General features: G+C 38.3%; 1 protein-coding gene and 1 long non-coding RNA gene across 2 annotated transcripts; both read left to right on the top strand.

Annotated features, from left to right (window-relative positions):
• The first annotated feature begins 23,161 nt into the window (after positions 1-23,161).
• LOC145786314 (uncharacterized) lies at positions 23,162-45,467 on the top strand. Its single transcript, XM_082597957.1, is given in 4 exon segments — positions 23,162-25,281; positions 34,683-35,578; positions 35,661-35,900; positions 42,314-45,467. Coding segments are annotated over 4 exon segments (4,830 nt in total). The 3' UTR covers positions 43,888-45,467.
• On the top strand, positions 37,423-42,234 carry LOC145785729 (uncharacterized). Its single transcript, XR_014291208.1, has 2 exons — positions 37,423-37,718; positions 41,708-42,234. It is a non-coding gene; the product is annotated as an uncharacterized LOC145785729 (long non-coding RNA).
• Positions 45,468-72,089: the final 26,622 nt, after the last annotated feature.

Raw genomic sequence — 72,089 nt, 5'->3', positions numbered from 1 at the left:
ATGAAATTACGCACTGCATTTCACAACAGTAGGCTACTTTTTTTCAGCAATTTAAAAAAAAATTCTCCAAAGTTTTCTGGTTTAAACTTTTGGACATGCTTTCCAACACTTCCCTCTCAAGCCGAAATAATTTGTCCGTGTCCATTCCTTGGAAGGCCAGTCGCCGACGGATGACATCAAAAGCATTTAAACTTCTTTATTGGGAAGTGTGATTAACTGATTATTCCTTTTGTCTGCTCTTCTGTTTTAATGAAGCCCAGCTGTGCGAAAATTGGTTCTTTGTAGTGCGATGTCTAGCACATAAGATTATGGCTTGGGATTACAGACACTTGTCTTTGTTTTGATCGCATGCGTATGTCTCACCTCTGCTTCATTTCGCCTTTGAACATTGCAGACAATTATGTGAAGCAAAAAAGAGACATTCTCTTTTCGCTAACAGGCACAATTATACGATTAAATGAATGAAGTATGCAAACTAGAAGCAAATCCTGATGCTTTTATCCGACTTATTCTTTTAAGCGGTATTCGTTTAACCGATGTTTTTACTTAACATTAGATTGGATTTGGTTTGGGATTTCAGGTTTTGATTCAAATAAACGGTTGATACGTTTAAGCAGTATACTATTAACCGATTTCGTCTGTATTGAAAACTTACACACAGAAAAACCAGGGCATGTCTGTCATCATTAGGCCTATCTGACAGCTGATCAGTTTGTTTTGGTGCAGGTGCTACTACCAGTATCACATTCAATACCAGCATGACTAGATCATACCTAGCCTGCTAGTTACTTACTGAAGTCATTATACTTTGCTACTTCATGCTCATAATTAACTTAAATCTGATACTGAATAGGTGTAGGGTCATTTAAAAACACAACTGAACTAATTTAAAACCGACAGTTTGAAGAACTCCAAGTTTGCTTCAACAGAACAAAACTGCTATTTAGGTTGAAAAAAAGCATTCATATCTTCCTAGTGTCAGTTTAAACTGACGGAAGCAGATCGGATGTCAGGAGTCAGTCAAACAACCTTTTTCTGCAACTGCAACTTATTTTGACTGCTAAAGAACCAATTTACCGCGGAAACAATTTTGGAAATTTTTGATTGTCAAATGCGCCCACTAGTGGAAAATATATTTTTAAAAAAAGAAAAAAAGATTTTTTAGTTATTTTTATTAATAAAATTATATTATGCAATGTTAAAAACATTTCAAAGCGTTTTTTGTGAAGATAGTTCTCTCTTTGGCCGTGGGAAACGGTATTTTGACCTATGTGATGTTTTATGTATGAGTGACGTTATTTTTTCTAGCGTCAGTTTAAACTATCTTCCTAGCGTCAGTTTAAACTGATGCTAGGAAGATATGGGTTAAACTTCTTTATTGGGAACTGTGATTATTCCTTTTGTCTGCTCTTCTGTTTTAATGAAGCCCAGCTGTGCGACAATTGGTTCTTTGTAGTGCGATGTCTAGCACATAAGATTATGGCCTGGGATTACAGACACTTGTCTTTGTTTTGATCGCATGCGTCTGTCTCATCTAATCTTTGCTTCATTTCGCCTTTGGACATTGCAGACAATTATGCAAAGCAAAAAAGATACATTTTCTTTTCGCTAAAGGGTACAATTATACGATTAAAAGAATGAAGTATGCAAACTAGAAGCAAATCTTGATGCTTTTATCCGACTTATTCTTTTAAGCGGTATACGCTTAACCGATGTTTTTACTTAACATTAGATTGGATTTGGTTTGGGATTTCAGGTTTTGATTCAAATAAACGATTGATACGTTTAAGCATTATATTATTAACCGATTTCGTCTGTAATATGATATAAGATTTCTATGTAAAGTTGTAAACAGTTGCAAAAAATAAGGTTGAAAAAAATAAGGGGCCCATTGATTTTTCAAAATTTTTATAGAGGGCCACACTCGCCACAGTGTAAAATAGGGTGGGAACCCCTGCTGTAGGTCAAAAACTTCAATGCTACAAGTTCAGCACTAAAGCAAAATCAATATTTTGCATGGATCAAAATTGATATTTAATAATTGTGATTTACGTCCATAATCGTCCATTTACGTATCCAACATCCATAATCAGATTTTTCACGTACTTTGCACATAAATATTTAGAGTTTTCATGTCCACCTGTCCATACAGGGGTCAGATGCATCAATTTTGTACCCTGTAGTCTCCAGAACGCATTTTTGCAGTTTTGGTATTTTTTAAGGTTTCAGTCTACTTTTTTAGGCTTTAAGTTACAGTTTAGATATGTGCCCCCCCTATGTAATGCTAATTTTCAATGGAAATTGTTAACTTCTTAGCAAAAATTTTGGATTTATCACAAAATTGCCCACTTTTTTTGGATTTTTCACGTTTTTACTTCTGTAATTCCCTTGTGATTTTTCACAGTCAAATACTGCAGTGCTAAACTGACTTTTATTTAACACTATGCAGCTTTAGCTACATTTTAATGTTGAAATGACACTGGCTTTACAATTTTGGCCTTGTATTTTTCTCAATTTTACGAATCTGCAATTTTGGCTCCACTATGTTGTAGTCTCCAGAACGACCCATGGTACTACTCTACCAATGCCTACTCTGTGCTCCTGTTTGGGTGTAAAATGATGCAAATTTATATATAAACAAACCTACAAAACAAGAAAACAGATTTACTAAAAAGTGTGATAATAGTTCACTCTTCTATGGAAGCTATTTAGCCTGGCTCCAAAATTGTGTAGTCTCCAGAACAAACTTTAACAAAAAATGTATGCTTCCCTGTTTAAAATGGCAAACATTCTTCCAGTATGTGATGGACTAGTATGCTCACTTAGCAGGATTTCATAGAGAGGACTCGGAATAAATAAAAGATTAGGAATTTCTTTCTTATTGAATTTGTCTGTAGTCTCCAGAACACTGTAGTCTCCAGAACTTTTTTTTTTCTTTTTTTTTGTAAAACCAGTAAGCACTCCTTTGTACAGTTATTTTTACATGTAATGTTACTATAAAAGTTGCTCATAAGAAATGATACCTGTTGAAGCATTCTGTAACCTATTTTTGATCTTAGAGAACATAGATACAGTTAAAGTTGTTAAATTTTAATTTAGCTGTGATTGTGAGGTGCTTTTTACGCATATTTGATTGGCAATGGCTCCATATGAAAAAAGTATTGCTATTACTATTGCTAGCACATGATTTATTACTACCTTGAGGTCAAACAATACATGACTTTGGCTGAAGTATCAGAATATTTAGGTACATTATCGCACAACTGCAGTAAACCTGCTAGAAACTGATAAAATAGGTATACTCACACTGATATTTAATTTTCAGTATAAAAACATGATATTTTTTGGGGGCAGTCTTTTGATTTAGTTGGTAGAGAAGTATCTCAAGACTTTTAAATCAAAATTTTATGGCACCAAGCATTCTGAATTTTTTCTCCGTTCTGGAGACTACAGGTACAAAATTGATGCATCTGACCCACAGGTCATACATACAATCACTGTGAGCTGATAGTTCAAATTACGAAAATCTACAAACTACATCACAAGCCTTAAAGCAACCGGCGGCCATCGCGGCCATGGCCGCTAAGTAGTGCTTAAATGACCGCCGGTGCTACCTCCTCAGTCGGCCAAGTTTGGCCGCCGGTTTCTTCTAGCCAATTATTTAATTTCGCATTAGAATGATCGTGGATTAAATGTCGAAAATATGTAGTATCAAAGAGTGACGCAGAATTAGGTCAGCGCCTCATAATCACCATCATTGTATTGCGCGGGAACATTTGCTATTGTAGGCCTATATATTGTAAATGGAATACATCCAGCTGCGATCACCAGCGCTATAAGTCTTGTTTGCAATTCCCGACGTTTATTTTAACAAAGTGTTAATCCGAAGTGATAATTTACATCGGCTGGCAATGTTGTTGTTTTTATGTCGATTCAATGTTGTCGGACATTGAATCGTTGTTAAAAAGGAGAACTAGGTTAGTTGAAATCGGAGGGGAAAACACGTGTTTTCATAGTTGAGAAATGTTCCGGCTGTGGGTTAGTGACTTCACACCTTCAATGGTGACATCATAACTGTTTTTTTGTTTTTTTCGGTCATTTATCGGTCATTGACCGATTTTTTAGCAAAATGTCCGAAAAAATGCAGTCAATTCGGTCAAAATGTCCGAAAAAATATATAGTCAATTCGGTGCAATAAAAGATGGCTGCGGCCGGGTGTTGCAAGGTTGAGTTTCGCTGATGAACGTTGAAGAAACGTTTGTCTGTTCAAACTTTTCTCAGATAAAACACGACAACGTTTCTCAGCGAAACTTAATGTTGTAGCTAGTCAGGAAGTGCAAATTTTGGTTTGTATCAGCTATACTTTAAAGGACTATTTTCATCAGAAAAAATGACCGAAATAAATAAAAAATAACCGAAATTTTTCAAGTCATTTCGGACAAATGACCGAAAAGTCTCAGCAAAAATAAGCCAGCATCATAACGGAATAAATGGTCGGGTTTTATGAAAGGCGGTTTAATGCAGTTGAAACAATCTTCTGAGCTGCGAGTAGTTGCAACAATGTAGTGTCGTCAGATGGTCTTGCAATACCGGATTACAATCCCGATAAAGCAGTTATTGCGTGGTACAACGATTCTATAGCAGGATGTCGCCCAGACTTCAACAACGCTAAGTGATCATTGTAACACTGTTGCAAGTTTAATTCTATTTACTTGTCCTATCGTTTTATATTTTGGCCTCCAAGCGCGCAGATTTGTCCGCCGAGAAAGAGCTCTCGGTAGGCCACGATGGCTGCCGGAAAAAAACACGAGTTTTAAGGCCTGACATCAATATGATTTAATTCAGCTGTGTGAATTAGCCTATGGCAATTACAAATTACAATCTTGTGAAAACGTTTTTGATACATGTCACAAACCATAGGTTGTTTAATGTTTATTAATCATTCAATGGTACGGTAATTCAATTTTGCAAAAATGATTTTTTATGTGGCTTTTCACCAGTGGAAATTGCTTGTGGATAACTGGACATTCATATGATTGTTTTTGCATATGTCAGTCCTCAACAATTTTTCAAAAGCATAGGAATTAATACAGTGAGTACAAAACACAAATAAAGTAAGTTAACCACTGACTTGTCCATCGTAAACACGCTGACCCAATAGTCACAGAATTTCTTGCCATAATAAAGTGTGATTTAACTATAAGCGTATTAGAAAGGGATGCAGTGCAAAGCGTTGGTTGTGGTTGTGTCAAATGACTTGATACACAGCAAAGGTTCTGTCATTATATGCTATCTCTTATATACATTTTGATATCATTATATATATACATTTTTCATACATACTAGGGTGGCTCTTATTTGGCAAAAAATGAAAAAAATATGAATTTTGTGTGGGACACCCTTTTAAAAGGTGAGGTTGTCAGAAAAAATAACTCCTGCAAAAAATTTTTGAATTTGAAATTGATTTAGAGGTGGCCCTCCCCCCCTAAAGTTTTGCGCCCTCCTCCAAAATACCAAATCTGCATATCTCAAAAACTGCTTGAGCTAGAGATACGGTTTTTGTGTCAAAAGATGCAGAAATCATGATTTCCTATCTGCTTTCTGAACAGTGATTGCGTCTATCTTGAGTAGAAAAGCAGTTATTTAGAAAAAACCTGTTTTCGGTATTCTAGCACAAAACAGTGCTAAACAAGTATTGTGGCCCAAGCTATTCAATAAACAAAGTTCATAAACTAACCTGTAAAACTGGTAAAGCAATAAACGAAATAAGTATTCCTAAACTTTTATGCATTCATGCATAGCTAAAATGCCCGTTTTTTTATCATATTCCTTGGAGAAACTCCTGAGCGTGGAATCCGCTTTCAAGCTTCAGGTGCTATGCATCGCACTTGTTGGATGGCGAAGGCGATTTATGCAAAAAGCTTGGTCTGCATTTATGGTATCTGTCCGAAGAAATGGTTGGTCTAGCCTTGTTTGACTCTCGATTGTCTGTGGAAAGTAAAAAGCTAATGGTGGCAACCATGTTAGATGAAACAGGAGAACGTCCACCAAGGAGACCAAGCATCAAAGTAGATGCGTTTCTTAGCAATAAGGGTCTAGATCAGTATTGCACCTCTAATTCAAAACGGCTTCTTCAGCTGTTGGTGTTGGGTGAAAATGAAGCAATAATTATACTTTCAAAGGATCCTGCTCATTGGACTGAAGATGGTGCATTTATTCAAGCTTTACACATGGCGAAGGGACTTTCAGTAGTCAATGACAGAGCAGAGAGAGGAGTTGCTCTAAGTCTAATCCAGGATTTTAACAAAATCTTAACTGAAGATGAGTACCAACTTCAGTTTCTTTTGCAAGTTGTTACTGAACACAGGAAACTGTTTCCAAATTCCAACAAGAACAATATTGTCTATTCTTCTTCGTTTAAACTTTAAACCTTCTTTGTTACTCCAGGGGTCAAGGGCTCTGTCTTTTACCACTCTTGGGCAGTGGCGATGCGGTTTAGATGCTTGAGCAGGTGTTGAGCAGCAATCCTTTGATTCGTCCATTGATCCATTGATTCGTCATCCAGTTCAAGCAGACCACGCACACCATTTGGTGCAGTTACAGATGGTGTGGTTTGTTCCTCTTTGCCACACTCACAGATTGCGGATGGAGCCATCCCCCATTTGTGCATGTTGAAGCGGAATAGTCTGACTCCAGTAGGCTAGCCCAGTACGCAGGCGGTTGAGCCGCACCCAGGCCTTCCTTGGCAAATTATCCATTCCGGTTGGATGGGGGCTGGTGTCGGAGATACAACTTTAGAGTCTTGAGGAGTTCTTCTTTCACTCTGAGCTCCATTTGCTGTCCTCCCAGGTAGCCGCGCTGATGGATTGGTCTTCAGCGGTTTTCATCAGGAGTTGTGCGTCACATACAAATGGGTGTCTCGATTTCAGTTGCCGAGGATGCTCGATTGCTCGCTCACAGATTCGTAGAGATTTGAGTGGAGCAAGTGGTTGGGGTTCGTAGTGCGGCGAGAAAGAGACAGGATGGCTTCTTCGCGACGAAACTCAGCTGGTTGGTTGCCTGCAAGGACAGGGAAATTGTCCGATGGTGTAGGTCGCAGACATCCTGTCACGATACGCAAGGCAATATGTAAAATATTGTCAATAATATCGCTTCTTCCAGTATGGTACTGACCAGAATTACATTTTGAAATGAATATCGTTACCAGTGTTCCCTCTAAGGTGCAAAAATTAAGACAAAAAAAAAGAAATTTTGTAGACGGTTGCGTGGTCACAAAAAAGGTTGCAAAATCAAGATTTGGTCAAATGCGTTTTTTCTAAATAACTGCTTTTCTACTCAAGATAGATGCATTCAATGTTCAGAAAGCAGATAGAAAACCATGTTTTCTGCATCTTTTAACACAATAACTGTATCTCTAGCTCAAGTGGTTTTCGAGTTACGCAGATTTGGTATTTCGAGGGAGGGCACAGAACTTTAGGGGGGGAGGGCCACCTCTAAATCAACTTCAAATTAAAAAAAAATTTGCAAGAGTTATTTTTTCTGACAACCTCACCATTTGAAAGGATGTCCCAAGCAAAATTCAAAAACTCAATTTTAAGAGCCACTCTAATACATACATACTAGGGTGTACCATTTTGCAAAAAGTTCCTGCAATCCTCGATGCTGGCGCCCTATCAATTTAAACTGTGAACGAAAAATCCAGACTTTGAAAGTATAGATCACTTTTGCCATCCCTTGCTGCAAAGTGGATGCCTTGAGAAGGGACAGCTCAAAGAAACATAATTGCCAGCTCCAGTAGTTCTATGTAGTCATCTCTTGGCTGACTGGCTTTCATGGGGCCGTCTCCAAAACCTTCACCATCTCATTGTTGATGTCAACCACAGCATTGGCTGTATAATCATCAGTTGACAAGTCTTCAAATGTAGTCTGGTCAATAAACTGCCAACTTATTTTGAAGCTCTTGAACAAGAGAACATCAGGAGCTGATGAGGTCCCCATGACTTCAGAAAAGGCTCAAGCAGCAATCAGCTCCAGTATTAGAGCTGGTTGTGTCGAAGCACATCCCCTGGATCTTTTCCTCTAAACTCCAGTCCTTCAGAATAGAAAAGATGGCTTCAGCTTGTGCTTCTCCTGTCCCAGATGGTAACTTTGGGACTGCAAGTAGCTGTGATTGGCCATTACTTGTCACTAGCACAGGTAGTCTGTCCAGTGTCCACGGTTTCAGTTCCTGTGAGATCTGGATTAAGCTTGCCATCCCAATGCACAATGAGTAGGAACTGTGGGTCAAACTAATATTTAACTTTTTCTGAGATGGCTTTACGATGCTGCTGTCATTGCCGCCTGATGCTGGATCAGTTCAGGACTATTGGTTGGATTTCTTGTCCAAGACTTGGGACAGTTTCGCCAATTACCATTGCAGCTGCTCTGTCTGACACCTTATTTCGGCCCATAGTTGCCACAAGGTTTTGTGTAGCCACTTGTTTATACCCACGTTTCAGGGCGTTTGTGTCATGTGGGTCTGCTACTATTCGGTGAGTCCGATTCGGTGAGTCTGATTCGGTGAGTTCCTAACCTCTAACCCCTAACCCCAAACCCTTAACCTTAAAACGGCAATGATAATTAGGCTACGGTACCCGAAAACTTAAAAAAAATTGAAAAAATCCCCCGTTAAGGGATCGGACTCACCGAATCGGACTCACCGAATCAGACTCACCGAATCGGACTCACCGAAACGGGCCATTCCGGTGTCATGCAGCTGGTACCAGGGCCTGCAATAGGGTGGATCAAAAAAAACGAATTTTTAGGTTCAGCTTAGTGCATCTGCCAAAAGATGCAGTTTGGGCTATTTTTTACATTGGTACATGAAAAAACATTTTTTGACCCCTATCCAAGAGCTCTCTAGTGACCGCCGAGGCAAAATTCCTTAAATTGACTATAATTTTTTTTCTAGTGGGTGCAGGCTAGTGGTTTTGGTGTCTATCCCCACTAAATCAAGTCTTGGGAAGTCATTTCTGCAGTTTAAAATCATCTATGGGCTAGCAAAATGACATCAGAGCCTTTATTCAGCAAAAATGCTTGAAAAAGTTGGAAATTTATTGTTTTTTCAAAAAAAAGGGTATAGAAAAACAAATTCATAATGCTTCTAAAGGTACTGCTGTTAATACACTGAAGCAAACATATAAAAGCAAACAATTACGGTATGAAGTTAATTGCAAAAATGCTGCCTTTAATTTGTGCATCCAATTATCCATAGCATTACAGTAATGGACAAAATGCATGACAACGGGTTCAGGCGAAATCAGTATGTTAGTGTTTTGTTGAGGAGCTTATATCAAATCCTGCAGACATATCTTTCTTAAAAGGAATGATGACAGACAGGACAGCCACAATAGCCGGATTTGACTCTATTTTATTCACACGAGTCAGAAAGAAAGAAAGTAGGATTATTAGTGCAGAAAAACGACAAAAACACTCTAAAAAGGAAACGCAAAAACTGCTTCTACTGTAGCTCTTAAGATAAGGAACTTCTCTGGTCAGGTTGTTTACATCACATCGGTGAAATCGTTGTGTCATGTATTTTTGAAGATTTGAAGCTAGAGGCTTCAAAATAACCAGAAATGAGCATCTTCGTGAGACTCCACAATAACTGGGATTCTATTCCACAGTGGCCAACTGCTAAGTACACTGGATATCAACAGCTTTCCAGTAACAACACACGATCTCATTCAGAACCTCAAAGATGACGTTGTTCAACTTGCACAAAGCAAATACAAGTTCATTTGAGGCGACTATAAATAACTTATGAACTTGTGCATTGCGTATATCAGTCCTGGTCTACAAAATGTGAAATTCTACCGTTTTGGGGCCACACACAAGGCCAGATGGATGGCCAAATTGATTCATTCCTATTAATTGGTGCTACTGGAAAATCAAATAGCTAAGTTACCTAAGGGAACTATCACATCAGTTTCACAAGTGGCTAAATTGAAAGATCTCATGAATTTTATTTCCCTCGTCTACTGTATATATTGGTTTCGGTGTAGTGTTGCTGTAGATGCTCCTTGGAACTGTTTGACTATGTACAAGAACATTCTCAGATATGGAGCAGTGCATAAGTTGATATCAGATGCTGCTGAACGTAGCTTCCAACGTCAATTTTGGTATCTCTCTGCTGAGATATTACCACTGGACTGGCACTGTTCAGCTCTGAAGTTTAAGAAGAGGAAAACATCAGATGGCTGATGAACTTATACATGTAAAACCTACAGATCCTGTTTTTACACCAGCAGATCGGTTTGGCACTGCCTAGCTACGGACCACGTTTTCCATCAGAAATCAATTTGGAATCAAAACTGACAGATTTTATCACAAAGGACTCTCGGTTCTTTTTCTCTGTTTTAGAGATAAATGATGATTTTCTTCCTTTATCAGTATAAAAATGGTCTCAAAAAATGGAATCAGAGTCGTACCAGAAAACTGTTTACAATGTGGCTGAACATGGAGTTAAACTGAGCACCAATTACCTAATACCTACATTGTGCCAGAAACGAGGAACACTATCAAAACACTTTACAAATAGTGGAAGCTAACAGAAAAGACGCACCTAATTTAAGAAAGAGAAAAAACTAATATCCTCTTGCACAGATTAGACTAGTCGATTACATTGCCTTCTGTGACAAAATGTGTTAGTAAAAGTTTACAGTTACTGTATACATACAAATTCAATACCAGGCTTTCATGTAGCAAACTTATTAGCCTATTGGTAACTTTCTATGTGTATTTGATCTATTTCCAGTGCGAAATTAGAATCTTAGACCACTTCCGCTCACTGGAGTTGTATTTTTAGCTATTCCAACGCGTAAAGAATGTGAATTCACAGACAACTCGTATAGACAAACATATTCTTTTAATTCCCTGTACGATAGATAGTTGAACAGGCAAAAGTTTTATGCATATTATTTTGTTGAAACATACAAATTCTGTTGAGAAGCGTGAAAATACCGGTAATTCAAGCCTTAAAGCAGCCGGCGGCCATCGCGGACATGGCCGCTAAGTAGTGCTTGAATGACCGCCGGTGCTACCTCCTCAGTCGGCCAATTTGGCCGCCGATTTCTTCAGCTAATTATTTAATTTTGCAATAGAATGATCGTGGATTGTGCGGAAACATTTGCTATTGTATCAAAAATATCCAGCTGCGATCACCCGCTATAAGTCTTGTTTGTAATTCCCTGCTTTTATTTTAACAAAGTGTTAATCCGAAGTGCTAATTTACATTGGCTGGCAATATTGTCGTTTTTATGTTGATTCAATGTTGTCGGAAATCGTTGTTAAAAAGGAGAATTACCCAGACAACAAAATTCGTCATTTTTACCCTGATTTAACTACTGCAAACGTAGAATCAATGTAAAAATGACGGATTTTGTTGTCTGGGAAGGTTAGTTGACATCCGAGGGGAAAACACGTGTCTTCAGAGTTGAGAAATGTTTCGGCTGTGGGTTAGTGACTTCACAGTTCACACCCTAAATGGTGACATCATAACGGTATAAATGGTCAGGTTTTATGAAAGGCGGTATGCAGTTGAAACAATTTAGTGTCGTTAGATGGTCCCGCAATACCAGATTACAATCCCGATAAAGCAGTTATTGCGTGTTACAACGATTCTATAGCAGGACGCCTAGACTTCAATAACACTAAGATTAAGTGATCACTTTGGCATTGTTGCAAGTTTAATTCTATTTACTTGTGCTATCGCTATTTTGGCCTCCAAGCACGCAGATTTGGCCGCCGAGAAGGAGCTCTCGGTAGGCCACGATGGCTGCCGGACAAAAACACGAGTTTTAAGGCCTGTAATTCAATATTTACTTAATGGCAAACCTGAAAATTTGAATGGGATGGTGGCCCACATAAACGTGCCCCAATTCTACTGATTTTTGGACCAGCAAAGATTCTTGGCTAGTGGAACAATTTCACAAATCTACAAGTCAATAAGTGCAAAAAAAAGTAAAAAACAATCTTGGAGGTTGTGTGCACACTACCCAGGATGTGTTCAATGGGATGCTTATTCAGAAGCCAAATGCAAGTTTTGCCTCTATTAAACATCATACAAACTCAATTAAGTTAAGTGTGATCAGATATTTACAAACATTGAAATAAACAATATCTAAAGCTGTAATAAATGCAATAGTTAAGTTTACACTATCAAATAAATATATATGCGGCATGCAGCTGCACTATCGTATGCTTCTGTAGTCTATTGGACCTCATATCACCTCAACACCTCATTGGACTAGAGGCCAGTTTGCACACTAATGGTCACATCCTAGTGTGTTTCACCTAGGATACACTTTTGAAGATGATGTCACAATGCAAATTTACATCGTGAAACTCCCATCGCCTCTCTTCCACAAATTATCAAGTTTCAATGTCTACAGGAGCTGTTTGAACTGCATTTAGGAAGTTACTAGGGTTCAATCATTGCATTTTAAAGTAAAAATAAAAAGTCATATTTTATGATCTAAAACAGAAAATATGACTTTATTCTCTTAAGCTTCACGATAAACCGTGACGCCACAAAGTAACTACATAAATTATATATGTCACCACCGTTCCGACCGGCTAAACTTTCGCTGCCGTCGCCCACTTTGGCCGTCGTCCACTTGGCACGTCGCCCACTTTGGCCGTCGCCCACTTGGCTCGTCGCCCACCTTGGCCGTCGCCCACTTGACTCGTCGCCCACCTGGTCTCGCCCAAGGTGGCATCGCCCACTTTGTCTCGCCCAGTTGTCGTGTACCGCTTATGACATGGCCTACGAACACAAAAACAACTGAATAAAAAACTTAGAACTTGAACCTTGATAAAACTTAAAACAAAAAACATTTTAGGCAAATATAATACCCAAGTAACACATTTATCAGTGATCGACGTCAGTCTTCAAGTCTTTCACCAGAGTGAATAATGAAATGAGTTCTCAAATTACTCAACTGTGCAAATGATTTTCCTCATTCATCACATCTGTGCGTTTTTTACCAGAGTGAATTACGAGATGACTTTTCAAGTTCCAGGATAGTGCAAATGATTTTCCACATTCATCACATTTATACGGTCTTTCACCAGAGTGAATTACCATATGAGTTTTTAAAGAACTCAATTGTGCAAATGATTTTCCACATACATCACATTTATATGGTCTTTCGCAAGCCTTAAAGCAGCCAGCGGCCATGGCCGCTAAGTAGTGCTTGAATGACCGCCGGTGCTACCTCCTCAGGCCGCCGGTCTCTTCTAGCCAATTATTTAATTTCGCAATAGAATGAGCGTGGATTAACTGTCGAAAATATGTAGTATCAAAGAGTGACGCAGAATTAGGTCAGCGCATCATAATCACTACTGTTGTATTGTGCGAGAACATTTGCTATTGTATGGAATATATTCAGCTGCGATCACCAGCGCTGTAAGTCTTGTTTGTAATTCCCGATGTTTATTTTGACAAAGTGTTAATCCGAAGTGCTAATTTACATCAGCTGGCAATATTGTCGTTTTTATGTCGATTCAATGTTGTCGGACATTGAATCGTTGTTAAAAAGGAGAACTAGGTTAGTTGACATCCGAAGAGAAAATAAAACACGTGTTTTGAAAGTTGAGAAATGTTCCCGCTGTGGGTTAGTGACTACACACTAGGGTGGTCCTTATAATTTTTTTTTTCATTTTCACTAACTTGACCCTGCCAAAGTGTTCCTTTTGGTTAAAAAAAAACCATGTGTAAAATTTCATTGAAATTCATTAATGTTTAGAGGTGGCTCAATGGATCTGAAATTTCTCTCAAATAAGGAGTCTCAGGATACATGTAATGATTACATACCGCCTTTTTTTCCACATTTGTTATTGATGGCTTATGAAAAACGTAAACATGTGTATCTAATTGAGAATTATGAGGAAGATATTAATGGTTCCAAATTCCCCTCCAACATACAGGTTTTATGCTTCTTTCTGTATAACCATAACAAGCTGAATGAAACTGTCTATGCATCTGCTAGAAGGGTTTTGGAATCGGGCAAGGATTCCCATTCGCTACAAGCAGGATTGTATTAAAAAAGTAACTGGACTTTTTAAGAAGTGGAAAGCTATCAAGAAGAACACAGGAAGACTGACATCAACTCAACAAGATAAGGAAGCAGCTTTCAAAAGTACGTTTGGAGATTTATTTGATATTTCCCATGCCAATGTGCTGGAGATGATTTCAGTTGAGGAAGAATGAAAGTTTCTGATCGCCCAACGCGAACCTGGATGCCATGGAGTAATAACATCAATGGATGATACCTTGAGGAAGAAAGAATGCAGAAAAAGAAATAGAAAGCAGTGACTTGAAAACCAGAGGAAAAAAGCTGCAGTGGATATGCACTTTCAACATTCTCTGACGGGACTACAAAGCAGCACAAGTGGCAGTAGTACCGAAGAGGAAGAATATCCAGTTGCAGGCTAGGGTGGATCAAAAAAAATCGAATTTTTGAGTTCAGCTTAGTGCATTTGCCAAAAGATGCAGTTTGGGCTATCTTTTACATTGGTACTTGAAAAATAATTTTTGACCCCGTTTGACCCCTATCCAAGAGCGCTCTAGTGGCCGCTGAGCCAAAATTCCTTAAATTAGCCATAATACCTTTTCTAGTGGGTGTAGGCTAATGATTTTGGTGTCTAACCCCACTAAATCAAGTCTTAGGAAGTCACTTCTGCAGCCTAAAATGATGCACGGGCAGCCAAAATTGCATAATGACATTTTTGCTCTAAAAAGGCATTTTATGGGAAAGAAATGGCATTTTTAGATATTTTGAGCAGTTTTATGGATGAAATACTAAAAAAAATGTAAAGTCATATTTTATGATCTAAAACAGAAAATATGACTTTATTTTCTTAAGCTTCACGATAAACCGTGACGCCGCAAAGCAACTAAATAAATTATAAAAGACTTTCAATTACATCTGTCCAGCTACTTAGTAGTTAAGATCTCAGCACTGGCTGACCAAGTGACCTAACGCAAGCGTTTAAAATATTCAGAAACTGGTTTGTGTGTTGCAAAATAATGTGTCAAGATGATGTCACAATGCAAATTAACATCAAACAGCAAGCGCTATTACAGCATGCTTCGTGAAACTCCCATCCCTTCTCTTCCACAAATTATCAAATTTCAATGTCTACAGGAGCTGTTTGAACTGCATTTAGGAAGTTACTAGGGTTCAATCATTGCATTTTAAAGTAAAAATAAAAAGTCATATTTTATGATCTAAAACAGAAAATATGACTTTATTCTCTTAAGCTTCACGATAAACCGTGACGCCACAAAGCAACTACATAAATTATATATGTCACCACCGTTCCGACTGGCTAAACTTTCGCTGCCGTCGCCCACTTTGGCCGTCGTCCACTTGGCACGTCGCCCAGTTTGGCCGTCGCCCACTTGTCTCGTCGCCCACCTTGGCCGTCGCTCACTTGACTCGTCGCCCACCTGGTCTCGCCCAAGGTGGCATCACCCACTTTGTCTCGCCCAGTTGTCGTGTACCGGTCATAAGGCAGTGCTTCTCAGCCCCTGGGTGGCGACCCAAAACTGGGTTGCCGTTTCATTTGGCTGGGTTGCTTTAAGATGTGATGATAAGAGATAAATGTCTCTTGAGCAAAGATAAAACTGCCTACCACTAATTTAGTTTTCGTAATTTCCGCTATTCACACTACGCCGCAGGTTTTACTGGATGATTTTGCCACACGCATTTTGCGGTGAAGTGTAGGGGAGATGTGAGACCTATCGGACAAAATTGACCTAATTCTTTTTATTTCTAATTTTCAAAGTGGTTTAAGTTATTTGGCAGCCGATTGTAGCATCGAATAGACAGCGATAGACACGTGTTTCGCCCATGAGGCTGGGCTCATCAGTATCGCACCGTATTCTTGCCACTTGAGTAATCGACCGCCGCTTTACCAGTCAGTTTAACTCTTATCTTTGTGGAAAGAAAGAGCCAACAAAACCAGCAGGTGCCAGGGGTAGGTCAATGTGAAGAAAGGCGTTCTTCCCGGCTATCAGCACAAGGCTGATTACTCACTAGCACAGCGAGCTGCAGTGACGCTTCGCTAACGTGTCTATCGCTGTCTATTCGATGCTACAATCGGCTGCCAAATAACTTAAACGTTTAATTGGAGGTCTCAATGGCTGGCGTGGAAGCTACACCGTTCTGGTTAGCGAAGCGTCACTGCAGCTCGCTGTGCTAGTGAGTAATCAGCCTTGTGCTGATAGCCGGGAAGAACGCCTTTCTTCACACTTTCAAAGTGGTGTTGAATGTTCTTATATGTTTTTGTGTACTCACATTTATAACGAACTCATGCTGACCCCGGTGCACGACAACTGGGTGAGACAAAGTAGGCGATGCCACCTTGGGTTAGATCAAGTGGGCGACGGCCACAATGGGCAACGTCCAAAGTGGGCGACGTGCCAAGTGGGCGACGGTAGCGACAGTTTAGCCGTACAGAACGGTGGTGACATATATAATTTATGTGGTTGCTTTGCGGCATCACAGTTTATCGTGAAGCTTAAGAGAATAAAGTTATATTTTCTGTTTTTGATGTTGTAATAATATGTTGTAATAGCGCTTGCTTTTGATGTTAATTTGGAAGAGAGGCAAAGGGAGTTTCACGAAGCATGCTGTAATAGCGCTTGTATTTGTAAGTGTTAGAGTAAGGCTGTAAGTAAGTAAGACATTTTTATTTCACTCAAGGTGGCGACGGTTTTTTAGAGCCACAGTCTTGGGGGCCATGACTCAAAAAAGAATTGAGAACCACTGGGCTAGGTAATTTGATGACAAAAATAACTAATTATATATTCTAATTCAAAGAAAATGAAGGGGTGTACCAGCAAACATCTATAGGATTGGCCCATGATACAAGAGAAGGATCCCCAGAGGATACACACTGATATGAATGAATCAACAAGTGAACAAAAAAATAACAGTTAACCTCTCAAGTACATGTAGCTTCACACAGAGTGAAATTTACATGCTTATTTACATTACACGCATGTAAATTTCACTCTGTGTTGAGCTACGATGTACTTGAGAGGTTAACTGTTATTTTTTTATTCACTTATATATTCTAAGTTTGCATTTAGACGGTGATGAAGAGTTCAAAGAACCCAATTAGCGTAACAGTTTGTATTTACATTGATTCAATGTATGAATTAGCTGTCGTTGGATTAGCAGAAGGCATCGTTAGATTTTCAAAAAATTGCCGTATAGGGAACTCGCCGAAAAAAGCTCTCACCGAATTGGGAACTTGCTGAATAGTAGCAGACCTACTAAGCTACAAAATGCTAGAAGATTGCATGATGAAGCCTACACAATGTTGGTGTTGGTTTGATAGGTTGTTTATTTCCATCGACAGCATTTGTAAAACTACGTTAAAACAAAATTTTGACCTAATCTTGAAATTTGACTTTTTTACTTAATAACTTTAAAACCTCTCTTCGTGTCAGCCTGAAATTTAGTTTATGGACGTTTTATAAACTTTAAACAAGGCACAAAAATTTTGACTTTATTGACTTTTGGTTGCTCTACTTATGCAGGCCTTAAAACTCGTATTTTTTTCCGGCAGCCATCGTGGCCTACCAAGAGCTCCTTCTCGGCGGCCAAATCTGCTTGCTTGGAGGCCAAAATACAAATAACGATAGCACAAGTAAATAGAATTAAACTTGCAACAGCATAGGCGCCGACTTTTGAAAAAACCTTGGGGGGCGAAAAAGGTGATGACGTCATAACCATAACGCTATTTTTCTTAATTAAAATAGTCTTTTGATTAAGCTTACTGTCTTGTTTATACTAACACCTAGGTCGGAAGCGAATTTATTAGAACCACTGCTTGAAACGATTAGTTTTACGCATGCAGTAGCCTGCGCCTAGTAAAAAATTTTGATACTGTTAGCTCATAATTGAAACAGTTAGAAAACAAGCCGATTCATTTCCTTTTCGTGCGAGTGAATAACAACGATCAAGACAGTGAAGTTATCGAAATAAAACGCAAAAAATCATGATCTCAAGCGGAGTGGGAACCCGCTATCGGTTTTATTGACCTCGTTTTGCTAATTACTTACCTTCAAAGCGTTAACAACGACGAAGTGTTTTCTTGCCGACGTAGATTACAGAGTTTAAAATGGCGTCGGCGAAGTAAAAGTTTTGAATACGTTTATTTGCAGTGATTCAAACTTAATTTTCAAATTTAATGATTTTTGTCAATTCTGAACTTTATGCACTTGTTGAGCAATGTGCAAAGCTCACGAGACAAAACAGTGGAAGGAGCTCTTTTAAGAGATCGATTTTTTTATTTTTGCGTGTAGGATATAATCGTTCTTATTACGCAACATTCCATGATCGTTGAAGTCGATGTCAAAGCTTAGCGGCCGCATAAAACAGTGATTTCAGGTTAGCTAGGTCATAATAGCGGCAAGAGACGTCGTTAATGCAAGCAATATCTGCGACCAAGACCATTAAACACCTTTTCTTTTATCTGTTTTCAATTTAATTCTCACACATTGCGAAGAAAACAATGCGTTCTGTTCATAGCATCTTTTCACAAATTGGGACTAGGTGGGCAAATTTTCAAAAAAGGGCACTTTTAGCTCGAGAGTTATGTTAAAAAGGGCACTTTTCGCGCGTAAATGATGGGAAAAGGGCATTTTTTTCCCGAGCGTAAAACATGTAAGCTTAAAAATGTAGATTTCAAATTGTGGGTAAAAAGGCATATTATACCTATAGACTAAACTTTTGAGACCCATAATTGATTTCTATATTCATGCCCGCCCACAATATTTTATAAATAATAATGTAATAAAATTTAATCTAGCAACATTTAGTTGCAGAGGTCTCTTGTACTAAAGTAAAAAGAAACAACTTGGCTACGCCACTGCGATAATCTATGAAATACAACTGATAAGATATTATAATGAGTTGAATCTTTGCAAATTGGATCATTCTAAAGAGCTGGTATTTTATTTTGATGAAAATTTGGAAACAAACTTCGGTAATTCAGACATTTAGAATCTCACACAAAATTTGAGGTAGGCTTACCAGGGGCTCCGAGAGGGGAGGAAGTCGGGGAACTTTCCCCCTAGGATAACATTGTCAAGGAAAAACGAGTAGTTTTTATTTTTTTCACTTTTGAGGGGGGCCCATTTTTGCTCTTAAAATAAAAATGTATGAACTTAAAAATGAATAATTTTTGAGTGAAATGTTTCAAGTATTTTTCAATCATTGTAAATGCTACAATCAAGAACAAATCGTTTTCGTATTGAGGTAGGCTATGTTAAATTGCTTTAAGGCCTAAAATATGCTGCTTGAAACCTATTGACTTTTGTATCACTGAACAGTTTCTGTTGTTTTAACTTAGAAACTAATTTTGTTAAGCGTGTAGCTTATTTTTGCTTGAGCAACTGAATCTTGACTCCAAAAGCTACGTTGGCTAGGCATATTGATCTAACATGTCTGGAAAGGTGAACGATGTTCAAGCAAGATCAAAGGAAGTAAACCTTTCTGCCTATTTTCTGATGGATGGCATTGCTTAAATCTAGCTGGAGTTCATAGTGTAGCCTACAGTGTTGTCCAGATGTCATATCAATTTAGGAGTAATTGATCGACTGTAAGTTTATGTCTTTTTCGATAGTAACTCGGCCAGATACGAAATTCTAAAGAAAGCTGTCCCATAGTCCAAGTTGACTGCTTGAGCTTTTTAAAATCTATGCTTCTTTACACGATGTGGATTACAGTCCCAAACGAGATTCACTCGACTAATCAATTCATATAGCGATAAAGAACTGGCAGAACTGTTCAATGGACAATCAGAAGAATTGAATGAAATTATAGGAAAATGGAATCAAAGTTAGGGAAAGCTGGAAAGAGTAGGCTGGACTTGGCTACTCGCAAGCTTAAGTTGTTGTAGGAACTATGAAATGAAAAGAATTTTTTTTTATTGGGGACAGAACTATCCAACAACTCCACTTCACCAGCTCAATCATACAAATGATATTTATTCTACCGTGTGCTATATTGCATTGTTGCAAAGGATTCGCTAGCTGTTGGTAGTTTATTAACAAATGTATCAACAAACTCAAACACATTGCCGATAAGGTTGAAGTTTTATGGAAATATCATTGTATGTCTGATGTGTAGTTGCGGGCATGTGGAACAAATTTTAAAAGGTTATCCCCTACAATAATCAAATTTTGGATAAGTTGGTACTTTTGAAAGAAAGTTACACAGTAAACTTAACTGAGCTGTAAACCGGAACGCACCACCTCATCATCTCTACTCAAAGATGCTGTGATCTGTAACGTTGAATTGCAAAAGGTCCGAAACGGATTGAATAATTTGTTGAGCTATTTTCAATGCCTGTATTGTGTGTTTACAATTTTTTATACAATTTCTATACTAAAATTACCAGTTAGAACAAATTCGATTAGCATCACGATCGAAACCAATAGCCTAGGCTACTGGCCTGTCACGTAGATTTATCAAGGGGAGGAAGCCGTTATCACCGACTCAACAACGGCTCTGTTCCACGCAACAAACAAACAAGAATGTGTCACAGCTAACAAGATCATCAGCAAACAAGCTCGCACTGCCCAAACATTAGATACTGTTAGGTGGGGTAGGCTACTCTCAGCAACCCTGGATGTTCACACTGCGAATCCAACATTCTGGACATCGATCACTTGGTCAAGAAAGGAGTACTCAACCACCAAATCAGTGGCACATCCGATATTTTTAAACACTGGTTGCAACGCACATGAGATGTGCACACCATACGATCTTAGGCCTACCAGGCTACAAGTTTTTCTAGACAAAATAGTGAGCAACAATAGCAATTTTGCTGCAAGTGTAGTTGAGTGAATTTTGTTGATTTTCACATTGAAAGTTGTTTTTCTTGACGATACGTAGCCTAGTTAAATTTGAATTTCAGAGGAATTCAATTGTACGCTGAGGAAAGCCAAGTTCAGCTTAAATCACATTGAAACTTTTTTTTCTTGACGATACGTAGCCTAATTAAATTTGAATTTCAGAGGAATTCAATTGTACGCTGAGGAAAGCCAAGTTCAGCTTAAAGCATATGACGCAACGCATGATACAAAGTGGTTGCTTTTATTTTTGCTGAAAATTATTTTTCCGAGGCCCATTTTTCGTATTGTTTCCTGACCAGTCCTGATTTCTCTCGGAGGCCCTGAGGCCTACTCACAACACAAATTGCTAATTAATCTGCTTGAATGGAAAATTAAGGATATTATAAGTATAAGGTCAAAGGTAGGCTCATAAGTTCTAAATGTATGCTGAAGCTTTCCATTTATCTGTTCATTCTTTAACTTGAATAAAATTTGAATCTAACTTAAACAAAAATTAAGTCTTAAAAATTGCCCACCTAGTTTTAAACTAGGTGGGCAATGAAAGGGCTAGGGGGGCAAGCAAAGGGACTAGGTGGGCAATTGCCCACCTAGTTTATATGTGAAAAGATGCTATGGTTCTGTTCTGTTGAATCATGATTGATCTCACAGCGGGAAGACCTTATTGAAAATAGCGCGTCTAATTTAGCTGGTTTACTTAATATCGCAATGAATAGTTACGTGACTATTCCAGCAGCGTAAGTTACTCTACCATCTACTTTGAAATTTCCTTACCTTATTATGAGAAAGTCATGCGATCAGCTGCTGTTTTGCGGGCAAGAGCAACGTAGGCTATTTTTCTCTTTCGGCATTCTTTAAGTCCGTTTAAATGATCTAACTCTCTTTCGCGAAGTGGTTTATCTTTGAAACACCACTTGTAATAACCATTTTTGTTGCCCCTTAACCATAAGTTTACGGGGGGCGCCACCCCCCGGCCCCCCCGGAAGTCGGTGCGTATGTGCAACAGTGTTGAAATGACCACTTAGCGTTGTTGAAGTCTGGGAGGCGTCTTGCAATAGAATCGTTGTACCACGCAATAACTGCTTTATCGGGATTGTCACTGTCACATGCTATTGCGGGACCATCTAACGACACTAAATTGTTGCAACTTCTCGCAGCTCAGTAGATTGTTTCAACTGCATACCGCCTTTCATAAACCATGACCATTTATTCCGTTATGATGCTGGGTTTTGTTTTTCGCTGAGACTTTTCGGTCATTTGTCCGAAATGACTTGAAAAAATTCGGTTATTTTTGATTTATTTCGGTCATTTTTTCTGATGAAAATATTTCCTTTCAAGTAGCTGATACAATTTGCACTTCCTGACTAGCTACAACATTAAGTTTCGCTGAGAAACGTTGTCGTGTTTTATCAGAGAAAAGTTAGAACAGACAAACGTTTCTTCAACGTTCATCAGCGAAACTCAACCTTGCAACACCCGACCGCAGACATCTTTTATTGCACCGAATTGGCTATATATTTTTTTTCCGACAATTTGCTAAAAAATCGGTCAACGACCGATAAATGACCGAAAAAAATACCCAATTATTATGTCACCATTGGAGGTGTGAAGTCACTAACCCACAGCTGGAACATTTCTCAACTATGAAGACACGTGTTTTCCCCTCCGATTTCAACTAACCTAGTTCTCCTTTTTAACAACGATTCAATGTCCGACAACATTGAATCGATATAAAAACGACAATATTGCCAGCCGATGTAAATTAGCACTTCGGATTAACACTTTGTTAAAATAAACGTCGGGAATTGCAAACAAGACTTACAGCGCTGGTGATCGCAGCTGGATATATTCCATTTATATATATACAATAACAAATGTTCCCGCGCAATACAACAGTGGTGATTATGACGCGCTGACCTAATTCTGCGTCACTCTTTGATACTACATATTTTCGACATTTAATCCACGATCATTCTATTGCTAAATTAAATAATTGACTAGAAGAAACCGGCGGCCAAACTTGGCCGACTGAGAAGGTAGCACCGGCGGTCATTCAAGCACTACTTAGCGGCCATGGCCGCCGGCTGCTTTAAGGCTTGTTATGATAAAACTCTTCATGCTTTGTTTCTTTTGTTTTTAACAGAAGTTATTCAAAGTTTGTGACATTTTCTAAACTTTATCTGAACCAGTTTCACCTTGACAATATAAAGTAAGTTTTGATTAATACTCGACACCAAACCGTTGAAAATGGATCAAAATGAAATGATTCCAGTGAAGCTTGAAGTTCCTGAAGTGAGGGAAGCCTATGAAATTAACAAGCAAGACCATTTGATGTCTTATTTCCATTGCGCTTCTGATTCCAAAAAATCTGATACAACTTTGCATCATAAAGACGAACCTGGTGCTAGTATTAGTTTGTGTTCCAAGGATGTTGAACCAAATTGTTTGCAAAGAATAAGTAATGAACACTTGCTAGATATTCCAGAAGATTTTATTGGAGAATCTTGCGATAAAAAGCCGTATAAATGTGATGTATGTGGAAAAGCGTTCACACGATCAAGATCTTTGAAAATTCATTTGCTAATTCACTCTGGTGAAAGACCACATAAATGTGATCAATGTGGAAAATCATTTACGCAATTGGGCAATTTCAAACTTCATCTGACAATTCACTCTGGTGAAAGACCACATAAATGTGATCAATGTGAAAAATCATTTGCACAATTGTATAAGTTGAAACGTCATCTCGTAATTCACTCTGGTGAAAGATCACATAAATGTGAGGAATGTGGAAAATCATTTGCACAATCGAGTCATTTAAAAACTCACCTGATCACTCACTCTGGTGAAAAACCATATAAATGTGATGAATGTGGAAAATCATTTGCACTATTGGGCAATTTCAAAGTTCATCTGCTAACTCACTCTGGTGAAAGACCACATAAATGTGATGAATGTGGAAAATCATTTGCACAATTGCGTCATTTGAAACTTCATCTGGTAATTCATTCTGATGAAAGACCATATAAATGTGATAAATGTGGAAAATCATTTGCAAAATTGCGTAATTTGAAAAGTCATCTCGTAATTCATTCTGGTGAAGGACTATATAAATGTGATGAATGTGGAAAGTCGTTTGTAACATCGAGTACTTTAAAAACTCATAAGCTAATTCACTCTGGTGAAAAACCGTATAAATGTGATGAATGTGGAAAATCATTTACACGACTCAGTCAGTTGAAATCTCATCAGTTGATTCACTCCGGCGAAAGACCATATAAATGTGATGAATGTGGGCAATCATTTTCATATTCGAGTAATTTGAAAAATCATTTGGTAATTCATTCTGGTGAAAGACCACATAAATGTGATAAATGTGGAAAATCATTTGCACAATCGAGTTCTTTGAAAACTCATATGTTAATTCACTCTGGTGAAAGACCGTATAAATGTGATGAATGTGGAAAATCATTTACAAAATCGAGTTCTTTGAAAACTCATATGTTAATTCACTCTGGTGAAAGACCACATAAATGTGATGAATGTGGAAAATCATTTACAAAATCGAGTTCTTTGAAAACTCATATGTTAATTCACTCTGGTGAAAGACCACATAAATGTAAGGAATGTGGAAAATCATTCGCACAATTGAGTAATTTAAAAACTCATATGGTAATTCACTCTGGTGAAAGACCACATAAATGTGATGAATGTGGAAAATCATTTGCACAATTGTATAAGTTGAAACGTCATCTCGTGATTCACTCTGGTGTAAAGCCATATAAATGTGATCAATGTGGAAAATCATTTGCGCGATTGAGCAATTTCAAACTTCATCTGCTAACTCACTCTGGTGAAAGACCACATAAATGTGATGAATGTGGAAAATCATTTGCACACTTGAGTAATTTGAAAACTCATATGTTAATTCACTCTGGTGAAAAACCATATAAATGTGAGGAATGTGGAAAATCATTTTTACGACCGAGTACTTTGAATTGTCATCGCGTAATTCATTATGGTGAAAAACCGTATAAATGTGATGAATGTGGAAAATCATTTGTACGACCGAGTGCTTTAAAAAGTCATTTGTTAATTCACTCTGGTGAAAGACCGTATAAATGTGATCAATGTGGAAAATCATTTGCTCGATTGGGCAATTTCAAACTTCATCTGCTAACTCACTCTGGTGAAAGACAACATAATTGTGATGAATGTGGAAAATCATTTGCACAATCGAGTACTTTAAAAAGTCATTTGTTAATTCACTCTGGTGAAACACCGTATAAATGTGATGAATGTGGAAAATCATTTGCACAATCGAGTACTTTAAAAAATCATTTGTTAATTCACTCTGGTGAAAGACGGTATAAATGTGATGAATGTGGAAAATCATTTGCACAATCGAGTACTTTAAAAAGTCATTTATTAATTCACTCTGGTGAAAGACTGTATAAATGTGATGAATGAGGAAAATCATTTGCACAATTGAGTAATTTGAGAACTCATTTCATTATTCACTCTGGTGAAAGACCTGAAGACTGAAGTCGATCACTGATCAACGTGTTACTGGGGTCCTACATTTGCCTAAAATGTTTTTTTTTTAATTTTTTCAAGTTTCAAGTTCTAAGTTTTTTATTTAGTTGTTTTTGTACGCCATGTCATAAGGCAGTGCTTCTCAACAGCTGGGTTGCGACCCAAAACTGTGTCGCCGTTTCATTTGGCTGTGTTGCTGTAAGATGTGATGATCAAAGTTGTAACTGCCTACCACTAATTTAGTTTTTGTAATTTCCGCTATTCACATTACTCTGCAGGTTTCACTGGATGATTTTGCCACATGCATTTTGCTGTGAAGTGTAGGGGAGATGTGGGACCTATCGGACAAAATTGACCTAACTCTTTTTATTTCTAATTTTAAAAGTGGTGTTGAATGTTCTTATGTGTTTTTGTTCACTCACATTTATAACGAACTCATACTGACCCATAGACAACGGTTCCCAATAATAACAATAATTTTATTTACATATGAAAAAGAAGACTCAAATGTCCAAAGGGACACAGGGTGGGGACCTTCCGCACATAAAAAAACTGAAGTAAATAATCATGAAATAATATTTTTACAGCGTTAGAAATTGCCGATGTTACAAAACTGCGACGATTGGCTATATAAAAGTCGTCTTCAGAACATGATTTTATTAACAACCCATGCAAAGCCAGATCAGGCCCAAACCTAAAAACTTCACGTAGGTAGTTAGGCTTAAAAATAAACTACCTACGTGAAGTTTTTAGTTAGGCGCCGGTCAAATAGACGCCACAGTGTGCGCGCCTATTTGACCGGCGCCTAACTGTCTGCGCCTAAAAGACTTGCTCCCTTAATTCACTCTGGTGAAAGACCACATAGATGTGAGGAATGTTGAAAATCATTTGCACAATTGAGTAATTTAAAAACTCATTTGTTAATTCACTCTGGTGAAAAACCATATACATGTGAGGAATGTGGAAAATCATTTGCACAGTTGAGTAATTTGAGAACTCATTTCATTATTCACTCTGGTGAACGGAATGGCCCGTTTCGGCTAGTCCGATTCGGCTATTACCCTATTCGGCTACAGCCCAATTCGGCTAGTCCGATTGGGCTAGTTCCCTATTTGGCTACAGTCTTTATCGGTTAGTTCCCTATTCGGCAATTTTTTGAAAATCCAATGATAATCCTTCTGTAACCCTTTGCATTCTGACAAAGAAAAATAAATTGAAATGAAATTTAGCGAAAACGTTTGAACTATTAAATTGAACTGTTTGCTCACATACAAGAATGTTGTAATATCGTTTCTTTTATGGTTGAAATCAATCATTTTATTTTTCGTCATTAACGCGTCCGGGACGAAAAAGATACTAACTACAAAAATCGATATACAGCAGTGACGATCGGTGAGGGAAAGCAAGGAAAGCAGTGCTTACCTTAGCGAAAACTATGCAAAATATAATGACTGAATTTTAGGTTTAACTTCTCATTATTTTTATCACGTCTATTGGATAATATATAGGATAATATAACATCAGAATGCCAAGTTAATGCAAGCCGAAATTTTGTTCACAAATTCACTAAGACGTGACAAGTCTACCATGCAAAATTGATCCATGGTTTTCAGTGTTTTCTTACAGAAAGTATGCGTCAAAGTTTGGAGAAAAACGTTAAAAATTACAAACGAAAAATTCAAAAAAAAATACAACAATATTGAACTATATATATATACTAGAAAACATTTGAAGTGTATTTTTGATTGTGATTCTAGCAATTGTTATATATTTGACAACTGTAATGTAGAGCCTATATATATATACCATGTAGACGTGGTCCTCATTATCAGTGAACAAAATGGCAAATTTTGTCATAATCTTCATTGCTCAGTTTGTATTGTTGTCCAGAAGAACCATGGATACTCGGCACAGCAATTGAACAAATAATGTCATGAAATGGAATCCAGCATGTTTGTTGATGTCTGATAGTCTGGGCCAGTTTAAACATTTGTTGCTTTTGTTTAGTATCATAAACTGAACATTGAAGTCTTGCGTTTCATAGCTTTTTTCACAAATAATGCCAATGTACCAATCAGAATCATATCTGCAAGCCACATATTGGCCTACATTTGCATCATTTTCTGGGGGTTGTGATTGACCTCGTACCACATCCACAAGGGTATGTGAAATATCATTTGACAGTCGACGCATTTTCTAAGACTCACATGATTGTGGAATAAAAGTATGATGTGATCTCGTGCCTGTTATTGTTTTACACAATGCATATCGCTTTTCCAATTCAAATTTTGTGTTGAGGTCTTGAATTTCAGTTGAAGAAACCCAAATATGTTTAAACCCAGAAATGTGATCTTGCTCCCATTGAAAAAGATCTTGTGGTGTGAGAATTTGGTTGGTGGTTGCTGCGTGAAGACTTGCACGACTGCACTGCACATGCAGCTAATTTTTTGGTGGTTTTACCAACTCCATCACATAGACTTTTGCCATGAGATGTAGCAAATAAATGCCACTCAGCTTCAATTCCAAAATCTGTTGAATGATGGCAAAGATTGATAAAAATTTTACGGTTTTTGTATTGTGAAGCAGCACCATCGCTGAAATAGATCATTTTTTCACATTACCAAGTGATTTGATAATTGGAATTATTTGGTTAATGAATGTATGCATTGTGCTTGTTGAATGTTCCAAGTGATCTGATATTGCAACCAAATTTTTTAATGTTAAAGCTCCATCTTTTTTGTAGTCTATTACAAAAGGGTGAAGGGTTGCCAGGAGTGTTGTCCCAATGGAACCCTTGCACGGCATCTTGGACAATAAATGAGTAGAGTAGTTCTCAGCAAAATCAAGTAGTACTACGACTTCATCATCAGCTAAATTTTGTTTCAAGTAACTTGATTGTGATTTGCTAATGAAGTGATGGGTCTTCTAAGCTGTATTTGGTACATTACGACTCAGCTCTTCGGAGCTGAGTATCTGCTTTGTTTCTACTTTTTATGTTTGATTGTAATATTGACCATCTTGAGTTGAGCCTGATGCAAATAAATAAGTAAATAAAAGCAAGAAAGGTGTCACACAATGATTCAATAAAGTCATCCAGGCTTTTTAGCTGCTCAGTTAATTGTCGTTCTATCAGTATGAGCCCATTGCTTGTCCCTTATAGTATCATCAAGATCATACTGGTTGCTGAATGTATCAATTAAGTAGCTCTTCAAACATTCTCTGCCAGAGCAATCATTGCACAAACTCATCATGCATTCTTTGTTAGAATTATGGAACACACCAATTTTCCAAATAGTCTGTGTATGTCAGCTTATCAGGTTCTTTGGCTTGCATTAACATGGCATTCTGATGTTATATACTTCTTCTTCTTCATGCAATTAAAGAAAATTTAATACCAAAAGATTGAACAAAACGATATCGGACAGTGTAACCAAAACACATAAAGATAATAATGTCTTAAACTTTATGCATAAAACGTCTTGCAAAACTTATTTATAGGTCTATATTGTCGTTTGTCAAGCACATAATATTGCTACTGCCATCAAGAACATTTTATATAGCCAATAGCAAGATAAAATAATGATCACCCCTACTCCCCTTAAAGTTTTTATTTCTAATTTTTAGCGTTTTTGTCCAAACTTTGACGAATATTTTCTATAAGAAAACATTGAGAACCATGGATCAATTTTGCATGGTAGACTTGTCATATCTTAGTGAATATGTAAAAAAAAATTCAGTGCAAATTTTCACTGGGGTCATGGGTAACCGGGGTATTAAAAGGACCCCACTTTTTGCTTTTTTTCATTTCGACCCATGTTTCACATTAAATACCTCAAAACCCCTTTAATATTTTGTACTGAAATTTTCTCAGTTCATAGAGAATCCTGTAAACAACATTTCTACTCAATTTCAGCCAAAACCAACCAAAAATAGGGTCTTGGCAAGGTTTTCAAATTTTGGAAAATTTTAGCCGAGAGCTGGAAACGGCCAACTTTGGATGTCTATAACTTTTGACCTTTTAGAGTGACAATGTGAACAATGTTGTTTTTTCAATATTTGGCAGAAGTACTATCACGTGTAAAAAATTTGGGTTCTTACCTAATTTAATTTAGCAGTAATAAGGCCTCAAACATGGCCAAAAATAAAAAAAAAATGTGCCCCCTCGGCAGACCCCCCAAACTAAATGCTTCATAACTCTCGTGTTTCTCAATAAATTTCACTCAAATTTTGCAGTTGTTCATCATATAGGATAGCGAAAAGGTATGTAAAATTTAAGAAAAATCAAAGAGGTTGATTTTCTTGGCTGTGTGAATTGACACGGAATGGCTCAAATGTGTCATATATGAGAAATCTTTTTCACAGGTTCAGCACCTAAAAGATTAAATGGCCTTTGAAACTACTGCGCTGATAGGTCATGTTTGGTCGCCGGCTTCCACAACCCAACATTTCTACACTTTGTTGGTATTTGAAACTTCTTAATCTTCACTCGTTTTTGCTCGTGAAACCTTTTTCTTTTCACTCTCAACCTTTTCATAAACAAGGCAAAGCCTTTCACACGCCAATGAGAAGTATTGCTGATCTAAGTTTCACAAAAAGGCTAAGCAACGACTACCTATTTAAAACTCAAATCTAGTTCTACACTTACATACATCTGCAAACATGCTTTAGGGCCTTGTTTGCGTTGCTCTTACCTGAATGAATGAATGAATACATTAATGGATTTTTTACAGATTTTTCATTTTGGCTGTCAAGTGCAAAAATTTTGCTGCCGGAAAGAGCTGTGGTAGGCCATGCTTGGTCGCCAGAAGAATTAAGGAGTTTAGGATTCTGATTATGCATCAATTGTTTATTTTGTGTGGAATTATTATATGTTCTCAGTTTTGTTTTGTACATTTTTCGTTGGTGGTGTTGGTTTTCTTGTTTAACCACTAGGGTGATTCAAACGCCCCTTGAAATTTCAAAAACTGCCTGGGACTGCCACAAATTTTTTTATGGTGGAGGCTTGACCTGAAATGTATTTTGCCATCAAAATTTTCAAGATTAATTAACTTTTCACACTTGCCCTTTTCGTTTTATCGTTTTCCAAAAATTGTGAAAAACAGTGAAAATACTGTCAATGTTTAAAGTAAATATAAAATATTTAAAGCAATATAAAATGAATTTTATTTCAACCAAAGACTTGTTTTGCACTTTTATTTCTCAGGAAAAATTTGCTTTACTAGAAACAATTATGTCCATGTATATGCGTGCTCTAAATTTTTCAAAAAATTTGAATAAAAACCATAAATTTTTCATTTTTTTGTGATTTAAAAAAATAAAATTGAACAATAAATATTATGTTTAATGGAACATAATATTTTCAACTTACAACACTATGCCATTTTGAACATGAGGTGAGGGAGGATTAGGTACCTAGTACCTACAGTCCTACACACAGTATATACAGACATAGTTCAGCCAAATCATACAGTGGTTTTAAATGCACAGTGCACGACACAATAAATGGTGGTTTATGAAGTTTCCATTCTATTCATGCATTTAATGTCCATGTTCTTCCTGATATTTGTTACCAATTGTCGATTTGCTTCAACTTTTTGAAGAGTATTTTGGAAATTTTCTTCTTCCCAACAGGATGAAATAAAATCTGTTGCCAACTTCACCCCTCGTTCAGCGGCGTCATTAACAACCATGATATTGTTAGCTCGTTTCTGACAATCTTGGAATGATCTATGTTCCGGCCATTTGTCAGGATCCTCGGATAGAAAGGAAGTGTCTTGTACACCCAGAGCTTGGAAGAAAATCCATGAACCTTCACCAATAAGACAGGATACATCCGATACTGAGCTTGTGAGGGTATCTATCGAGGGGAACAGGGGCTTCCCATATCCCAGACCATGAGGTCTTACATTTTGTTGGTCATTCTTGACCAGAGACAACTTCTTGGCTACAGTGACCTTTTCTTCCACTGTTATTTCTTGACTAAATAGAATGATTGGTGCAAATTCTGTTGTTAAGCTCCATAAGTGGAGTTTCAATGCATTTATCGCGAGCGTTGCTGCCTTCGAATCAACTGAATCGTACATCTGAATGTCTTTGAATAATTTCAAGTCGTTTATTGGAGCATCGATGGCACTTGGACACTTAAACCAATACTTTGCATAGACAAGCACTCCAAAATTTACAAATCGTTGTAACTTGATCATTCTTTTACTGGTAATTATTTTTTTTGTTCAATTTGAGCACCTGGTCTTTTAATAGAAACATCTTAAATACATATCAGTTTTGCCATCCACCTAGCCTTGTGAATGGCACCTGGTCGTCGAAAGGTAAAGTTAACACTGTTTTCTCTTTCACTCAGATACAATTTGGTCAGTTGGATTAATTCATTGTAATCGTCACGAAGTAAATATTATACTTCTTATCCAATGTTTCAAGATCTATGACTGTTGTTTCTTTTAATGTGTTAGCTGCTTCATGAATGCAGATATAGTCATCATTATTCATGGTGAATATTGGCACGGATTTGGATTCAATGAAATGCCAGGAATCTCGAAATTTCGTAAATAGGTTAACTTCTGGAGAGCTTGAAACTTCAATTTTCATTGCGTGAAAAACCGATGACAGAATCACCTCAAATACGTGGTGGTGACATGCTGACCACAATTACACTTTTCCCAATCGCTCTTGTAGTTGAATACATGCCCCCGATAGGTGACCAGTATTTATAGAGGTGGTATCAAAACACATTATAGATGCATTATCAGTACTTTGCCATGTTTCCAACAAGTCATAAGTGGCATTTCCAATTGTAACTCCACTAGCTTTCAGTTTTGGAGCACCCAGTAGTTTGACTCCGTCACTTCCCAAAAACAATACCGGAAGCCGCTCCACAGAAACATGCTTGTTTTTAAGATCTTCCATCATCTTACCATCCCAATGCACAGTTCCTACAATGGAAGGCACCCAATTTTGCATAATGCGGTCTGATATAGCAGACTTATTGGATGTGTTTGCTCTGTAATTGGATGAATTTGATAAAGTGACTTTATCAGGGTCACCACCACATGCTTGGATGAACGTTGAGGTGATGTATGTTGTAGCAGAATTTGTGACTCCTCGAAGTCTCTCTGTTGTTGAAGTAATTCTGTGATCTTTCATGATGTTATGTGGTAGCATTATTTCTTGATTGACCTTTTTGCACCTTTTATGTGATCGCGATGATAAATCTCCCTGGTCATAATCTGTCGGTGACTCAGTGGAATCTGTCATAGACTGAGTGTCATCATTATCTCCATTATCAATGTCATTCTGATGTGATTCTAAAATATGAAAATCTTCTGCAACTGGACAATGTCGCTTTCTTTTCTGATCATTTCGCTTTTCTTCTTCCTCCTTCTGCTGACACCTCTTCTCTATCACTTTCTTCAGCTTTACATCTCTTACTCCGAAAGTTGCTGACCTGTTGTTCATCATGCTCTCCAAAAATTTTCTGTCTTTGTCGATTTTTATTAAGGTAAACACATTACGTGGCCAAAAAGGCATACCGGTAGTTGTTTTTAAATTTTCTTTGAAGGAATTGAAGATGTCAGTCTTTTTTCCTTTTGCATTATATAGTTCTGAGTAAAATACAATTTTGGTAAAGAGGTCACTTTCTTCAACCACAGACATATACAACCAAACAACCACACGGCATTTAACATAATCGATTAAAATTGAACATAAACTTTGTAGCTTATAGTTTATGTTCAATTTTAATCGATTATGTTAAATGCCGTGTGGTTGCTTGGTTGTATATGTCTGAGTAAAATGATATTAAAACCTGTTTATCACATAATAGAATTTAAGCAAAAGTGAGCATGAGGTCATTTTCAAATGTTTTTACCAAAAATTTACACAGGCTAAACATTTTCAATTGAGTGTTTGTATTTGATAACATTTTTCTGGATAACATAAAGCAAAATCCAGGTTTTTATCTTCACCAAGATTTTATTTCTGAGGCTAGAAACAAGGGGCGTTGAACGTTTTTTGCTTAAAAATATGAAAAAAGTGAAAATAAGGGCAATTTCAAATGCATTTTACAAAAATATGAATAAGTCAAATATGTGCAATTTATTGTTTATATTTAAAATAACTTTTCTAGACAACATAAAGCCAAATCCAGACTTTTGTCTTCAACAAAATTGTATTTATGAACTCGTAAACTAGGCGAGATAATTGTTTTTTTGCATTATGGAGCTCTTACTTCAATCGAAAAGAGCAAATGTGAAAATTTAATATTACTCAATAATTTTGATACCAATATTCATTTTAGAGTTAACCTCCATTGCAAAAAAATTTGTGGCTTTATTTAAAAGGGTCGGGGCGTTTGAATCACCCTATTAACCACCCTTACTGTATGTTGAAATATTCAGGTTGCAATATTCCTGATCAACGTTTGTCATGCGATATTTCGTTTTTGGACTAACTTAGTTGTCTAAGTGTTTTTGAGTTCGTTTGTCAGTAGAAAGAGGTAGTTTGTATTAATCAGGATTACACTTTCATAAAAATTTTATGTGCTTTCACGAATATAGAATGTAACTTGTGATGTTTTTTATTTGAGAACGAGCTTCTGCTATGGTATATCAAATTCTTTGTTTGTTTTTATTACTTATGATAAAACTTCTCATGATTTGTTTCTTTTGATTTTGTACAGAAGTTGTTCAAAGTTTGTAACATTTTCTAAACTTTATCTGAACAAGTTTCACCTTGACAATATAAATTAGTTTTGATTAATACTCGACACCAAACCGTTGAAAATGGATCAAAATGAAATGATTCCTGTGAAGCGTGAAGTTCCTGAAGTGAGTGAAGCCTATGAAATTAACAACCAAGACCATTTGATGTCTTATTTCAATTGCGCTTCGGATTCCAAAAAATCTGATACAACTTTGCATCATAAAGAAGAACCTGGTGCTAATATTAGTTTGTGTTTCAAGGATATTGAACCGACTTGTTTGCAAGGAACAAGTAATGAACACTTGCTTGATATTCCAGAAGATTTTATTGGAGAATCTTGCCACAAAAAGCCGTATAAATGTGATGAATGTGGGAAATCATTTACATATTCGAGAACTTTAAAAAGTCATTTGTTAATTCACTCTGGTGAAAGACCACATAAATGTGATCAATGTGGAAAATCATTTGCACAATTAAGTCATTTGAAACTTCATCTCGTAATTCATTCTGGTGAAAGACCATATAAATGTGGTGAATGTGGAAAATCATTTGCACGATTGAGTAATTTAAAAACTCATATGGTAATTCACTCTGGTGAAAGACCATATAAATGTGATTTATGTGGAAAATCATTTGCACAATCCAGGAATTTGAAAAGTCATCTCGTAATTCACTCTGGTGAAAAACCATATAAATGTGGTGAATGTGGAAAATCATTTGCACATTCAAGTAGTTTAAGAAATCATATGGTAATTCACTCTGGTGAAAGACCATATAAATGTGATGAATGTGGAAAATCATTTGCACATTCAAGTAGTTTAAAAACTCATATGTTAATTCACTCTGGTGAAAGACCGTATAAATGTGATGAATGTGGAAAATCATTTGCACAATCCAGAAACTTGAAAAGTCATCTCGTAATTCACTCTGGTAAAAAACCATATAAATGTGATGAATGTGGAAAATCATTTGCACATTCAAGTAGTTTAAGAAATCATATGGTAATTCACTCTGGTGAAAGACCGCATGAATGTGAGGAATGTGGAAAATCATTTGCACAATTACGTCATTTGAAACTTCATCTCGTAATTCATTCTGGTGAAAAAAAGTTTAAATGTGAGGAATGTGGAAAATCATTTGTACGACCGAGTACTTTGAAACGTCATCTCGTAATTCATTCTGGTGAAAAACCATATAAATGTGGTGAATGTGGAAAATCATTTGCCCATTCAAGTAGTTTAAAAACTCATATGTTAATTCACTCTGGTGAAAGACCGTATAAATGTGATTGATGTGGAAAATCATTTGCACAATCCAGGAACTTGAAAAATCATCTCGTAATTCACTCTGGTGAAAAACCATATAAATGTGATGAATGTGGAAAATCATTTGCACATTCAAGTAGTTTAAGAAATCATGGTAATTCAGTCTGATGAAAGACCGCATGAATGTGAGGAATGTGGAAAATCATTTGCACAATTACGTCATTTGAAACTTCATCTCGTAATTCATTCTGGTGAAAAAAAGTTTAAATGTGATGAATGTGGAAAATCATTTGCACAATCAGGTAATTTAAAAACTCACCTGATAATTCACTCTGGTGAAAGACCGTATAAATGTTATGAATGTGGAAAATCATTTACACAATCAGGTAATTTAAAAATTCACCTGATAATTCACTCTGGTGAAAGACCGTATAAATGTGATGAATGTGGGAAATCATTTGCACAGTTGAGTGATTTGGGAACTCATTTCATTATTCATTCTGGTGAAAGACCTGAAGACTGAAGTCGATCACTGATAAACGTGTTACTGGGGTCCTGTATTTGCCTAGAATGTTTTTGTTTTAAATTTTATCAGGGTTCAAGTTCTAAGTTGTTTATTCAGTTGTTTTTGTGTTAGTAGGCCTAGATCATCTTTAGTTAAGCTTAACTGAAGATGATCTAGAACAGTTTCAGTAAACAAGGAAATGTTCGACACATCGCAATGCCGGTACTGTACAGGCAACAATAGTGACCTGCAAACATATCAGTGAAAAATACGCTCCAATAACAGGGAGAAAAGAAACCAGGCACCTTGAAACAAGCGCTTGTGGAAATCACCGAAAAAACGTTTCTATCATAACTCATGAACAGTGTTCCCTCTAAAAAAGCAATGAATTGGTTTTTCATCTTTTTTGTGAGAGTCTCTAATACCGTCTTTGACTAATTATTATACAACTGTCACTTGCGGTGCTTATCAGCATGGCGAGAATTGTTGATTAACAACATTTTGCAGTAGCCTACTAAGCTAAATATATTCATATTACAACCAGAAAAAGTCTACAAATTTATAACTTAGCCTATATAATATTTTGTCAATTCATTATATTGAGTTGGCACACCGACCTATTTTGCCAACAATGATGCTTGATACCAGAGTTCCTGTGCATAGGCCTAATGTTAAGATTGGAAATGTTAAAGCAACCTTTAACCGCATTACTGCTGCTCGTGTTTTAAATCCAATGACGGGTAAACCAAGTTATTCTATTGTTAGCATGATCCGGATTCGCAGTTGACGTTTGTTTCGAGTGATTTGGAGCGCGAATTTGGCCTTAAACCGTATGATAAAGCGTCGTTTAAAATGGATACCCTGGCTGGTCAGATAGCTATAAGTTACTTGTGCTTGCCTTGTAAAAGTCAACATCAAGTCGTTAGAGACGGATGAACTGTTTTGTGATATATCCAGGGGCGTTAACAGGGGGTCTAGGTGGTAGGGGAGAGTGGGGTTGGTTGAATCATTTTTAGGTTTTATTCCGCTTGTGGGCGCCACAGACTACGGATCATAGTGAAAATTGGTATGCTGATTCTTGGACATATACTCTACTAGATGAAAATAGTTTCATATAGATACTACAAAGCAGTTAAAATTGGTGCAAATTTCAAAAAAAGTACTATTTTTTGAGGCAACGGGGTTGGTTGAATCGCATGGTGGGGTTAGTTGAATCATTCATAAAATCATATCAAAGAATTCCTTGTTGTTTTGTATAACATAACACATTATTTCGAATAACTACAAACTAACTTAATGGCAAAATATTTACAGCATTCCACAAAAAAACAAGAAAAACAGTTTAACACATTTTATGCAAATAAACAGCCCATCTGTACAGACCTCATGAGCCTATATTTTACAGCAATTTTTGAATCTGTTGGGGCTGCATAGAAAACAGCCCCACCCAACCAAATAACTTTACAGACGTTTTAAAGTTAGTTTTTATTTCGCAGAGTAGCGATGAGTCATGAATGTAGAAGTGTTAGCTGTAGAGTTAGGGTATTCAACAGGTTATAGGAAGTACTAGGGCAGGGGTGGCATTGGGCAACCTTTTTAACAAGAGGGGCAGTTAGGAAAATGTAATGCTTGCTGAAGGGCCGCACATCAAATAAACACTAATTCATATTTTCAGCAATGCAGTTTATCTTATTGAAATTTTGTACAAGAATGTCATCCTCCTGCAGTGAATTCAATTCAAGCTGGATTTCTACACTCTACAGGCTCAAAATTTATTTTACAGGTAGGCTACAGGGGAGTGAAAAGACGGTCGTAGGCCTATCACTTCTTAAGCTTCGAAATTGTGTAAATCGAGAGAAAAATAGTCTTAATTTAAGTAGCCTTATTTGGGAAATATAGCTGGAAGAAGATGAAGGGCTGCACAAAAAATGGAAAAGAGCCGCATGCGGCCAGCACGTTGTTCACCCCTGTGCTAGGGCATCTCAAAATCACTTGAATCTTGTATGCAACGGCTAGTCAAGGCTAAGCTCAATACTAGTAAAGTGTGTCTCCAAAGCCATAGGCTACTGGTAGGCTACTGTTGGTTTTTTTAAATACAGCTTAGGAATACATCAACTCTTCAACAAAGTTTGAATGCATGAAAATCGAAATTGAACACCCCTACCCCCTTTTTCGCTCTGGCGTGAGCACTGAACTATAGGCCTACTGTATTGTTCTTGCATCTTTTCTCGACGGTCATACATAGCCTATCCACTTCATACTTACTGTATGGCTAATTTTCTTTAACTTTAAATAGGAACAACTTGTAACTTGCTACGCCACTAATCTAAGCCTAGACTATGCAATAAAATCCCACTCTCCAGAGTCTTGATCTTGAAAAGTGCGGTAAAATGCACAATGCTGCAATCAGAGTTCTCTTTCTGCTGCAATGCTTACTTGAAAGCGGCCTCGTATTCATAGGCGTAGCCAGGGGAGGGCGAAAGGGGCCCATGCCCTCCCCCCAAGTTTTGAGCCCTTTGTTGAAAATGTAATAAAATTTGTAGAAATTTATTACGTTTTCCAAGACATCTGGCTATTAACACCTCCAAGGACTTGTTTTAGACACACAGAAAGACACCAATAAATTTTGCAAATCGTATACCGCGCAAAATTTACGCGATTTACATTTCTTTGAACTAATTTGTGGAAGCAATTTCAGAATGGCTTACTCTGTTATGTTTTTGTGTAGTTATTGAGTTTTTGGTGTTCTCTAATTTTAGCCGCAGTTTTGCCCGTTTGTGTGTAAGAGCTACCTTTAATAAGTTAATAGTTGTTTATCTGCTAATAAATTTCATACAAATGTTACCCTAAAAGTGTTTCCAGAAAGCGCTATAATTTATTATTTGAGTGTAATTTTTCAAAAATTTTCCGGGGAGCATGCCCTCGGACCCCCCTAGAATACGCGTGCCTTAGGCACGCTTTAACCCCCTACCAGTTTTATTGCTTGCCTTGCTCAACCCACCAGGATACGCCACTGCACATCAGTGGCGATGGCTTAAATCAAACACTTTGTTGTTCTCTTCAATTCATCAAATGTTTGGCCTCCCCAAAAAATTTTTTTCTGGCTTTGCCACTCGTATTGTGACACTTTCCCAAATCACTCGCTAATTTCGCTTTGCTTCAAAGGAAGCTGTCCCGCCTGTGCGCTTACATTTTAATTTATTTTAATTGTAAAATTCACTCGCGATTGCCGATTACAGCAAAACAACAAGAGAATTGTTGCATGCATTTCACTGCATTGCAACTCTAAAAATTATTGTGTTGTCAGGGCCGTCGCTGCAAGGGGGCATGCCTCCTCCCCTGACAACGACCTGCACACACACACTTCAGGCACTGAAGAAGAACTGGTTTCAATTTTAGTTTCATTAACTAGGTGGCTAGTAAAAATATTACTTTTCATGGTCCTTCCACTTGTGTGTTGATCCGAAATAAAATTTATCGGCGATAATCAAATATTGCTTTTGGCGATAACAATAAACAATACCTGAAAAAATAATTGAGCGATAAAAATTTATCGCTGGTAAATTATCGCCGATAATGCCCATCACTGCCTAACACTTAGTCAAGTGCCCACTGAGATCGTCACATGAGGGAATGAGATAGAAAGTTTCTCATGCTGATTGTATTGTGGTTAATTGTGGTTGGCAATTTGTAGTTGCCCATGTTTGCAATTTTGGTGCCTCATCTACCAAACAAATGCAGCATCACTTCTGCTATCGCTACCAAAAAAGTAGTGGCATGCTATTGCTCACTTCTGCATATAGGAAATGATATAATTGTAACCTAAATGAATAGTATACAGCTGAATGTGAGTTTTCTGATCGTCAGCTTTTAGCTTTATTTGTATTATAAGAAGTATGTCATCGAAGTTGGATTGTTTTTGTTGGAAACATGCACTGCACTTCAAAAGACTGCACTCATATTTGACTTTGTATTTGTGGATGATTTTTTTTTTTGATTCTTTATTTTTACACCATTGAAACATAGCATTTTCATCATGAAATTTGATTTTACGAATCGATGTAACTTTTTTGACAAGACTTTCAAATGGATATACAAATTGAAAAATCATGAGAAGTCACACTGGTGAAAAGCCATACAAATGTGATTTATGTTAATTTTAAGTCATTTGCAAAACTTTGTAAAAATAAATTCACAAACAAATCCATGCTGTTAAGAAGCCATATAAGTGTAATGTGAGGTCCATGTCTTTTAGGTGCAGACAATTAGGTGCTGGTCACATAGGTGCGCAGTTGCGTACACTGGCGTGAGATATTTAGGTGCATTGCACTGTGGCGCCCGGCCATTTAGGTGCTATTCCCAGTAAAGTCTATTTCATTAGGTGCCTGATGGTAATACTGCAAATTATATCAACTTGGCAGATAGGGCAATTGTTTTCACATAAATGTTATATTGAGTAGAAAAATATATTGTTTTGGTAATGCGCATGTCGGGCGTTTATTTGTTGTTAGACCAAGTTGCGTCAGCGCTTGCTCAATGAATTATTGAAGTTCAGTGCATGACTGAGTTCAATGTTAGTTAAGTCAAATAATAAGTGGTAGTATAAGAAGTACGATAATCCCAAATAGAAGTACGTAATTATTAAAGATAAGAGATTGCACAAAGCTGCACTTTTAAACCGGCAACTTCTACTCCAGCAGTACATGTCCTGTAGAGATCAGGTAGCCTACTGCTCTAATTCGGAATTGTCCGTTTCGGTGAGTCCGATTCGGTGAGTCCGATCGCTTAACGGGGGATTTTTTCTTCTTTTTTTAAAATTATTGGGTACCATAGCCTAATTATCATTGCCGTTTTAGGGTTAGGGGTTAGGATAAGGGGTTTGAGGTTAGTAACTCACCGAACCAGACTCACCGAATCGGACTCACCGAATAGTAGCAGACCCGCTCTAATTGCCCTACAATACATATAAGCCGACATTGTTGCATTACCAAAACAATATATTTTTCTGTACAATGTTGTGTGAAAAGCATTGCTCTACCTGCCAAGCTGATATAATCTGCAGACTTTACTAGGAATAGCACCTAAATGACCGGGTGCCACAGTGCTCTGCACCTAAATATCCTGACGCCACAGTGTGTGCACTCGTATTTGACCGCCACCTAAATGTCTGCACCTAAAAGACGTGCTCCCTGTAATGTGTGTGAGAAATTGTGTTCACAGATCAGGAACTTGAAAGAGCATGTGTAAATTCATTCTGGTGATGAGCAATGTAAATGTAATTTATGCAAAAAAAATGTTTTCCCGTGTTGTGTTAGAAGTTTGAAATGCCATGAGATAATTTACTCTGGTGAAAAACTGTATAAATGTGTCGTATATGAGAAATCTTTTTCACAGGTCCGGGACCTAAAAGATTAAATGGCCTTTGAAACTACTGCGCCGATAGGTCATGTTTGGTCGCTGGCTTCCACACCCCAACATTTCTACACTTCGTTGGTATTTGAAACTTCTTAATCTTCACTCGTCTTTGCTTGTAAAACCTTTTTCTTTTCCCTCTCAACCTTCTCATAAACAAGGCAAAGCCTTTCACATGCCGATGAGAAGTATTGCTGATCTAAGTTTCACAAAAAGGCTAAGCGTCGACGACCTATTAAAACTCAAATCTAGTTCTACATTTACATACATCTGCAAACATGCTTTGGGGCCTTGTTTGCGTTGCTCTTACCTGAATGAATGAATGCAAAACCACAATATTAATTAATGGATTTTTAACAGATTTTTCATTTTGGCTGTCGAGTGCAAAAATTTTGCTGCCGGAAAGAGCTGTGGTAGGCCCTGCTTGGTCGCGGGAAGAATAAAGGAGCTTAGAGTCCTGATTATGCATCAATTGTTTATTTTGTGTGGAATTAATATATGTTCTCAGTTTTGTTTTGTACGTTTTTCGTTTGTGGTGTTGGTTTTCTTGTCTAACCACCCTTAATAATAAAATTTTCCTTGTCAATTGCATTTCTGGTATTACGAGAATGAGCAGTTTTGGCTTTTTTAATATAATTAGAAAAAGTGCATGGTAGTAAATTGTTTTCATATTTATGCATTAATTTTGAGTCACGTGATCTGATTGTTTGTATCAATCAGAATTACACTTTCATGAAAATTTTATGTGCTTTCACAATTATAGAATGTAACTTGTGATGTTTTTTATTTGAGAACGACCTTCTGCTATGCTATGTCAAATTCTTTGTTTCTTTTCATTACTTATGATAAAACTTTTCATGATTTGTTTCTTTTGTTTTTGTACAGAAGTTGTTCAAAGTTTGTGACATTTTCTAAACTTTATCTGAGCAAGTTTCACCTTGACAATATAAATTAAGTTTTGATTAGTACTGGGCAAACCATTGAAAATGGATCAAAATGAAATGATTCCTGTGAAGCTTGAAGTTCCTGAATTGAGTGAAGCCTATGAAATTAACAACCAAGACCATTTGGTGGATTATTTCAATTGCGCTTCGGATTCCAAAAAATCTGATACAACTTTGCATCATAAAGAAGAAACTGGTGCTAATATTAGTTTGTGTTCCAAGGATATTGTACCGAATTCTATGCAAAGAACAAGTAATGAACACTTGCTAGATATTCCAGAAGATTTTATTGGAGAATCTTGCGATAAAAAGCCGTACTATAAATGTGATGTATGTAGAAAAGCATTTCCACAATCAGGTTCTTTGAAAATTCATTTGCTAATTCACTCTGGCGAAAGACCACATAAATGTGATGAATGTGGAAAAGCATTTGCACAATTGTATAAGTTGAAAAATCATCTCGTAGTTCACTCTGGTGTAAAGCCATATAAATGTGATGAATGTGGAAAATCATTTACACATTCAAGTACTTTAAAAAAACATTTGTTTATTCATTCTGGTGAAAGACCATATAAATGTGAGGAATGTGGGAAATCATTTACACATTCAGGTAGTTTAAAAACTCATTTGTTGATTCATTCTGGTGAAAGACCATATAAATGTGAGGAATGTGGAAAATCATTTGCGCGATTAGGCAGTTTCAAAGATCATCTGATAACTCACTCTGGTGAAAGACCACATAAATGTGATGAATGTGGAAAATCATTTGCACAATTGTATAAGTTGAAACGTCATCTCGTAATTCACTCTGGTGTAAAGCCATGTAAGTGTGATGAATGTGGAAAATCGTTTGCAACATCGGGTCAATTGAAAAGTCATAAGCTAATTCACTCTGGTGAAAAACCGTATAAATGTGGTGAATGTGGAAAATCATTTGCACTATTGGGCAATTTCAATGTTCATATGGTAACTCACTCTGGTGAAAGACCATATAAATGTGAGGAATGTGGAAAATCATTTGCACAATTACGTCATTTGACACTTCATCTCGTAATTCATTCTGCTGAAAGACCACATAAATGTGATGAATGTGGAAAATCATTTGCAAAGTTGCGTAATTTGAAACTTCATCTCGTAATTCATTCTGGTGAAAGACCATATAAATGTGATGAATGTGGAAAATCATTTTCACAATGGAGTGCCTTAAAAAGTCATAAGCTAATTCACTCCGGCGAAAGACCATATAAATGTGATGAATGTGGAAAATCATTTGTACAATCGAGTTCTTTAAAAAGTCATATGTTAATTCATTCTGGTGAAAAACAGTATAAATGTGATAAATGTGGAAAATTATTTGCACATTCAAGTAGTTTAAAATATCATATGGTAATTCACTCTGGTGAAAGACCGTATGAATGTGATGAATGTGGAAAATCATTTGCGTATTCACGTAGTTTAAAACGTCATATGGTAATTCACTCTGGTGAAAGACCATATAAATGTGATGAATGTGGGAAATCATTTGCACGTTCAAGTAGTTTAAAAAATCATATGTTAATTCACTCTGGTGAAAGACCACATAAATGTGATGAATAAGGAAGGTCATTTGTACAATTGAGTAATTTGAGAACTCATTTCATTATTCACTCTGGTGAAAGACCTGAAGACTGAAGTCGATCACAGATAAACGTGTTACTGGGGTCCTATATTTGCCTAAAATGTTTTTTGTTTCAAGTTTTTTCAAGTTCTGTTCTAAGTTTTTTATTCAGTTGTTTTTGTGTTCGTAGGCCATGGCATAAGGCAGTGCTTCTCAACCCCTGGGTCGCGACCCAAAACTGGGTCGCCGCTTCATTTGGCTTGGTTGCTGTAAGATGTGATGATAAAAGATAATGTCTCTTGAGCAAAATTAAAACTGTCTACCACTAATTTAGTTTTCGTAATTTCTGCTATTTACACTACGCTGCAGGTTTCACTCGATGATTTTGCCACACGCATTTTGTGGTGAAGTGTACACAACAGTACACACTAGACTAGGGAATTGTAACAATTAGTTGTTTCAAAAACCACACCAAACAGATACAATTAATTGCTGAAATTGGACAATTAATTGTTTTAAACTTTATCAAATAAAAAATTAATACATTTCCCACATCCTCTTCAAAGAAGGAAAAATGTGCGCAAGGAGGTGAAGGAATTTTGATAAACAAGAAACATAGCTTGGCAGAGCAGTTTGCTGATCAAAAGTGGCTTTTTTGTGGCGTATCTTTCTGATATAGTTTCGCAGCTGAACATCTTGAATAAATCTTTGCAAGGACCAAACATAATGTTGGTCGATGTATCTGAAAAACTGATTGCTTTTACAGAAAAGCTGAATTTGTGGAAGAAGATCGTGTCCCAGAAAACAGCATCATTTACTGTTTTGAATCAGTTACTGGAAGATACGGAGTTTGGCTTTGACGATGTTCAGCTTGTCATAGAAAGGCATTTGGGTTCATTGATACGATAATTTGATTTGATTATCCCTAAAAATGCAAAGGATTTGTAATGGGTGCGCAATCCATTTGCTGTTGATGTACAGTAGATACCCTACAGGAAAACTACCTATGCATTTTTGAGTTTCAAGAGGAATTTTTTGACATTCAGTGCGACAGTGTATTGATGAACTGTTTTAAGAAAGAAACCATTGGTCAATTTTGGACAAAAGTCACGAATGAAAAAACTGTTGTTGGCACGCATGCAGTAAAAGCTCTCCAGCCATTTGTTACTACCTGCGCCTGTGTGAGAGCGGGTGTTCTGAGCTTACCCACATCAAAAACAAAGGAGAGAAATTGTCTTCAGCCTGAAGATGAAATGACATTGACACTGAGCAAGTTAGCTCCAAATTTTGACAAGTTGTTGAAACAATGCAAAGTCAAAGCTCACATTCATTAAATTCGACATTTCGTTATTATGTTTGATCGTGTTATATATGAGTGTGGCTCATTTTTTCATGCTTACAAAACGTTGTGCGAAACGTAGTTTTGGAATGAGGGTCGCCAAATTTTCTCTATTAATTTAACCTTAATATTTGGGTCGCCACAAATTAAGGTTGAGAAGCATTGTCATAAGGTAGTTTACTGTGGTGATAAATGCTGTGTTTATGATGAATATAAAATCATTTTTACCACTTAGTTCCTTTAATCACCATCAGTTAGTTCACATTCCATTCCAACACGCGCACATGCTCATTGTCCTGTAAATGCGGTGCGGAGAAACAAACTGCTGACCATGTCGTTCTTGAATGTCTCATTTTCAAGACACCCAATGGAATGCATGGTGTAGCACTGTAGCAACACTGGACGTATACTCACATGGCTTTTCATCACCTAGCCTGCAACTTGAACAATCCTGTCTCATACGAAAGAAGCTAATTCATACTCGTATTAAATGATGATGTACCGTAAGATGGTGTGGATAGGAACAATTTGGAGGTATTTTGTAATGCTGTTTTGAAACTACCGACTTAACCAATACCACAATAGTTTCAAAATGTGTACATCAACACTAGGTATACGTGTAACAACCAGATTAGTTGGAAAGTAACTACGTTTAGAAAGCAGAGACAAATAAGTGATGTTCCTATTCACCCCACAGTTCGGGGTGAAAAGGAACGCTTTTGCTTTTTAAGTATTTGTTCCTATAAAACCCAACTGATGTTGCTAAAAGAAACATGTTTCGACTTGTGGCTTATAATCTACAATATGACAACCGCATGTGGGAGTTGTGGAGCAACTAATGCACACATAATTGCATTTAAACGAAGTTTTATTGTTACTCAAGAAATAAGTCCATGCAGTCAATCAATATCAGAGTTCAAAATCCCCAAACGGAATCGAGTTCTGGTACAGCGAATATGCCCCTTTTCCTGACCAGTGGAGGTGCAATTTTCCTTTTGACATCTGAAAAAGGATAAACGAGGATGTCTTCGTCTTTCGGCCACTTCCAATGGAAGCCGCTTTTTACCATAGATTTAATTAAGCAACCTTCGCTTTCCACAGCTATGATCTGGCCAGGAAAAACCTCCCCTTCATAATTAAAAATTACATAATCTCCTGCCGCATTTATCTCAGCAATATCATCCTCCTCAAAATCGTCCACTTCTGTTGATTTGGTGTTACTGGTAATACAAGTTTGTGCCGGTGACACACCTTGATCAGAACATGAAGGAACATCGGCCGTTCCTACACTTCTTCCGGGTTCCACAGTTAGCCGTTTCCGTTTTTGAGCTTTGTGTTGCGCATTAGCTTTGTAACGCATTCCTTCCAATACTGAAATTAAGGTATCATCCACTGCAGAAAACGAATCTCCATCATTTGGTTCGGTACCGGTACTGCGATGTGGAAGTGAGGAAAGAGCCCTGTCTTCATTTAAAGGATAAATTCCACACTTTTCAAAACCAGACTTCAGATTTGACGCAGCATTGTTATACACATCGTTGTGCAACGTGTTTAGGAGGGAAGGGAATGAATCTTTAGAAAGGCCAGCCGAACCTTTGCAGTTGCGCTTTTCTTTCTCCAGTATTTTCCTCCAGGAACGTTTAAGAGGCCGAAAAAAGGAAACATCAAGAGGTTGGAGGATGTGGGTGGAATTTGGTGGCAAGAATGCAAACGCAATGTAGTTTTCTTCGCACTGTTTTATGACTTCAGCAGACAAGTGAGAACTTAAGTTGTCTCCGATCATTATTTTTTTCCCTTCCAGATTTTTCAGATACGGAAGCGCAATGCTCACAAACCAGTCCTCAAAGGTTTGCATTTCGAACCATCCTGAACTAGAGCGATTATATCGAGCACCGGATGGCCCTCCAACTGTCCACGATTCATACAAATGAACTGCTTTGTAGCAAACGTATGGCGGAAGCAAAGTGCCGTCTGCACAGCCAGCGTACATTATCGATATTGATGATTTGCTATGATCCATGATTCTTTCTGGATATTTGATGCCTCGCTTAGTGATGACCTTTTTTCTCCTTGGGTCATTGCTTAAGTTGGTCTCATCGTAATTCACGATGTTGGCTGGTGGAATGCCAGCAATCGACACTGCAAGATTAGAAAAATATGTCTTGACAATGGCAGGCGACAACGATGCTCTTGAAGGCTTTATGTTTTGACAAATCCGATAAGACACAATCTCACGATTTCTTTTAACAAATGAATCGGCCCAATCTTTGCTTGGCAAATTGTTTTTGAAACGTGGAATAGAAACACCACGTCTGTCTAGATGTCCTTTTACCATGAATCTGATGTCGAAGTTGTCCAAAGGAAAGCCCATGTAGCACACGTAGCTACTCTTTGTGCCATATATGTCTCCAACTCTTGATCTAAGGCAGTTTGCCCCCCTTGAGTCTTCATTTTGGGATTGTTGGCTCTTCTGCAAAGGACTGCAATCGGAATCCCATATTTTTTTGAGCATGAGCGAAAGGACATTCCACGACGGTGATCTGCCAGAGCTTGATTGATTGCTTCTGGAGTATGTTTCTTGTATGTTTTTCCTCGAGGATCCGATTTATATGTTCGTGGCATGTTCTTTTGGCGTGTTCCTATTCTCCCCGAAAATTTGTCTGAAAAAAAAAAAAAGAAATCCATGAGCACAAAATTTTGTTAGGATTTTAATTGAAAATTACCATGAAGCGTAAACTACTTACTATGGCCGAGGTCTTTGGCAATATGAAAGTTCTCCACCTCTGCTCAACGTCGTCAGGGAATGGAAGTTTTTCACGGTTGCAAAAAACACTCCAAAAAGTTTCAAGAAAAAATCTCTGCTCAGCAGTAAGTCTGTCGAAGTACAGATCAAACACTTATACTATTCTACACTCTATATAATGCCTAACCAAAATAACATGCGAGCCTGCAAAAATATATAAACAGATATAAAGAAATATGCAAAATATTCTAAGTCTAAAATTTGTTCCTATTCACCCCCATGTTCCTATTCCCCCCGTTTTACGGTATATAGCCTATGCTAAAATTTGTTTTTACTCATTTGTAATTGGGAATGCCATGAGTAACTCACTTGTTAATGTGTGAAAGGTATTTAAATTGTCATTGCATGAAAATTCGTAAAATAGTTCACACTTGTGAAATACCATATTGAATGTGATGACTGTAACACATTTTCATTAGCCTAGGCGTAATCTTTTTTTATATAGTAGGGTGAGGGTTGTTCTAAATGATCGACTTTTAAAATATTTGCGGGCAACCCTCTCAAAACCTTTCAAATTGCTGAAAAAAGTAGCTACTTTAACAAGGAAAAATTCTGCCGCTGCAATTGACTAGAATGCACCGCCAACCAATCATAAGCTACGGTTTCTATGACGTGAAAAAAAGCGAAAAGAAGATGATACAAAGCAAAATAACATGTTCTGATTGGTTGGCGGTTGCATTGTAGTCATTCGCAGTGGTAGAATTTCTACTTGTTAAAGTGGCTACCAAAAAAAAACACCTTGTGTAAAATATGTTTAAAAAAATTTTAATGTTTAGGGGTGGCTCAAGACCCCCAAAAGATTTCAAATCGCCGTACATTGAAAAATTTTGATGCAAACATATATGTGTTGGGGTTCATTTCTAGCAGCATAGTGAGTACCGTCGTTTGGTGCAGAAACAGTTTAAAATATGTTATTTTTAATATTCGACTTTTCAAAATTGATCAGAATTTTTGGCAAGTTGGTTATTTTCAAACACAGCTCTGCCAGTACGTTCTGATTTGCCGCAGTTGTACAGGACCACAGGTACAAGAGTTGTAACTGAATGAATGAAATGCTCAGAATGCAACAGCAGTTCGGAGCATGACATTTTAGGAACGTGATCTCAGTTTTAACAGTGAGGTAAGGGGCAATAGGCTTAGGCTATAGGCTAGTGGGCTAGTCATTAGCACTATTTTTATTTCCAGACGTTTAAGCAAAACCGTTTATTTTCAGTGCATTTCCCTAAAACTTAGAATCGTTTAGCAATAAAAATGCTGAAGTTTACTATAAGCTACTGCCTCTTATATTTCTGTTGAAATTAGGCTAACAGTACTTTCCTATTAGGCCTAGTAGTAGCCTACTTTATATAGTAAAGCCATTGTGGAATTCACACACTAAACATCGACACCTAATGGATGGAATAATTCCCTGGCAACAAGACTTCAAAAATCGGAAAACTTCACTGTCAATCTCGGTAACCGGCCCTGTGTCAAGAGCCTCTAGAACAGTGGTTCCCAACGTGGGGTCTCTGAGAAAGCACTTAGGGGTCCGTGATTACCACGATGAATTTTGGAGAAAAAAAACGAAAAGCGTTCTTTTTACTTTCATTTCTCTCTTTATATGCAAATGTGTGAAGCTCAAGCCCGCGAGAATAAACTGTACCGGTATGCATTAAAATAAACTTATGCTGCTGCTCTGCTTACAGTGTGTGTACAGTACATTGACCTTAAACTACATCCATGGGCGTCCGCAGGTTTTCGGTTAGGGGGGGGTCAAGGTGGGTTCACTTTCACCGTCAAGGATTCCAAGTCCGGTAATCTGAATGATTTATTAAGTTTTAGAATTGAAGCTGGTGATCGAATTTTGAAAGATCACATGGAGCACGCAAGTGACAATGCTTAGTATACGTACATCGGCTCGTATACAAAGCGAGATGATAAGTTTGTGTGAAGAAACGTTTAGAGATGAAATTGTTACTGAAACAAACAATTCCGTTGGCTTCTCAATCTTAGCGGATGAGACCGCTGACATTTCAGGAAAAGAGCAACTGGCTATTGGAGTGAGGTTTTCGACGAAAAAAATCTCGTGATTCGAGAAGAGTTTCTTGGTTTTGCGTCACTGAACGAAATGGACGCAGAAACAATTGCAGGGACAATAATAAATCAGTGTAATAAGTACGGTCTAAATTTAAATAAACTACGTGGTCAAGGATACGATGGATGCTCCACTATGGCAGGCAAAGAAAATGGAGTACGCAGGCACGTATTAGAAGCGAGTAGGCCTATCCGTTGGCAGTATTTGTCCACTGTTCAGCCCATCGCCTTAACCTCGTGGTCAACAATCTGAATGCAGTTTTGGATGTACGGAACACTATTGGAACAGTGAAGGCTATAATAATTTTTTTAGAGAGAGCCCGAAACAAAGATGTCTAATACCAAACACGCCATTGTTATGTGAAACGAGGTGGAACGCGAAATATAAAAGTATAAGACTCTTCGCGGAAAATTTCACCGAAATTCACAGGCAGTTGGAGAATTTAGCGCAGCACGAATCGAATGCAAAGGAACGGCAGACCGCACACCAGCTGCGGACCGCTTCTGGAACCGCTACTTTTTTAGTAACGCTATAGGTTTTGGAGCCTGTCACCCAAGCTCTTCAGGTAGTCTAACTGAATATGTTAGGTGTCAAGAAGCACATTGACAAACTCGTATCAATGTTTTGTGATCATCGGCAAAATGCAGAAACACTTTTTGCAGAAAACGTTTATACAGCGGCTATGAAGTCAGCCGAAGAAATCGGCGTCACCATATCTGTCCCACGGCAATGTGTACGTCAAGTATTCAGAGCAAATACTGGTGGCACCAGTGAGGAATACTATCGCCGTTCCATTTACGTTCCTTACATGGACTCTTTAATCCAGTCTCTGAAAAGCCGCTTCTCAGAGACGAACATGCCGGCATTCATGTTATACCAACTGCATCCAGCGCAGATGGACGAATTTGACCGTTCAGACTACAAAGCCGTGGTCAAAACCATACACCCACGGCCCGATTAACCATGAGGCACACGAGGCACAGGCCTCAGGCTCCCTGGTTTTGGGGGCCCCCATTTTTTTTACATTAGTAGGGAAAGTACTATAATTTGGACCATCTAATGAAATATCTTAATATTTTTAAAAAGATCCACAACATTGGGGTGCAACTAACTTTATTTGATTAGTTACAGGCTAGTTGGTTTGCAAAAACAATTCCAATCAAAAAAACATAACACAAACAAAGAAAACTACATTATTATTTTTTTTATATAGTGGTCCATATTATCAACCCAGTTTCTAAAATGGACCACCTGTTTTATAATATGGACCACCATACTGTAATATGGACCGTTGTCATGTGAAAGTAAATATATCAAGGAAGTCAAACTTCAAAGGCACGAAATAGAACACAAACACTCAATAAATAAAAATAGTCTGAAACGTTCATGATAGTCATCTCAAATAAGTTTCAAATCATTGATCGTTGGCACAGTTGTCACTTGTCACAATAGTAAAAATGAGCATTTGATATATATATCAGCACAACTTTCATGGGCCAATTTCTTGCACTGACAACACTGAATCCAATCCTCATCAGTGGACTCGTCACACACAAGACAAGTGCATGCAGAAGCAGCATTGCTTGAAATAACTCTCTTTTTTGAAGACTTAAAGGTTACAGCCTTTTCTCACTTGTTTTGCTGGTTTAGCTTTTTCTGTGAACTTGATTTTATGTTTGTGTAGCGTAGGCTACCTGTCAGCACAGTAGCCTTTGTAGTTTTTCTACGTTTTCTTCCCTTTGTAACTTGTTTTGGAAGTGGGCTTATGTCCTCGACAGATACCCTGCATGAAATGCTAACTGAACAAGGTTGTAGCCTAAGTTCTTAACACTCAATGACGATGGTCCTGGTGCTTGTGATGTGAGATTGCTTCATACAGTGCATCAGCTAAAGTTCCAGCATTTAATTCTGTTGACATGATAGATTTTTTTGCCACTTTCTCAATGTTTACCACATCTTGTGACAAAGGCGAAATGTTTCGAGAAATTGCATCTTGAGTAGACATATCTTGATCATCAATTATTATCAGCGGTGATACGTTGTTCCCAGAGGTGTCTACTTCATGAGGCTTGTCAGTAACTTCAGCTGAGTGAAAATCACTTTCATCAAATATAAGAGGATTAATGGGGTAAATTCCTGCTTTTTAAATCCATTTACTGCATTTAAATCCATTTTAAATCCAATTTCCATGGTTAGGCATGTCGTCAGAATTTAATCAAATTGTTTATTATATCAAAGTGATTATGCAAATTACTGGTAGTAGCTTTTATCACTATAAGAAAGCAAGTTACAAATACATTTTATGATGCACTCTAGAAAGTTTGAAGAAAATGCATAAATCTCATGGAACTTCATTTCTATGCCTGTCTTCATTACTGAGAAACAAATTTCTACCAATTGACCATAACCTGGACCACTGGTCCATATTACCAAACAGTTAGGTGGTCCATATTACAGTTAGCATAATCTTATGTTGCTTGGTGTCATTTAGAATTAAACAGTGGACATCTCTTCAAGATTTTGGCAGATAGTCATTAGTAGGCTAATGCCTCTCCTGCAGATTACTTTGGTATAATCTGTTGTAACTGTAGCAATATTTGAAAAATTCTCAATTGTTTAGACCAGCAAAATAACATCACAGACCCCCAAAACACAAAACCTCTAGTAACAACAAAGAACCAGCTCAACCCTTTGAATCTGAATTTCTGAAATAGTAAAAACTAGGTCAGTAAGAAAAGTTAATTCAAGCTGTTCACAAACCATTGATTGATTGATTGAATCTTTATCCTCGGACTGGGAAAGCTTCTTGAAGAGCTTAATCCTGGCAGTTTCGCATACTTGTAGAGGCTTTGAATCACTGACGCAGGCCCGGTCACCGAGATTGACAAAGTGAAATTTCCGATTGTTGAAGTCTTGTTGCCGGGGAACTATTCCATCCATTAGATGCCGCTGAATGGAGAGCAGTCCTTAACGTGTGTTGCTCAAGCGCACACCCAGAGAGTCGAACCAGCGCCGCTTGATCTTGAAGCTTCTTCGTTCCAGAAGTGACGCGCTAACCAATTGAGCTATCGGGGCAGACTAACCCTAACCCTGAAATTATTTACTTAATTCAGTCATTGAAAAAAACAGCAGTGGTCCAAATTATCAGCCGGTCTACTTTATAGCACTTTTCCCTACCGTAGACATAGGTAGTGAAAGTTGTTGTGCCAGTGTGCACACTTGTTATTTTTGAGTAACAATTTCAAATTGTGTAACGATTTTGCAGTAACAGTTGAGCACATCCTGCTCTGCATCGAAAGCGTTTGCCAATAGGGGCCCCTAAACTTAGCTGTGCCTCGGGCCCCCGTGAGCCTTAATCAGGCCCTGGTGACGATATCCTGTTACGTGATTGGAGTAGATGAATATGTTAGGTTTCAGAAAATTATTCCTGCACAGATTAGAATATGTTAGGTTTTACCCACCAATTATCTCGAAAACCATACTACATCAGGGCACAAATTTTTGTCAGGAGATGCATGAAGTCTTTAAACGTAGAAAAATGCAAAAAAGTCATTTTCGACAAAATGGCGGATATTAGGTCTACCAAAATCACGGGAGAGCTTTACTTAAGCATTTCGCCAATTTCCATGATCTGAGCAATAAACCGCCTCTGCCCAACTGTTTCAGTGTTACTTTTCTTGAACAACTTAGTTTAGACCGCTTTGACGCTTGTGAAGACAAATGGCTTCACAAGATCAAAGCCACCATTAATATTCAATCCATGATTTTACCTGCAGTGAAATAATTTGTCTATTTTCTACCAATTATTTATTTACTTTTGATCTAGTGTTGACTCCACTACTATGCATTCCCGTGGCATTCACGCCTTTGTTTTATTCTTATTACGTCATAGTGCGTATATTTTTGTTTTCTTTGCACGAACCGTAACTTGTTTCATTCTAGACTGACGATGTGAGGGCTGCGGCCTCTCATGAAATCGATTTCTATTAAAATATTCAGATTGTTGACCGATCCTTTCATACTTAGACAGTGCAGATAGGCTACAATTGGTTTTAATTTTCCATTTTTATGGAGACTTGTTGTTTATCTATTGAGTTTTCCAAAATCAGTTTGAGGAGTAACTTCGGATGGGAAATTGTACACTTTTTCGTAAGCTCTAGTTTAACCATGGAGTAATTCATTGCTTGTCACTCCTCACAAAAATCCACCAGGCTATAAAGCCTAATGGTGGATTCTGCCATATAGTCCGCATTTAATGGCTAATAACTTCAAATGTGTGTATTTTTTGACCATAGTTGTTTTGTGAAAGTGATTCAGTATGAAATTATCTTTCGAATGAGGTATAAAACATCAATTTTAGACGATTTCGAATTTTTGGCCTATGGAGGCTGCGGCCATTATGGAAAAATGGCCAAAACTCACTATTTCCAAGGGAGAATCATGGGAATTTTTTTTGGTGACTCCACATCACCAATCGAACCTCCTGACAAAGTTTCAGCTTGGTATTATTTTTTTCCAGGTCAAATCATTCAGCGACTGGACTAGCATTTGCGATGACGATCTCAGTAAAGATGACCAAATTGATTTGAGATCAAAAGAGTTATTACGCATTGAATTTCATGCAAAATCTGTGGAAGAATTTTGGTGCTCACAACTGCAAACCTACCCATTCTTGGCAAAGCAAGCGATTATTGTTTTGTTACCATTAATCACCACTTACCTTTGCGCCACCACCACTAAGCCTGCGAGGCAGGATTCTCAGTTCTTACTACCATAAAAACTAAACATCGAAATCGCCTGGACGTTGAAGATGACATGCGTGTTGCATTGTCAAAAACTCAACCACAGTTCAGTCGTTTAGTTCAGGAAAGGCAACAACAGCCCACTCAAATTTGCTTACGTTGAAAAAGTTTCGGCATGGCACTTTGGGTCACCTTAATATTCAAATACTCCTGACATTTCTTGAACAATTCATTCATTTTCTTATTTGAGCAACTGTTTAACCTGATATTTTGCCGCTGGAATCATAGCGGCAATGCAATATGACACAGTACAGTAGTTGAGTAGCATAATTATTACAATAGTCAATAGTATGTTAATTGAGTTTCAGGCAAAATTTAGGTAGGGGTCCGCAGAATTAATAATTTGTCTAAAGGAGTCCGTGACGACAAAAAGGTTGGGAACTAGCCTACTGCTCTAGAAGTATGCGAAACTATTAGGAATAACCTATCAAAGCTTTGTCACTCCTTTTCAGGAAGAAACACGGCCCCTGTCAGTGCTGAAGCTTCCATGTGGTAGGCTACAGGAGAGACTTAAACTCGAGCAATGTATTTAGTGCACTTAAAAAAATGGAATGCCAAAGAAAATGTTGAATCAGTGTCGATGTCTAGTATTGATTGATTGGTTTATTTTGTTGTGCAATACCATAACAGCAAAATCATTAAATGATGCAGCACGTTTAACGAACACAATTAAAACAAAGAGAAATAACAAATGTACACTGCATCGTTGAAGTAAGTAAATTACAACGGGAAGCTGCGAAGTGACCATGACGGTCTTCGAGTCAAGCAGCCCCCCTCAGTCAAGTCGATGATGAACATTTAATATACATTACACTAAAATATTTACACTAGCAACAAAGAGTCAAGACAGAAACAAACTTACATCCATGATATGTCAAAATTACAAGTTCCAATATTAGGTGTTGTTAGTCAACGATTAAAAGCTTAAAGAGTAGCCTATCGGTCCACAAACTCCACATTAGTAAATTACACTGCAACCAACTTTAATATTCTGCAATTTGATAGATTTTGTAAAGTTTTTTAAATGAATCAAAAAATTTTTTTTTAATGTCTAGTGGGATTGAGTTCCATATTTTTACTCCACTATACTTGATGCTTCGTTGAAGTTTTGTAGTAGCATACAGAGGAACAAAGTAATTGTCATTTTTGATTGAACATCCAGTTGAGCGATTAATGAACGTTTGATGTTTTTTTGAAGTAATTCGAAAAAGTACAGGGTAAAGAGTTATGGTTATATTTATACATTAATTTAGCAATTTCTAGTTTGTAAATGTCTTTTATTTTTAGAACTTTTACCTGCTTGAAGTATGGTGTAGCGTGTTCTGAGTTTTCTGACCACAACCCTCCAGCAACTATTTTTATTGCTTTGTTTTGCAACTTTTGTAGTTTCTCAATATATAATACCACATGCTCAAACACTTGTCAAATAGTTGATTGCTGTTGCTGCTTTTGACAAAGTAACGCCATCATCAACTGCACCAGATATCCAGCTTTAAAAATGTTTTATAGAGTCTTGGGAGTTGAGCGCCAAGAGTTGAATTAGGATCTCATGATTACAAAGCGAGTGCCTTGTTCGATACGCCATCGCTGGTCACAGCGGTAAACCATAATCTCTTCGTGGGAAAATTGTAACATAAGATTCTCGGATCCGTTCGTCTGTATGCAATGACCGAAAAGAAACACTCTTCCGAAACGTCTTTTCAAGAATTGTATTTCTGTAAAAATAGCCTCAAAGCTGTCGAAATTGGGACGCAACACGGTACGCCACTAAAAACTTGTCACTACGATACAGACTACTTAGATAAAAGACGGAACTTTCGTCCAGCTGACAAGCACTAAGCAAAACAGTTAAACATGCGACCAACCTCTTCAAGCAACAATTTTAAAATGACGAGAATAAATTTCAATATTTCAAATTCACGTAAACAGTTACTGTGACGTAATAGTGAAAAGCATTGTCAAGCAATTCAAACAGATGTTCAAAGGTGATGATGCAATGTTTCATCAGGTCTTACGAACGATGGTGCAATATTTGGACATTTTCTAGCAATTTCAATGACGTAAGATGCCAGCTAGGTTAAGTAGACCATAACGGTTTTTATATGACGTTTGATTTGGTGAACCATTGTCGGGAACATAGCGACTCTTAGTTATGACAGTCTGACATGGCTTAACTAAAAAGAATTGACGACAATTGTGAGCCAATGAATAAAAACACACGATACACAATTTGTTTGAATCACTCACGTTTAAGTTAATACGCAAATACAAAGGGCATGCAAAGAATGAACAACAATAAGAATAATGCACGACGATACATGAAATTGGTACCATAGGTACACGCTAAAATGACGCTATATATTATACAATGGTTGCGATAATAACCGACTGTTCTGGGCTCAGACAAGTGTCGGCCACCGCAGACAAAACCAGGCTCAAACCCTAACACTTAGGTGTTCTTTACGGGGGCGAGGCACGAAATATCCCTCAACACGTAGTCTACTTTTACTTTCCCCGAACTCTCATCATAGTTGCAGACGGCAACTTTAGCTTTACGAACCACAGGCTTCCCTTTCCTAATTTTTGGGACCACCTCATGCACCCTTCCAAGTTGATACTTCCCACGTTTACCAATGTCTTGGAGAGAACCTACTACTACAAGTTGACCAGGATCCAAATTCTCGACCATTTTTAACACTTTGCTCCTCAAAGGGAGGCCGGATTTGGCCCCCCCCTCATATTTCCTTTAACCATTTTTTCCGGCCCTGAAGCCCTGGCAAGTAAAAATCTATCCATTTTCTCCAAAACTGCTGAGAAAGTGACAAATTGAACCAATAATCCCTTCTTAGTTGGTCACGATCATGTGGTTGCCCAACAGCACAGTATGGGTCTAAATATGGGGTCAACAGTGAGGCAGGGGTGATGACAGTAAAATCCCTATGGTCGTCACTCAAAGGTACTGTAATATCTGTGCATATATAACTTTTATTAGCACGAAGCCGTTCGCACAGTCATTCACTTACATGAGACAAACTGCTGGTCAGGTGACCTCAAGTTCAATGAATACACGTGGAAGGCATTCAACCGTAATAAAATAATAAAGCAGTGTTGCAGGGGTCGGCTACATATAGAACATCTTCCCCAACAAAAAAATGAAGCAAATAATAGTAATTGTAAAGAAAAGATAATGTACAATACAAAGAGAAAAAAATATAACTTATTAGAAATGTACCCTACTGGATTGTTGGCTCCACTACTATCTTGCCCTGCAGTTGAGCAAGTATTAATAAACTTTGGGCTTCACCCAAGTTTACGTTGTTTCAATTAATCTGTTCGGAGCTTTTACACTTCGATTTGAACGTCGAGGTAAAACCACGTTACTGGGTTGATCAGACGAAATAAAAGGCGGCGATAAAGGTAACACATTGGGTAAATCATCATCATAATTGTAGTCTTTTCGGATATGACAACGATTTCTCCTGCAAATTACGTCGTTGTTCAATTTAACTTAATAGGATCTTGGGGCAACCATTTTTAAAACAACACCTTTTTGAGACCAGGTACGATCGTTAAAATCGAATACTCGAACTCGATCATCTTTTTGTAGATGGGGTAGAGACTTTGTGTTTTGATCATAATACAATTTTTGCTTCTGCTTTTTCAATGCAAAAGGACGATTTACAACACTAAATTGAAGCAATGCATCAGACATGGGCAAGTTACTACGCAAGCGCCGAGCCATAAGCAACTGCGAAGGAGATGAGCAGGGCCTCCAAGAGCCCTGCCGGGCCCCGGTGCAGATGTTGCTGCCGGGCCCCCCAGCACGACATGTCGCATGATATCTCACAAATCACAAGAAAAATTTGCGGTGCGCATTAGTCCACAAGGCCAATGCATACCTGGTGTTCCGCACAGTGTTTTTATTTTAAAACCAGACCTGTTATAAAAATTATACAAAGAATACAAGAGGTTAAAGTATTAACACTCCACCATTTCACAAAGAATGCAGTATTGTACTGGTGTTTATGACTTTGAATTCACAGATACACACTAGTTATACACAAAGATAAAAGGCTGTGGCTATAGTTACACTATGTAGTGTAAATATAGCCTCAATAGTGTTGCCAGATAAGGAATTCTGCCCAAATTTGAGGAAAAGTTTATAGCTGTTGAAAACAAAAACTTGTACGGTACTGTTATCATGTTTTGGAAATTTTTTTTAGTCCTAAGCAAAGATCAAAACCCTAACCTTATTCCTAACTCTAACCTTAACCCTTCCTAACTTTAATCCTAACTCTGGCAACACCTGATTGTAACCATGGCAAAAAGTGGGTAAAAATATCCACTTTGAAGATAAAAATGGCAACACTATCCGGCATGGCTGACATACATATGTAGCATTGCATATGTGTGCATGCAGCTTTACATTAACATACCGTACAATATCATTTCTGACCTTAAAATCAGCAGCGACTAGGAAACCAAGCTTGGATGAATGCATTGGTATTGTTCATGACATTAAGAAATATATATACATATACCAACTTCATTTCAGGATCAATAGGCTGCTTCTTATTTTTACTCCTTTAGTTTTCTTTGCTTGTTTGAGTGAAACTGCATTCAAGCACGATTGAGTGTCACTTTCTCTTCATTTCTACAGCAAGCAGTCAGTAGAAAACAAAGTTGAATATATTTCTATTTTCAAGTCCTATCAATGTAAATGTACCTACATCTATCATTATACTATGTATCGATACCTTTACAAATACTCTGCATAACTACAGAATGGCTGTTTTGAGTCAATATTAACACTGTTCCTGAAATTCAAGAGTAAGATTGGATTGGCCTGGCTGGAGAAGACTGCTAAGAAATACTTAGTGAAAACAAATGAAAAGGAAAACTTAAGATGTATAAAAAAATATTTGTTTATATACTAAGCATATTTTAGAAAATCAACACCTTTCTGCAGTGCTGGAAAAAGTAAGTTGCATTGCAATTAGGACACTTCTGATTCTGTCTAGAGTTAAAAGAAACTGTACTTCAACAGAAGTAAAGATCTATGATTTTTTACTCAAAAAATCACACTTTCAATAATCTTATAACTTTTTTTCGATTTTTGTTAGACTGCTATGACATTTGGCCCTGCTACAAGGACAAAATTATTTTCCAGCACTGCCTCCATGAAACTTGCATGCATTCTTCCAATATAGCAAAATCATTCAAGTCCTAAAAATTCAAAAATACTGTACTGTCTCAGGCTATATTAGAGAAGTTCAGTATAATTAGTATCCAAAAAAAAAAACACTTGAGCATTTTTGTACTGAAAAAGTGACAGTAACGAACTAAAATTGTACCAGTTCAACATGATTACACATAACTGTCACTGCTTGCTTGTGTCATAAATTGACAAGATGTCAGAAAAATGCATGGAATACCTTCTGTGTAATGACTGTAACCTAACCTGATCAATCAATTGCATATTAAAACATACCGTACACACCCAAATATTCACATTAAAACACCACTGAAATTAAAACACTAACACTGAAATTAAAACATTGAAATAAACTGAAATATTCATTCACACTGCAATATGTGTTTTCTGTAGTTTTTTAAAAAATAATGCCCATGATGGGCCCAATCGAAATACGAAACTAACATAAAAAATGATATTTCATGCAAAATTGACCTTGGCACGCAAATTTAAACATTTTGTCAGGCCCCCCTGAAAGTAAAAAATTGAAAATTCTGTAGTCATAAAAAAGAGCATACCCATGAGGGGGGCCCAATCAAAATACGAAACTAATATAATATGGAGTAAAAAACAATATTTTATGCAAAATCGACCTGAGCACGCAAATTCAAACATTTTGTCGGGCCCCTTGAACTCAACAAATTGAAAATTCTGTAGTTTTGAAAAAGGGCATACTCATGAGGGGGCCCAATCAAAATATGAAACTACCGGTAATATAAAAAACAATATTTTATGCAAAATCGACCTGAGCACGCAAATTTAAACATTTTGTCGGGCACCTTGAATTCAACAAATTAAAAATTCTGTAGTTTTAAAAAAGGGCATACTCATGAGGGGGGCCCAATCGAAACACAAAACTAATATAAAAAACAATATTTTATGCAAAATCGACCTGAGCATGCAAATTTAAACATTTTGTCGGGCCCTTTGAACTAAAAAATTGAAAATTCTGTAGTTTTGAAAAAGGGCATACTCATGAGGGGGGGCCCAATTAAAATATGAAACTACCGTTAATATAAAAAACAATATTTTATGCAAAATCGACCTGAGCATGCAAATTTAAACATTTTGTCGGGCCCTTTGAACTCAAAAAATTGAAAATTCTGTAATTTTGAAAAAGGGCATACCCATGAGGGGGCCCAATCGAAACACAAAACTAATATAAAAAACAACATTTTATGCAAAATCGACCTGAGCTCGCAAATTTAAACATTTTGTCGGGCCCCTTGAACCCAAAAAGTTAAAAATTTTGTAGTTTTGAAAAAGGGCATCTTGTGAGGGGGCCCAGTCGAAACACAAAACTAACATAAAAACAATATTTTATGCAAAATCGACCTGAGCACGCAAATTTAAACATTTTGTCGGGCCTCTTGAATCCAAAAAATTGAAAATTCTGTAGTTTTAAAAAAGGGCATACTCATGAGGGGCCCAATCGACATACGGAACTAATATAAAAAACATATTTTATGCAAAATCGTTGAAATCAACTTTAACGCGTGAATTTAGACATTTTGTCGGGCCCCCTTGAACTCACCGGGCCCCGGTGCAATGCACCGGTTGTCCCCCCCTCTTGTGGGCCCTGGAGATGAGCCACATTTTAATGGCGTAGATCGATAGATGAGCAGTGCTAACATTACATCTTGACCAGACAACAGACACTTTTTCAATAAATTTTTAACAGTTTGAACTGTTCGCTCGGCTAAGCCGTTCGATCTGGCGTAATACGGGCTAGAGGTTTCGTGATGAAAATTCCACGTCTGAGCAAACGCTTGAAAAAGATAACTGGAAAATTGTGGGCCATTGTCGGAAAAAACACATGTAGGAACACCATGGCGAGAAAATATTTCTTTTAAATGAGAAATCACACATTGCGATAAAGTATTTTGTAACTTGCACACTTCGGGATATCCCGAATAATAGTCACACAGCACAAGATAATTATTGCCATTAATACTACACAAGTCAATGCCCACCTTTTCAAACGGCAGTTTTGAAGATTCATGAGATTGCAAAGGTTCGCGTTGATGTTTAGGATTATATAACGCACACGTTGAACAACTTGATACAACATTTTCAATGTCGCGAGTAATTCCAGGCCAAAACATCACTTCACGTGCTCTACATTTACACTTTTCTTGTCCTAAATGGCCTTCGTGAATTTTTTTAACATTGCTTTTTGCAAGCTTTTAGGTATGTCGCCTTTCCGCTTATGGATGGGTTGGGGTCACCAGCTTAGCCCTTTGCTAAGCGCCACACGGTCTACGAAGCAACTGTGATGGAAGTCGCTTCGGCGACGCGACCGTGTAACTGTATAACAATAACTGTGTAGCCTACTTATTACCGTGTTCACTGTTCACTGCGTCCAGTAGTTTATTCCACGTTACTGTACATCCAAAGGTTGAGGGTTGTATCTCCAATATATAATCATTACTTTGATACAAGATCCGAAATAAATCGATTATGCATTTAAACATATATCCAGTGCTTGACTGTAATAAGCGACCGTTAAGCAGACGTCCAAAACGAACTAACTTTCTTTTTCAAGTTTCAGAAATAAAAAATGGCTTCTTACAAGAGAGGAACGCATCTCTCATAACGAAGAAACAAACACTGCGCTCTCACTAAATCTAACGTCACATTCCAGAACTGTGGAAGAGAGGACCAATCACGTGCTACTACGAGCTTGTCTCCCCAGTGATGCACAAAACACATTATTATTTTGGTTCCATGGAGGGGAGTACCGCGACATAGCTCCCCCTCTAAGTGGGTACGAAGTTATGCGAACACACGACAAGAATACAAAACGAAATGACAAAATTATTGGTAGTTCTGGGTGAATCGGCTGATGGTTGTTGTTACGGCATGAAGCAGGCGGAGAAGAATGATCGTTGTTCTTCTAGCATGACGGTCATTCCGAGTAGCAATCCGGGTGTGATAAAAATCCCGCGGAACGGCCGCAGTATCGCGTGAGCGATCGACATGCAGAGTATCCCTGCTCGCGATGACATAATGTCCGTAATTGTCCAATCAGTCCTTAGATTTCTTCTGATCTTTCAAAGTTGTGTCACCCAGTCTACAGCAGTGTTGGAGGTGAATATCTACAAAGTATATACAAGGCAGTAAGAGTCCTTCATAAGGAAGGTGTCTAAAGTAAGTCAAAAATTTTGAATCACACTCATACTCAAAGATGTTCAAGACTCACCAGAGAAACGAAGGGACACGAACACAGAATCCCTAGACTCAAGGTAAGGTAAAAAAAAAGGAACTGTGTACAGCAGAAAGGTACGGTAAAGGCAAGGGTTCATCAATTCCGGAAACGAGTAGGTAACCTGACTTCTCTGCCGGTACGTGTCACGTAGTGTGAAGCGGTCGATGAGACTGGGAGCTCATCGGAAACCCTAGGATCATCCTGGGAACGAACGTACTGCATAGAAGGAGTCGAAGAAGTTAAGAACGTATCGTCTCGAAACGGCAGTGACGTTTCGGCATGACTTGAAAAATCCTCATCAGGGGAAGTGTCCATATAAGCAGGTTTTAATCTGTCAATGGTAACTGTATCAGTGCGACCAGCGATGTCAACGGTAAAGTACTTATCACAACGATCGATTACACGGTAAGGCCCGTCGTAAGGTGGACGTAACGGTCCCTTCACTGCATCATGTCGTATAAAAACGTGTGAGCATGTGTCAAGGTCAGCGTCCATATAAACAGAGCGTTTGCCATGACGCGGGCGTATGTAAGGAAAATTGTTGACAAAATCACGTAACTGACGCACGTAGTGGGAATTGACAGGACCTACAACGGGGTCTGCAAAAAAATCACCTGGTAAACGAAGGGTGGTGCCAAGTGTGGCTTCAGCAGAAGAAAAACCAAGATCTTCCTTTATCACTGCACGAGTGCCCAGGAGTGCCAATCCGAGGTGGGAGAACCAGTTGTTTGGGTTGGATTGAGCTCTGATGGCAGTTTTGAGTGTGCGATGCACCCTTTCAACTAATCCGTTGCAAGCAGGGTGGTAAGCAGTAGTTGTACGATGATCACACCCAAGATATTGGCATAGCTCTTTCCACAGGAGAGAGGTGAATTGTCGACCACGGTCAGTGACCATGGTGACAGGGGCGCCAAAGCGTGATACCCAACCCCAGAGAAAGGCATCAGCACATGCACGTGCAGTAATGCTGGTCAACGGTAGGGCTTCGACCCAACGCGTGTGGCGGTCAATAACGGTGAGGAGATACGAATATCCGCTGGACTCAGGTAGTTCTCCAACGATATCAACATGGACATTCGCAAAACGTTTGTCAGGAGTAGGAAAATGAGTTAGAGGCGCCGAGACGTGCCGTTGAATTTTGGCGCGTTGACAAGAGACACATGTCTTAACCCAAGCTTTAATGTCAGCCTTCATGTCAGGCCAAACGTAGCGTTGAGCAATAAGGCGTTGTGTTGATTTGATTCCTCCGTGGTTGAGGTTGTGCAGTTTGTCAAAAACTGTTTGGCGATACGTCGTCGGCAACAGGACTCTAAAGCGTCCAGTTGAGGTATCCCCCTCGATGGAGATGCCGTGTTCAGGTAGGAGTCGTTTTTCCAACGTAAGAGAGGTAGGACTCATACGAAAGTCAGCTAAGGAGGTGTCATCGTGTTGAGCAATGGCCAGGTCACAAAAGTCGAAGTTGATACCATCTTCATAAATGGCATTGACTGCAGCGCGACTGAGACAGTCTGCGACCAAGTTTTCACTACCCTTTAAGTAGCGAACATCAGTGGAGAACTCACTGACGTAGGCCAAGTAACGTAACTGTCGTGCTGTGGCTTTCGCCATCGTTGCGCTGAAAGCTGCAGCTAGCGGACGGTGATCTGTAAAGATTGTGAAATCACGTGACTCAAGGAAGTAGGAGAAATGTCGGACGGCGAGGTACATGGCTGTAAGCTCCCTGTCAAAGACACTATACTTCTGTTGAGCTGTATTAAAGAAACGAGAAAAAAACATGAGCGGCTTGGCTTCGCCATCGATGAGTTGTTGAACAACAGCGCCAGCGGCAGTATCTGACGCGTCTGTGACTAGTTGGATGGGAGCACCATGAACGGAGTGAGAGAGTAACGTGACTTTCGCGAGGCTCTGTTTCGCAGTCTCAAAAGCATGCTTCATGATGTCAGTCCAGATCAGAGGTTTCTTTGACGACTTACCAGGCGGTAAGGAAGTGTACAGAGGTTGAAGGATTTCCGCACAGTGTGGTATGAACATGCGGTAGAAGTTGAGCATACCCAGGAAACATCGTAATTGTCTTACGGTGGTGGGTAGAGGAAAGTTCAGGATAGCTGAGACTTTGCCAGGAAGCGGCCGTATGCCGCTCGAGTCGAGCTGGTGTCCTAGGAACTTCAGTTCGGGTACCGCAAAGGAACATTTTTCCTTGTTGAGGATGAGACCGTAGTGGTCAAGACGTTTGAACACCTGAGATAGGTGGCGTTTGTGCTCCTCTAAGTCTCGAGAATGGACGAGGACGTCGTCAATGTAACAATAGACATAGGGAAGACTCCGCAGCACTTCATCCATGAAGCGCTGAAACGTCTGTGCGGCACCCGAGAGACCCATAGCTGTACGTTTGAAGTTGTAACTCCCCATTGGAGTCACAAGGGTCGTCTTGTGACGATCCTGTTTTGCTATGGGTATCTGGTGGTAGCTCTTCACGAGATCCAGGCTGGAGAAGATAGTGGATCCAGAGAGGTGGTCTACAAAGTCGTGAAGATAGGGTATGCGGTAGGAGTCTTTCGTGGTTTGTTTGTTGAGCAAGCGAAAATCACCCGTGATTCTGTACCGCCCATTTGGCTTGGGTACAAGGTGTACTGGTGTACCGTATGGAGAGTTCGCCGGTTCTATAATGTCCAAGTCAAGGAGCGTCTGCAGTTCCTTGCGGAGACCCTCCAGCTTTTCTGGAGATAGTCGTCGTGCCCGTTGGCACACAGGTGGACCATTGGTAGGAATATAGTGTTCCGTTGTGTGGCGAACTGGACGGTTGAAGTTCTCCAGCTCAAAAACAGAAGGAAACTCTTCCTCTAGGAAAGCTAGTTCAGCAGGAATCTGTGCCGTGCTCGCAGAAGGTGAACAGGCATCAGAATAGAGTTGAACTTCAGAAGCATCAGTAGGTGAAGTAGACAAATCCGTATCAGGAGCAAAGTCAGTACTCGATACACAGGGATCGGCTGGGGTCGTCTGTAGGAGACGGCCGTTAACAACGTCAGGTGTTAAACAAAAATGGCGTAAGAAATCCAGTCCAAGAATGGGAAAATCTACGTCTGCAACGCGGAACGTCCACTCAAATGTGCGGTCAAAACCAAGCGACAAAGTCAATGGTCTTTCGCCAAAAATGTTAACCGCAGTGTGATTAGCTGCGCGTAGACTGGATTGCGGTTCGGAAACGTCGGTATAACGACGCGGCAACAACGAAAAAGTCGATCCTGTATCAACACAAAAGTTAATGTCAGTAAGAGTGTCAAGAATCATGAAAAGAGCGGAATGTGTCGTAGGTCCTGCGGAGCCGAGGCTGCCCACTCGTCCATCCCTCGGCGTTATTCGTTTTTTGGCTTGCCTCTTGGGACCCAAGAGCAAGGTTTTTCACAGCAATGTGCCTTATTACCATATGTGAGGTGGTAATAGCATAAAACACGCCTTGAGTCATTGGACCTCGGTTTGGGTTTGAAGTCGGTGGAGTCCGTAATTTTCGGAGTAGAGGTACTCGGCTCCGAGCGCCTAAAATTCGCAGGCGAGCTCAGTGTAGACATCGAGGTTGTACATGAACGAGAGTCAGAAGAAGCAGTAATGGAGGTTTGGAGCTCCTCCAGGCGGTCCGCGAGTGAAGAAATGCGGTTCTCCAAGTGGAAGTTAATTTCTGGCTGTTTATTGGTATCTTGCGTGGGAGCAGAATTAGATGGCTCTCCCGCAGCAATGATGTCATCTGCTCGTTCGGCGAGCGTTTGAAGATCGTCACCCTTACAGATGGTTAAAAGTTGTCGCACTCCAGGAGGAAGACGGTCAAGAAAAACTATGCGAAGGAGAGGAAAAAAATTCTCAGGAACACGACCGTTTATAGCAACTAACTGACGTAAACGCTTTAAGAGCTCGGTCGGCTTAAGGCCTCGATCTTTGTTACCATGTAAGAACTCGTGAAGTCTCTCCGTAGAAGACTTCATATTCTCGGCAGTGATCAAAGTTTTAAAATTTTCATACGGTAAATCACAATGTACACAATTATCCAAAATTTCTGTCATATCAGCTAATTGCTTAGGATCAAATTTTTGTACGATGCAATCGAACTTATCACGTGAGCTCATGTCAGGGTGCTGCATGAACGCAGATTCACACAATGATAACCATAATTGCACATTGCTATGAGTAAACACAGGTAATTTAAGTTTTTTTGATACTGGTACGTTTGCAGACAAGTTCATAATATTTTGTGCAGCAGTGTGAAAAGCCTCTGTGGCGTTATTATTTGCATTAGTATTAATGCTACGCACTACGACATACAGTAAGGTAGTTAAAAATGACGTCACAATAGCCAAAAGTGACACTACAATAACAATAAACTCCATGTTGGTTGAATTAGGCCAAGTTAAGTTACATAAAAAAATTGTTGCAACGTTCCAAATCCAATCACGTCGGGGTCACCAATGTCGCCTTTCCGCTTATGGATGGGTTGGGGTCACCAGCTTAGCCCTTTGCTAAGCGCCACACGGTCTACGAAGCAACTGTGATGGAAGTCGCTTCGGCGACGCGACCGTGTAACTGTATAACAATAACTGTGTAGCCTACTTATTACCGTGTTCACTGTTCACTGCGTCCAGTAGTTTATTCCACGTTACTGTACATCCAAAGGTTGAGGGTTGTATCTCCAATATATAATCATTACTTTGATACAAGATCCGAAATAAATCGATTATGCATTTAAACATATATCCAGTGCTTGACTGTAATAAGCGACCGTTAAGCAGACGTCCAAAACGAACTAACTTTCTTTTTCAAGTTTCAGAAATAAAAATGGCTTCTTACAAGAGAGGAACGCATCTCTCATAACGAAGAAACAAACACTGCGCTCTCACTAAATCTAACGTCACATTCCAGAACTGTGGAAGAGAGGACCAATCACGTGCTACTACGAGCTTGTCTCCCCAGTGATGCACAAAACACATTATTATTTTGGTTCCATGGAGGGGAGTACCGCGACAGGTATAACAAGTTTTGTCCCCTTTAGTAAAACGTTTTTATGGACGCTTAGTTCATTTCTACAGTTCCAAAACACTTTGGCCTCATCGTCGCACAGCGGTTTGGATGCAGGCCATCCGTTGAGCACATAGTTCATCACAATAGAGAGGTGTTTATCTTTGAGTGTTTCGTCACTAAGCTGAACAAGGAAGCGTTCTGTTACCGGTAAGTTGGCAATAGTCATTTCAACATGCTCCTGCACCTCCATGATGGATAACGATGGCTCTGAAATGTACACACTGCGCGACAGGGTGTCTGCTACGTACATGTGCTTTCCTGGTGTATGCGATATGTCTATGTCGTACATCTGCAGCTTGATCATCAATCTTTGTACACGTAAAGGGCAGTTGTTTAACGGTTTAGCAAACAGAGAAATTAAAGGCTTATGATCTGTCTCTACAAGAATTTTTTGTCCATATATGTACTGGTGAAAGTGTTCACAAGCGTAAGATGTTGCCAAAAGCTCCTTTTCGATTTGAGCATATCTTGTTTCTGCGGGCTGCATAACTCGAGCCGCATATGCTACCGGGTGCCATTCTTCGTTGTGTTTTTGTAAGAGACAAGCCCCTAGACCAGTGGTTCCCAAACTTTTTCAGCTTGTGGCACACTGGAAAAATTATAAAACGCTTGCGGCACACTTACAAGAGAAGAAACGCTGCTTTAAAAAATTATTTTCACGTGTTAATACTATGGATGTGCTTAATTGTTTATACTAACATATACGACTGAAACAAGGTTACGTTGTCGACAAACATACTCGCATGTCATCGTAAATTCTAAGCAGTCTTTCTTGTTTACAGCATATAACTTCAGTAAAAACAGAAAAGCCATGTTCACATAGCCATGAAGACGCAAATAGCAGTATAATTTTGATTGCTTTTGCACCGATCATGGAATAGGATTTGGAAGCAGACAGCCAAAACTCATCCAAGTTTTTTTGTGGAAACAGCGTTTGAAAAAACGGGTTGTTTCGTAAATCAATGAGCTGTTCTTCTGCTTCTGCAGAAAGATTGCTTGATTCATTGTTTCCAAATGGTGGGAAGTAATGTTGCAGTGCAAGCTGAAGTCCAGACAATGTGCTCATGATTTGCGGAAGGATTTCTTGTTTATGAGTTGATTCATTATGAGCAGGAAACGAATCAAAGACTTTCTTCGAAACTTTTATTTCCCCCCAGCATTGAAGGAAAACCATCAGTACAAACGCTCACGCAGCTACTGCATTTCAACTCAGAAAGCAAAATATTTTCATCTACCAATTTGAATATGTCTTCTCCTTTGGTTGTGCCCTTCAATTCGTTGCAAAACAAACATTTATTCACCAATGTTTTCGTGTTAATGAAGAGAATAAAAGCCAGCAGATGAGATTTCCCAGTTCTGTCAGTAGATTCGCATGTAAAGACCATAGTACAGACAGCTGGTTGTCTGTAGCAACAAAGTGTTGACGAACTTGATCCTTTAAATATGAGGATAGCTCTTATACATCCTTTGTGAAATTATATTATTTGACAACGGAACTCTAACTTTTTCGAGGGAAGCACTACCAAACATTTCTTCAACAACAACGGTTGATGCTGGTCCAATTACTGTTTATGACGTGGCAATTACCCTACTGTATCGGCAATGCCATAGTTGGTTTCATCGTCACATCATCACATGTGCTTATTTATCATTTATTGAAACAGCTGGAGCGCTTTTAAGTCGCATGTGCTTGTCTGCATGCATGACTGATTTTAAATATTTATACAGTTCTTTTCCAAAATTCCCAAAAGATTCGCGGCACACTTGAGAATCTGTGGCGGCACACTAGTGTGCCGCGGCACACAGTTTGGGAATCACTGCCCTAGACCTTCTTTGGATGCATCAGCTGAAACTTTTATTGGTAATAAGAGATTAAAAAACTTTAAAACACCATCACAACATACCAATCGTTTCAGATCGGCCCACTCTTCGTCATGTTGAGACGTCCAGCTCCACTCACTTTTAATATGGGTGAGACTTCTCAGCTGAGCTGATTTCTCTGACAATGACGGAATAAATCTTCCCAAGAAATTTATCATACCTAAGAATCGTTGTACTTCTTTCATATTGGTTGGCTTCACCATTTCTTTGATAGCTTTAACGTTTTCTGGATCTGGCTTCAGTCCTTCCTTGCAGAGCAAATCTCCCATGAACGTAATCTTTGTCACTCCAAACACACACTTTTCTTTGTTGAGTTTCAAGTTAGCCTCGCGTGTAACTTGCATTACTTGTCTCAGCCGAGTATCATGCTCTTGTTTTGTAGATCCCCAAACAATTATATCATCCATAAACGTTTCTACTCCACTGATATGTTCATACAGCAGGTGCACTACTTTATGAAATACTTCTGGTGCCGATGAGATACCAAAAGGGAGACGAAGAAACTTGTATCTGCCAAACGGAGTGTTGAATGTGCATAGTTTAGCACTAGCATCGTCCAACATGATCTGCCAAAAACCAGAGAGGGCATCAAGTTTTGAAAAATATTTTGCGTTGCCAAGCTGTAAAAGCAGCTCATCTCTAGTGGGAAGATTATAATGTTCTCGCATAACCGCTTTATTTAAATCTCGAGGGTCAAGACAAAGACGAAGGCTGCCATTCTTTTTATTTACAATCACCAAAGAATTTACCCAATCGGACGGTTCATTAACTTTTTCAACAACGTTGAGTTCTTCAAGACAATCCAATTCTGCTTTGAGTTTATCTCTTAAGGCAAACGGTACCTTTCTGCTTGCATGAACAACTGGAGGGACTGTCGAGTCAATTTTTATGGAATGTAAACCTACAACGCAACCCAAACCATGAAAAACGTCATCATACTCCGCTATCAACTGAGTATAGTCGCAGGAGTTTACCGAAGCAACTTTACGAATAAGCTTTAAATCCTCACAGCACTTCAATCCAATCAGAGAAGAGGAGTTGGAAACTGTCACAATTACAAATTCTATATTTAAAGCAAGCTTATTATAAGCAATTGATAGGTTGCACTTTCCCAACACTGGAATCTTATGTTGTCCATAGCTAGATAGCATTATGTCAATCTTGGTAATTGGAGGAGGGTGCTTAATTTTATTGAAATCCTCTAAGGTAATTAGATTCACTTGAGCACCAGTATCAACTTTAAAATGAAGCTGCGTATCGTTGATAGTTAATGGTACAGTCCAATCACGTGCAGAAGTACTTACAGAATCAACGCGCAGGTGTGAATCAATCACGCTTTCGTTTGACACTTCGTTCACTTGTTTGCGTTGTTCTCTTCGGCGGTAGGAGCAAAACTTCGAAAAATGATTTTTTTGGTTGCAGTTGTAACACAACTTTCCATATGCCGGGCAGTTTCGACGTTCATGTTGCCGCCCGCAATATCTACAGTTTATTACGAATTTTTCTTTGTTAAGAACATATCTTTGGTTGGTTGTCTTCACTTCAGCTACAGCATTACTGTATTCCGCTTTGTTGGCAATAACTTGCCCGTAACGTTTAGCAGCTTCTCTTGCCCTGGCAACTTCGAGAACTTTTTCCAGACTGAGGTTTTCTACTTGCAGTAGTTGCTCTCTCAGTTGCTGATTTGAACAGCTGCAGACCAGTCTATCACATATTAAAGGGACAGACAACTCCATTTTCGAATGCAAATGGAAAGTTGAAATACATAAAGGGGAT

The sequence above is a fragment of the Aplidium turbinatum genome, chromosome 2, assembly GCF_918807975.1.
Source record: "Aplidium turbinatum chromosome 2, kaAplTurb1.1, whole genome shotgun sequence".
Lineage (NCBI taxonomy): Eukaryota > Metazoa > Chordata > Ascidiacea > Aplousobranchia > Polyclinidae > Aplidium > Aplidium turbinatum.
Note: the sequence above shows the minus strand (reverse complement) of the source record. Positions and strands in the feature narration are given on the sequence as shown.